General features: G+C 39.8%; 1 protein-coding gene and 1 pseudogene across 3 annotated transcripts; both read left to right on the top strand.

Annotated features, from left to right (window-relative positions):
* Nucleotides 1-26,469: 26,469 nt before the first annotated feature.
* On the top strand, nt 26,470-45,572 carry Ccdc198 (coiled-coil domain containing 198). 3 transcript variants are annotated; one of them, XM_048362058.1, is made up of 7 exons: nt 26,470-26,917; nt 28,765-28,847; nt 34,928-35,014; nt 36,400-36,498; nt 38,095-38,245; nt 40,016-40,047; nt 40,103-40,469. In XM_048362058.1, exons 1-7 carry the CDS (start codon nt 26,695-26,697, stop codon nt 40,133-40,135), a joined length of 708 nt encoding a protein of 235 aa, XP_048218015.1. In that variant the 5' UTR covers nt 26,470-26,694; the 3' UTR covers nt 40,136-40,469. The 3 variants fall into 3 exon arrangements, with proteins under 3 accessions (XP_048218015.1, XP_048218014.1, XP_048218016.1); XM_048362057.1 differs by lacking the exons at nt 40,016-40,047; nt 40,103-40,469 and adding exons at nt 42,236-42,556; nt 45,139-45,572 and having other exon boundaries at nt 26,474-26,917; XM_048362059.1 differs by lacking the exons at nt 40,016-40,047; nt 40,103-40,469 and adding exons at nt 42,236-42,556; nt 45,139-45,572 and having other exon boundaries at nt 26,851-26,917; nt 28,765-28,894.
* Nucleotides 42,518-44,216, top strand: LOC125363006 (annotated as a pseudogene).
* Nucleotides 45,573-72,089: the final 26,517 nt, after the last annotated feature.

Raw genomic sequence — 72,089 nt, 5'->3', positions numbered from 1 at the left:
AGTGTCACTGTGGCTCAAGTGGCAGAGTACTAGCCTTGAGCAAAAAGAAGCCAGGGACAGTGCTCAGGCCCTTAGTCAAAGGCCCAGGACTGGCAAAAAAATAAAATAAAATAAAATAAAAAAGAATCTGCAGTACAAGATGAAAGACATTTTCTGCAGTGTATGCAGGAAATAATATTGCTCACTTGAGCCTCACATTTGCTTTTATCATTTACTTTAGGATAATAAATAAAGTGATTCACAGGAGGGAGTGGGTAAACAACTTCATTTACTTGGGGTTTTTCAAGGATACCAAATGGAGTTTGCTGAGGGGATGAGCCTTCAGAGAGACAGGATAATCCCACAGAATCCTAGGAAATAATGGAGCTAATGCCAAGAACAGAAAATACACTCTTCCATGTGCTCTCTGACAGTTCCACACTCTGTTGGAATAAGTGCTGCCAGAGGAGCCCGGAGACTCAGGATCTTAAGTGTTTCAACATTCAGAGTATCACAGTCCTCATTTATGAATTCTACCACTGGTTATTTTTTTAAGATGAAAATATATAATAAATGGGACCGACATTGTATGGTTTTTGTTGCTGTTGTTGTTTGCTTTCCTTATGAAACAGGATGGGGTTTAGTGGAGAGTTGAGAGCTGTAAGCAGCACATACATCAAGCCTGAACCCCTTGTTTAACAGAATCTAGGCTCCCCATCAAATGTCTAAACTGGGTAAGACTTCAATTCATGGCTCCTACGTTTTAATTTAATGTTTTTTTTTCCCAACAAAATAGGATGCACTCTACCTTTCCAAGAAAAGATTCTCATCATATTAGAATTACAAACCAATTCCCAGGTAAAATACTAGCCCTAGAATACTAGTAACCCTACAAATACTAGAAATGGTTGGCAAACATTTAGTATAGTGATCACAGGCTTTCCTATCAAAATATCTAACTCTAAGTTCTGTTCTGAGTCCTCCATCTTTATGGCCTCTTTGAATTTATTTCTTATCTGGAAAGTTCCTCTCATGCTAATTTCTGAAAGTTATGAATTGTAACTACTGCTGAGATCCTAATAGAAGCTACTCATAGAAAAATAGTATGTACTTATTACTCTGCACTGATTCCTTAAACTCCCATGAGACTTTTTAAGTTGACATTGGACTTGAGATTTGCCTCCACTGTGAAAAATCAGACTAGAGACCATTAGCATAGACCTAGTCTATGCTATGTAGACTACAATAGCAAGTTCTGTGACTATGCTGGGAGAGGAGAGAAGTTGGTAAGGCACAAGTCAGCTCCACACCTCATGCAACCCCCTACTGTTGTGCTCATCGGTCAGGGTTAGTCCCAAACCACCTTGAGTGATGTAAGTTGGGGGGCGGGGCGGGGGGGGGGGTAGAAAAGATCCAAGTTTGTTCCAAATTGCATGATGCAGCTTTCAAGGTTTAGGCCACATGAGACCTCTGGCTCTTGTGAAAACACACAATCCACCAGTCACAAGCCCTAAAAACATTTGGAGCTCAAGCTCCAAAACATTTCCGAATGCGGATATACTTTAAATGTGAGTGGCATTGCTCTTTCTCCAGCTCCTAGAAAATGTCAGTTTCTCTAGACAAAAAGAAACTGTTTGATCTGTCCTTTGACAATTACCCTTTATTTTCAAAACAAACTGGATATCAAAATCACATTGGTGGTAGAGAATAAGTCCTGCTAAATTTCTCCAAGAGAAAATATGTAAAGTCTATTTGTAAACCATCATCCCACTTTGACCTCAGTCTGTTTGCTACAGTTATTCTTATTTCTATTTCCCAACGACACACTTTTTTATGCCCCAGTGAGCAGCTGACACTCTGTGTGTGTGTGTGTGTGTGTGTGTGTGTGTGTGTGTGTGTGTTTGCGTGCGCGCGTGCTGGTCCTGGGGCTTGAAGTCAGGGCCTAAGTACTTTCCCTGAGCTTTTTTGCTTAAGGCTAGTGCTCTACCACTTGGGCCACAGTTTCCAGATTTTTGGTAAGTAATTGGAGATTGGAGTCTTGCAATCTTTTCTTCTAGGGCTGTCTTTGCATTACAATGTCAGAGCTCAGCCTCCTAAGCAGCTAGATCTAAGATTACAGGCGTGAGCTACCTGTGCCTTACCAAGTGAGGTATTATTTGTTTCACTTCGCTCACTCTGCTCAAGAAGCACCCCATAAGAAAAATGTACATTTACAAATCAGGATCAGAAGCAATGACTGTAGTGTCAACACTGTGGCATATATGGTGGCAGAAGAATTAGATGTCTCAGGAATAGATGAAGCTGAGAATGTAATTGGAGAGTAGGTCACAGCCCAGAGCCAGAGGGACATCTCAGACAGGCACTGACACTACTGTAGAGTGGGGACATTCAAGTTGTAGGATAAAGCTGTTGAAAGAACAAAAATAAAAGATTTGATAGGAATATAGGGTTATGCAGATGCCCTATTACAGATGAATGGATCAAAAAATGTGGTACCTGTACACAATGGAATTCTACACAGTGTTTAGAAATTATAAAATAATGGCATTCACAGGGGAATGGACATATCTTGAAAAATAATGTTGAGCGAGACACGCCTAGAGCACAGAGAACAAAGGCGCATGGTCTCCCTGATATGTGGATATTAGGGGGGAAAATAAAAAGCAGAGAACATGTATGTAAAATAACAAATATCTTTTCAAGTGTTATTTCTACATGTTTTGGTCAGTGACTTTACATCATGTCTCTAAAACCAAACAATTACTAAATAAACATAAAAATGTCTAGGACAGTCCTAGCAGAGGATCACAATAGTTCAACAGCTGTATACATATGATCATATAAGATGAGGCTAAGCAAAATGAACTCCAAGATATGGAAACAAGAGGATTTTATTGTTGTCATTATGTTTAATGTACTATGTGAATTTCCTATGGCTTATCTACTGTTGTTACTGTATATGATTTTGGTACACTAGGTATTGAATATATGTTTATCTGAATTAGAGAAGGGAATGGGAACATCAGAATGGTGAGACAAAGAATAAAGAACGAACCAATACAATAGCAATACTCATAAGACAATATGTTGGAAAGGAATTGTACAACTAGCAGGATGGGAGGGAGGGAAGGTGAGCGAAAAATGGTGGAGTGACATGTATGACAAGAAATGTACTCACTACCTTATTATGTAAATGTAACCCCCTATACATCACCTTGACAATAAATTTAAATTTAAAAAAAGAAATATAGGGTTATGTTAGGAGTGATAAAGATCAGGCATGTCAGACAAGGTTGGGCAACAAAGTGGGAGGCTAACAAAGTCAGAGACAAAAACAGCTAAGTTGGGGTTTGGGGTTCCGAAACATTATTCCCACTTCTAACAGCTCCTTCCCTTCATCTTCTAATCTCAGTAGTTTAAGGCTATAGTCTACAAGCTCAGATGACAGATAGGTAGATAGATAGATGATAGACAATAGACAGATGATTGATAGACAGATAATATAGATAGATGATAGATTGTGTGTGTGTGTGTGTGTGTGTGTGTGTGTGTGTGTGTGTGTGTGTTTGCACATGCTGGGCCTAGGGCTTGAACTCAGGGCCAGTGTGCTGTCCTTGAGCTCTTTTTGCTCAAGGCTAGCACTCTACTACTTGACACACAGCTCCACTTCCAGCTTTCTGGTGACTAATTGGAGGTAAGAATCTCATGGATTTTCCTGCTCAGGCTGGCTCCAAACTGTGATCCTCAGATCTCAGTCTCCTAAGTAGCTAGGAATACAAGTATGAGCTACCAGTGCCAGGCCCTGGCATATATTTTCACCTATTTTGTTCAAAGAACATATTCTCACTCCTTAGCCAGTAGAAACCAAACAAATATATGTTGAATAATAAACAAATTCAATAATGTAACAGGTTGGAAGGGAAAAGGAAGACAATGTCTTTTAATTTAGGGAGTCTTTAACTTTGCTGTAGAAACAAACTGAATGGCAACAATATAATTTCCTCTAGTGGCTGAATTTTGAATGCAAGAGTTTTTAGATGGTATTATAACCTGCTGTGAAAACTAGATGGGCATGTCTTAGTTTCAGTTTTCTGAAACCAAGCTCAGGCTTGAGTACCTTTAAAACAAAATTATATAATAGCCTGCTCCTGAGTAGTTGAAGGTTGAGTTTGTTAATCCTGCCTATTTCTCCATCTTTCTCTAACTCACAAAAATCCCATTGCTTCAAAAAGTCTCACCAATGCCATAAAACTGGAAAATTAAAAACATGCAGATTAGTTCAAGTAATTTACCCTAACTACATAAATTGTATTCCAATGAAGTGGGCCTTCTGAAAGGCAGAAATATTACCAAATTTGTTATTAGTTTGGTGTTAATCAAGAAAAATCTCTAATGACTTGCCTAAGCAAGTACTTCAGATGTCTAAAACAAAATCTTACGGTATAGTACGGAATATTACCAAATGTTTCATAAATCTCTATTGTTTATAATTAAAAGAAGTATTTTATAACACATTATATCCACTTGTTTTCTCTCTGTTAATTTTAACACCAAAAACTGTTCTACTTTTTAGATAACATAATAGAATGATTGCAGTGTCCCTCACCTTCTATAGTTTCAGAAATAATTTACTAATCTGAAAAGTTTGATTGTCACTGGCTGAGTAGACAGGAAATCTGTCTACATTGTATGTGGCGGACTGCTTTACACTAACTTAGTTTAGGAATTACAAATTGGTTTTGGTTTGGAGTTAGACAAAAGAAGACTATGCAGCCCAGAGAACAGAAATAAAATGGCAGTCACCACTCAGTCATTACATTCAGAAAGGTATTTTTTGTCATTAGATGTTTTCACAAAGGCTCTCAGTGGTCTCCATGTCCACCTCTTCCTCTCACTCTCAGCTGATGAGAGCCATCACAGACAATGCAGCACCAAGTGTTCAATTAGGGCAGCAAAGGCTGCTTGACAGAGGCCGCCTCTCCATTCCACAAACTTCCTGTTTGCAACCATACTTTGGCAGCTGGAGGTGTGTAGATTGTCAACTTGCCTGGTTGGAGATCCTTCTCTATTCCTCTCACTCCTTCCAGAACTTCACTTCTCAGTTTCACCCACATAATCATGAAAAGGCCTCATTCCTATAACAGATCCTTTCCTGTCATCCTCAAGGGAATCTGTTCTTGTCTAAACCTGGATAGAGAACAGTATTGGTAATACAAGTAGTCTCAGGACATAAGAATTATGAGGATGGGAATATGAATTTTTTATGGCCTAGTTATATTTAAATATATTAATATGATCATGTTTCTACTAGTAAAACACATACAAATGATCCACAGCATATAATGACAAAACAATTACCTGCAATTACTATCTCTAGCTACCTGGAGTCAAGTCTCTAAAGACAATAAGGCTTTGTGTGTCCACATCGTCACAGGCCACATACTGGCAGAAACACTATTCCTCCACCAAAAGCCACATTTCCTTTTGATGGACCTGTCCTGTAGCTATAAATAGTTGGTTCTAGAAATGGTACTATTCCTTTGAGGCTTTAGGTCTAGAGTTAGTGATGATTTTCTGCTGCTAAGATCAAGTGTCTGACCCTGCCTGCAACTGCATAGATTATTTTCATCAAATTATCTTCAGCCACATCTTTTGAATATGAGTATTATTCTCCCAACTTCTCAACAAATGATTGTGCAAGAAAGTTGAGATCTGAATCTCATTCCAATTGCCTTATTTAATTTTCTTCTTGGGTCTCATAATTGTTAAATTGATTGCTCTGCTCTCTCAAAGCACATAGTTATATTATCTGAGAATAATTCATTTTGATGAATAAAAGAAACATTTAAAAATAGCAGAATAGTTAAGCAAAGATCTTCCAGAATATAATAAAATAATCACTTAAACTTCAAATAATACTTGTCATTTACATTTTTAAAGTGGCGCTTTTCAAAAAATACTCTTAAGAAACTAGAAAGACAAGCCTCAGAATGGGAGAAACCATTTGCAAAGTACCATGTGATAAAATACTTTTATTCAGAATACATAAGAAATACAACTGAAGAATAAAGAGGACCAAAAACAATTTTAATGTGCAAAAATTTCAAATGTGCTCATTTGAAATGGGCAATGATTTGAATAGATACTTCACCAAAGAGAATAGATGGATATCAAATAGACAAATGAAAATTAAACTTGCTATGCAATACCAGTACATATTTGTTAGAATGACTAAAATTTAAATGGCTGAAAAATACCAAATGTTGGTATATAAAGGATATAAAACAACTAGAACTCTCATATACTATTGGTGGGAATGCAAAATGATACCGCTTTGATAAAACTAATTGGCAAAAAGGTGCTGGTGACTCACACCTGCAATCCTAGCTACTCAGGAGTCTGAATGCTGGCAGGTGAAGGTGCAAGGCCAGCCTGGGCAGAAAAGTTTGCTAGATAACATCTCAAAAAAGAGGGACAAGGCAACAAACAGTACAAGAAATGTATCCAATGCCCAACGTATGATACTGTAACCTCTCTGTACGTCAGTTTGATAATAAAAATTTGAGAAAGAAAAAAAAAGAGCGAGAGAGAGAGAGAGAGAGAGAGAGAGAGAGAGAGAGAGAGAGAGAGAGAGAGAGAGAGAAAGAGAAAACCTAGCCAGAAGCAAGACCAGAGGAGTGGTCCAAGGGGCACAGCAAGAGCCAAGAAAACTCAAGGGCCTAATTCAACTTAAAAGAAAAATAGACAACTTCTTAAAAAGTTAAGTAGCTGTGTATCAGTGGCTCATGCCTGTAATCTTAGCTACTCAGGAGTCTGAGATCTGAGGATCATAGTTCAAAGCCAACCCAGGCAGGAAATTTCATGAGACTCCTACCTTTAATTACTCACCAGAAAACTGGAAATGACACTATGTCTCGTATTGGTAGAGCACTAGCCTTGAGCGAAAAAGCTCAGGGACAGTGCCCAGGCCCTGAACTCAAGCCCCACGATTGACCAAAAAAGGAAAAAAAGTTAAATAATACTCTCAAAATATGACTTGAGCAATTCTGCTTCTAGACATTTACACAAATGAAAGGAAATCTGTATCTACATAAAGACTTGAACTCAACTTATCATAGGAGCTCTAGTAGTAATTGCCAATAATTGGAAACAACCCATAAACAGGTAAATGGAAAAGCAATATTTGGTTTATTCATATAATGGAATATGAATCCCAAAATAAATAAAGACACATATACATGCAACACCATAAATGAATCTCAAATTATACTAAGCTATAGAAGACAGACCTGAAAGAGAATAGGTAATATGACTCCATTTATGTAAAACTCTAGAAAGAACAAACATCATCCAGGGGTGATGTGAGGCCTGGAGTATATGATATGAGGGAGAAGATGTGGATGAAGAAGAAAGAGACTTGGGGGGGGGTAGAAATATTTTGTACATTAACGTGAGTAGTAGTTACATAATCATAGAGCTTTGCCTAAACCTATTGAAATGTACAACTACAATTTGTGTATTTTTTGTTTTTAGCTATACCTCAGCAACAAACAAATTGATCAGCAAATTGCTTTATTGCCAGTATGCTCAGACACAAATCATTTGCAGATTGCAATCACAATTGCTCAACAGCAGCCTCTGAAATGCGATTATAGCTAGCAAACGTGTGCCCAGATGCTGCAACATCAGCCTTATTGCAGAGATCATAAGTATTTCACCTCGTTTGGAGGATGTAATATATTCTCTGGCCTTACAAAGGCCACAATCACTTCGATAAAATACTGCATTCTACAGATAAAGCACTGGAGACAGACCTATTATCTTACTGTCTCCTACAACTGAGCATCAGTAATTTTTCTCCTGTTATCAGACAAAATACAAAACCATGAAGAAGCTATCCAGGATAATGATGAAAAATAGAAAAGTGGTTAGTTAGCATGAAGACAAGTAATTTCCGATGGACTATGCTCAAATTCCAGTTAAAACAGATATAGTTAAGGCTGTAACCTACTGGACTAACACATGTAATACAAATCATAGCAGCTGGGTACAGGTGGCTCACACCTGTAATCCTAACTAATCAGGAGGTGGAGATCAGAGGGTCATGGTTTGAAGTCAGCCCTATCAGGAAAAGTCTGTCATACTCTTCTCTCCAATTAATCACAGAAAAAGCCAGAAGTGGAGCTCTGGCTCAAGTCTTGAGCACATAAGCTCAGAGACAGCACCCAGGACCAGAGTTCATATCCCAGGACTGGCCAAAAAAAAGTCATATTAGTTCTCAAGATAAACCAGTTGCAGGAATCCCTTACTTTCTCATTACTAGACTTAGCATACAAGCATCACCCTGAGCCAACAATTCATCTTTAACTAACAGGCTTTATTTTTGAGTTATTGTCATTTTCTTCCCCACAGTGAGGATGTGATGAAGCAAGTATCCGCTAACTAGACCATAAAGTCTGCCACAAGCCCATGAATCAGACACATAAACATCCTGAACAACATTATCTAGAAGTTTTTTAATTTACATAGTTATGTGGCCTACAGCCAAGGAGATGCTGGTGGTAACTTGGAGTTGTGTGAAGGAGGGTGGCATTTAAGAGAAAAGGGTTGGCAGAGAGGCAGGAAAAAAAGTGTGACATAGCACTACTTCCCTGAATCCAAACAATTGGAAATTCAAACAGCAGAACTCTTGGCTAGATAATTCAGACATAGCTGGCACTCATACTAAAAAAGGCAAGGGCAGTTCTAGACTGTACAGTAGTATCTGAACCAAAGGAAAGCTCAAAATTGATATAATTTATGATACCAATTAAGTGCATTTATGATAATTCTTGGAAAAACTGGTGCTTCAGGATGATAACTCTTGAGAGAATCAGTTTACAAATCTAGCTGGTTATACACAGGGAATAGACTTTTAGCCTAATGTCTAGACACTGTTTCATGTGCAGTATGTACTTTCAATAAATGTTAGTTGAAATAAAATGAAAATATATATGATAGTTCAATTTTCACAAAAAAGAGTCCTATATATGTGTTCATACACTCATATAAACTTGAAAAAAATGACAAGATGGGCACTAAACTGCATAGAGTCTCACAATCTTGAGGCAATGGAAAGGATCTGACTGTCTTTTATACAGAACACGGTGTTACGTTCATGGGCACCAGCCTCAGACAAGATTCAAATACCAACTGGGGCTCCTCTCAGATGTGTCATTAGACAAGTTGCTTTATCTCTTTGTCCCTCATTTTCTTCTCAGTGCTTACCTCAGGACGAATGTGAAGATAATCTATGCACTACACTTAAGGGTGATTAAAACCTTGATTAAAAACTTGATTTATGTGGGTTGTTGGTTTGTGGAGGTTTTTTTCTGCTTGATTCATTACAGTGATCAAGTACACTTTTGAAATAAATGAAAGGAAAATACATTGTGGCAAAAAAAAAAACTTTCAGAGGAGCTATGTTATATGAAAGAGAAGGAAGAAGTGAAGAAAGGAAGGGTAAGAGGAGAAAATAACTGTCAATTTCATCATGAAAAATTTTCTCCTCAGGCCTTCTGATCTGCTCCCGTATGTTGTTCCATGCATAACATACATGTCATAACTTGGATCTGCCTTTCATCTTCATTTTGCAAATTCCTTTTGCCTATCTCTTGATTGAATCATCTTTCCTGGGTTCTAATTTTTCACCTTTCTTTGTTTACCATTCTAGTAAGCCATGTCTACCATCATGGTTTTGAAGGAAGTACATACATGTGAGGGTTGGAGTTCTGCCTCAAGAGGTAACATTATTGCCTAGCAAGCTCAAGGACTAGGGGTTCAAAAATCAATACAAATATAAATACGTTAGGTTAAAAAGTTCTGAGCTATCTCACACCTGAAAAGTTCTTTCCTATATCCTTACACTGAATCATGCTACTTTTATTGGATATAAAATTCAAAAAGCAAATAACATATCTTCAGAATTCTAAAGACATTGCTGGACACCAGTGGCTCACACCTGTAATCCTAGCCACTTAGGAGGCTGAGATCTGAGGACTGTGGTTCAAAGCCAGCCCTGGCAGAAAAATCCATGAGACTTTAATCTCCAACAAAAATTACTCAGAAAAAACCAGAAGTGGTGCTGTGGCTAAAGTGGTAGAGTGCTAACCTTGAGCAGAAGAAGCTCAGGGACCGTGGCCAGGCCCTAAGTCCAAGCACCAAGACCAGCAAAAAAAAAAAAAAAAAAAAAAAAAAAAGACAGAAAGAAAAGACATTGCTCTGTTTTTTGTTTTTTGGGTTTTTTTTTTTTCCTGTTTTTTGGTTGGTGTTTTTGTTTTGTTTTGTTTTGGTTTTTTTTTTTTTTTTTTTTTTTTTTTTTTGCCAGTCCTGGGGCTTGGACTCAGGGCCTGAGCACTGTTCCTGGCTTCTTTTGCTCAAGGCTAGCACTCTACCACTTGAGCCACAGCGCCACTTATGGTTTTTTCTTTCTTTCTTTTTTTTTTTTTACAAATTCATAAATCAGTTTATGAGTACAATGCCTCTCGGTTAATGCCACTGCTTCCTTTGTTCTTCATTTCCTCCTCCCGTCCCTACCCTCAAGTTACATAGTTCAGCTCTATATAATGTACATTGAATATAATGACTACATTTGCTCACCCTCCATTCATGTGCCCTTCCTTTTGCTCATACTCAAAACTTGCAAGGTTCTAAAAATTACTTTTAGGAACCACAAAAGTATAACAAATTATGAAAGACCATTCCTAAAGTCAGAATTTGTAAGGGTAGACATTAAGAAGTAAGATTTAAGGCATTTAAGAAAAATCTGAAGTACAGAGAAAAGTGACAAAGTAAAAATAAAATGAGAGTGACCTCAACTGACAGTAGCAGATTATGGTTTGTGGGTTTTTTTTAATTATGATTTTAGTAGTTCCTTTCCCCTTTCTCACAGCAACACTCTGGCTGAAGGCTTTTTCTATATATGAGGTGCTGGGGAATTGAACCCAGGGCTTCATGCAAATGAGGCAAGCACTCTACCACTAGGTCATATTCCCAGCCTCTGTTGTTTTTTTTTTTTTTTTAATTTCATTTTATTGTCAAGGTGATGTACAGAAGGTCTTTTTTCTCCCACAGAGAGGTATTTTTCTCTGACTTTCCTCCTCCAACACATCCCCCCCCCCCCAGCCCCTGCAAAGTTTTACAGTCAATTTCCAACATATTGTCTTGTGAGTATTGAGTACCGGTGTTGCATTGCTTAGCCCTTTGTCCTTTGTCTCACCATTCTGATGACCTCCTTCCCTTCCCTAATTCAGATAAATGTATATACAATACCCAGGGTACCAAAATCAAATACATTGACAGCAGGGGATAAACTACAGAAAAGACAAACAAAATTAAAAAATAATTTCACATAGTACTTTTAAAATAATGTTTTCAACTTCTGACTGTTCTATGACTCTTACCATTTTCATGATATTTTAGGTGTCCTTTTTTCTGAAAGAATGTGGATTATTGTCTGACTTCCATGTGTTCTGAGGGTGCACAATAACTGGACTTGATCCTTTAATTCATGTGGCCCTCCTGAACATTTCCAGTCTGGTAACCAGTGTCCTTCAGTCATGGGAAATTTTCACAGATTATTTCCTCTGGTTTTGCCACTCTACTCCTCCACTCTCCCTTTCCTGGGATTTGCTTGCTTTCCATCTTATTTGTTCCTTTATTTTTCTTCAGAATTTAATTTTTTTTTCTATTGAGCTTTTAAATTTTCCTTATATGATATCTATAATTTTAAGAGCTCATTTTGGTTGTTCTGTAAATCTTTAGTTTGTTTTTGCCTTATTTCTTTCTTTTTCGTAGGCTTTTTTCTCATAGAATCACAGAAGAATCATCTAGAATAGTAAATAGAAAGGTAGGAGTTTTAGCTTATATTCCTTCTTCCTATATGAGTATTTTTTTTGTAATTTCTTTGTTATTGAATAGGTGATTAACAGAAGGGTTACAGTTACATAAGTCAGATAAAGAGAACATTTCTTTTTTGGACAATGTCACTCCTTCACTTGCTCTCTCCCAGTTTTCCTCTCCCATCCTTACCCACAAGTTGTATAGTTAATTTCAACACAGTGTCTAGTGAGGACCACTGTTGCATTTGCTCACTGTTTTGTTTTAGTTTCTTTCTGTTGTTGTTGTTGTTTTGGTGCCAGTCCTGGGGCTTGAACTCTGCCTGAGCACTGTCCTTGAGCTGCTTTGTTCAAGGCTAGCACTCAGACACTTGATCCATAGCTCCCCTCCTGACTTTTCAGTGGTAATTAGAGGTAAGAGTCTCATGAACTTTCCTGCCCAGGCTGGTTTCAAACTGTGGTCCTCTAAATTCAGCCTCCTGAGTAGCTAGGATTACAGGTTAAGAGCCACTGGCATCTGGCAGTTTCTGTTATATTAGGGTTTTCCTCAATGGTCTAGGTAATCTGTTTTGTTTTTTTGTTGTTTTATTTTTTTGTCTGTTCATAAGGAGAGGGAGGAGGAAAAACAGGAGAAGGAAGAGGAAGATGAGGCAGAGGAAGAAGGAAGGGGAGAAGGAGGGAGAGAGGGAAGGAAGGAAGGAAGTTAGGAAGGAGTTAGAAGAAGTAAACAATGATTTCCCCTACAGATTTAAGAGAGAATGTGGCCCTGATGACATCTTGATTTCAGATGTTCAGTCTCTAAAACTGGAAGATTTTTTTTTTTAAGTAGGATGAGGCTGGGATTGGAGGTGTGGCCAGTGAGCCTAGCCAATGAACCAAAGCATCAGGTACTGTGTTTGAGTCCCAGTCTTGGACCTTACCAAAGAAAAAACAAAAACAAAAAAACAGAAAGGGATTAAAAAGATGTAGGATGGCACTTGCTGAATCTGATTGTTGTCACAAGGGAGCCTCTGGTGTCTGGGTCTTTTCTCCAAGAGTCCCCCAGCCAAGAATCCTTTCTTTCCTGCTTCAGAGAAGCTTAAGCTGTAAGGCTGCCAAAGAAGAGTCTCAGCATTCTAATATAGACCACGAACTGATAGCTCATACTTGGTAGTAACGACCTATAATAGTTACTGATATTCTCAGACCAGAAACACACTGTACCAGAGAAAATAAATATCTAACTTTTTATGGAATTGAGAGGATTAGGAAAGGACAATGAGGTTCTAACTGACTCAAAAACACTTTAAAATTCATTTTAGCTCTTCCTTTACTCTCATCTCTTATTTATACTTTAGTTCCTCCAATTTCTGGGCCATTAAGTTGTTCAGAGATGTAAAAACTGTGCTGTTCCTAGGATCTTTGTATTCCTGGCTCATGATGTGACTCTTTCAAGCCTGTTAAATCAATTACTACTCATCCATCTCTTTTCCAACTTGCAGCTTTCTCCCTTTTTCATTCTAGCACAAGTGTTTGCCCTTAAAAGCATATCTTCACTCACATCTTATTGAGTTTTAGAAAAAAAAGACAGATGTACACCTGCACTTATCTTTTCAACCAGAAGTTACCTGCAATGTTATTTTTTTTCTTTTTTTTTCTTATTTATTGTCAAAGTGATGTACAGAGAGGTTACAGGTTCATACGTTAGGCCTTGAGTACATTTCTTGTACTGTTTGTTATTTTTAAAGGAGAAAAAATCAACAGGAATCAGTGAAGGATTGTACATAAGAGGTAAAGAAAGAAATAGATGTCATTCCAAGATTCCTATCTGGGTGACTACGACAATATGGTGTCGTTTACAGAGATAAGGAAAACTGGAAAGGGAACAGATGGGGTAGGTTGGTAGCAGATGGTTCTGTTGGGTTTAGACATATTGAAAATGAAGTGATAGGAAACATCCAACCAGAAATGCTGTGGAGACAAGTAGAAATGCACTACTGGAACACAGAAGGGTGAAGGCCGGATATGTTGACTTGGAAAAACAAAAACAGTACTTGAGTCTATTAATCTAAGTTAGAATTGTAAATAATGAAGGTGAGAGCATTTAGAATATCAGGGCAAACCCAGTCTTGAAGGATATCAAGAATAGAAGTGAGAAAAGAAAGAAAACACATTTTTCATAAAGGGTGGGGGAGTGATTTGGATCAAAATACAAAATAATTAATATTATGTAACTGTGAAAACATGAATGGTGTGTGAGTTTGGGAAGCCCATGGGCAGACAGGAAGTGGGTGAATCCAAGAAGAACTTCAAGATAGGGCACAAAATCTAAAGATGGTTATTTTGCAGTTTTAATCTCAAAGTAGAACTGTGGGGTATGGACTCTAATAAGATCTCTGTCAACAGAACACTGGAATACAGATAAAGGACAACTGTGGATCAAAATCTCACAATAAAGGGTCAGGGCAGGGGCCAAGAGCTGGTGAGTGTGTTTGGGTAAGTGTTCAGGAGGAGAAGAATTGAACTGTAATGGGTCACAACTCCAGCAGGTAACTATTAAGTGTTTCAGAGGCATAGTTACAAACATAAGAAATCCAGACACCTGGGATTATCATTGCAAAAAAATGAGTCAGGGAAGTCAAGCAAGAGCTCAAATAAGTTACCACCATCACAGGTGGCACTCCAACAAAATTAGATTATGGTAAATTGTACAATGAAGTAGGATCTCCTAATAGCTTCCCTCTAGGCTAGGAAAATGCCTGAATGCTAGATTTGAGCTAGTCCAAGCTAAGAGGTGATAGATAAGGATAACTCATGTATTAAAATTCAGTATCTCATGAAAAAAAGACAAACCAATGCAACAGCAATACTTACAAAACTATATGGTGTAAACCAACTAACTGTACAACTCATGTGGCGGGGGGAGAGGGAAATCGGGGGGTAGAGGAAATAGGAGGGAGGAAGTAACAAGTTGGATAAGAAAGGTACTTACATATGAAACTGTAACCCCTCTGTACTTCACTTTGACTATCTAAAAAAAAAATTCAATATTGTGTAACCAAGAAAGTTCCTCATGGTTTTTACCCTAGCAAAAATATCCACCCTTGTGCCCAAGAAGTGAATGCAAGAGTATTCACTGTGGTGGTGTTTGCAATCAACAAATTATACAACCTTTATGTCCATCCAGAGGGGAATGATTAAGTATGTGTATGGGTCTGAAGTAATATACAGCCACCATAAGGCAGTTTGCAATGACCTGCTATGGAAGATATCCCATAATAATGTTGAATGGATGTGCACAGTGGCACAATATTATAAACTGCATTGTAGGGGACAGCTGGCTGCTAGCCAGTAGTCCCACCTCCTTCCAGGTTCTACCGGAAGAGAATGCAAACCAGCCCCGCCTTCGCCTCGGCCACATGTAATATCATAATGGCACCAGGCCGAGCCCAAGGAGGCGGTGCTGTGGGCTGTGGTCTCCACCTCTGCAGGAAGTTCCGTGACATCACCGTGATGGATATGCTCATTAGCCTATCATTAGCACCTGGTCAGTCCCTCCCCTTCGCTTGTCATTACTGCTATAAGTCTGTTAGCCCCTCCCTTGAATAAACAGAACGCTCCTTGAAGCTTCTCCGAGGTGTCCATGCTAACCTGGCCTCCTAGGCGAGTATAGGGAGTGGGGAGGGCATTCTCGCAACCACACGCTGACCGAGGCTGCCCATGGCCCTCGCTCCTGCAGTACTTCCTACTGGCCAGAGGATATGCGTTGAGAGCGAAAGGGGACCACATGGAGGGGGCAAATAGGCCCAGGATCTCTACACGGAAGGAGGTATAGATTTAGCCCAGCACTGCATGTAACTGTTCATGTGTTTGTTGGGGAAAAGAGCAACAGGGAGAAAAATCTTCCAAAGATAGAAGGGTTCTGAGGAGGGTACATCATTATGGATCATTACTTTCAGACATTTCATATTCTATAAAGCCAGGAGGAAGAAAAGGCAAGTGCATTTGAAAAGAAAAAGGAAAAATCCTCACCGGCCTTCAGGAGAGCACTTCCAGCTGGACACTGAAGATGAGAAAAGCACCGCACAAGGGAAATAATGGAAGATGAGTGGCTGTGCTCTCTACCCCTTATAATGCCCTTTAAGGAGTGCAGAGGAAAACCAAAGCTAGCACCGACAGAAAGGTACAATGAGGAAAGACACTAAGACACTAGACGAAGGGAGATCCAAGTCGATTTGGAATTGAAGATATTTTGGAGGAGGTAGGAATGCAAGGTTTGTGGAAGATTATGGATAGATAACCTCAGAACCTACCCTGTGCCCTATTAACTGTTGAGGAAATGAAGTCCAAGAAACAGCCATAGGTGAAATCATGCTTTTAAGTCTACACTGTATATCAGGATTGAAAGCATCTTAGCAACTGCTTCAAATTAGTACTTCCTCATCCTTGAATTAGGAATAAAAAGTTGCTTGCTCCAGAGCTATGAGGCTTTGTTTCTTTATTCTGACCATTATTAATGAATTTATAAGCATCATCCATGCAGTCACTCCTTATGTAACAACTCACTCAATCCTCATAACTCACAATAGATAAATCTGTTATCACTCCTTTTTGCATTCCAGAACACAGACATAGCCACACAGCTAAACAGTGATAGGACCAGAATTCAGGGCAGACATCTGTCTCCATAGCAAGTCCAACCACTCTACCATTTGAGTCATACCTCCAACCCTTTTTTACTTTATTACGTTTCAAATAGGGTTTTGCATTTATGCCCAGGTTGACTGGGACTGGCATTCTCCTATTTATGTTTCCCATATAGCTAACAGGGCAGGCATTTACCATAATGATCAGATTTTGTATTAGTTGAAATGGGGCTGGTCAATTTTTGTCTAGGTTGGCCTAGAACCACAACCCTCCTGATCTCAGCTTTTCAAGGCTAGGATTATGGGCATAAACCACTGTACCTCATGGAATTCAAGCTACTGTACTTCTCTAGAGCATGATACAGTGCTTTGCATGCAACAAGAAATGGAGAAAATACTACATATTACTACGAGAGAAAGCTAGCAGTCAAGTGCAGGGTTCCCAGTGCCCAGGTTCACTCTGTGACGCTATGCTTTCTTGATCACTTTATTCAGAAAATCCCTAGAGAAGAAAGAAAAATGGCAAAAGAACTAGCCACTGGTTCACAGAGTAAATCAGGGCTAAAATGACTCAGAAGACAACTTGACAAGAATAGAGATAGATTTCATTACCCAAAGGTCAAATCTCATCCCCAAACATGTTCAAAGCTCTTTTGTTCTGGTAGAACTGGGCTAAATCAAGTATCACCTGGCATGAGGAGATCATGAGTCTAGTTTGGTAGTCTTTCCAGTTATATGCACATGTTCTGTTTAGTTTCACCACTGCATTGCTATCGATTCACTCTTGTGTGATGATCGCACACTGTGGATGTTCAAAAACATGACATAAAGCTCCAAACCCTGCTGACTTCACGTTGGTTTGTCCAGCTGGCTCAGTAACAGCTAAAAATCACTTCTTGGCTGTGAAATGTACTAGCATACCCTCATCTTCTATGTGAGGAGGTCTCCATGGTGCCAAGATGACTATCCTCCTCAGCAGACTCGGCGGAAGGACCAGAGTTGGAAGAGAAGGACTGAGCCTCCAGCAGTCAGAAGCACAGAGCAACCATGGGAAAGAAGCTCTCTTCCAGTTTCTGGGACTGGGCATGTCACATCTTCATGGTATATTTTTGCAGCATGTATTTTGGCTTCTAAAAAGCAACTTCTGCTTTCAAGGATATTTTTTTCAAAGAGAAGGAGTCATAAGGTTTTACTGGAGACTTTACAATGTGACAATTACAGATCAACAGCTGCAAGATAAGAAATGGCCACTACTTTTCATTTGTGCATGTATCAAAACTCATTAAGAGCTTAATGGGAATTCAAGGGTTTTTTCCCCCTCTCTATGTCATTCTAAAGATTTAGCACTAATTAAAAACCCAGAGTTCGTTCCCTAGAGCCTGAGGCAGCAAAAAGAGGAAGTAAGATATCTACTCTTCCCATTAATGCTTACAGGGGCCATTATACATCCATTTCTGGATTGGGTGTATGGAGAGAAGGGGAAAAATGGCATAAAGGTGAGAGAGCATATAACTCTTCCCTTTCAGGAATTCATTTATGACATGCAAAAGACACAGGTAGACTGTGTTTCTAAACCAGAGTATCTGAATTCAAATCCTAGGGGAGACATGCTGTACCTCTTTGGGCAGCTGACTTAATCTCTCAGCTATCATTTTCATATTGTTAAAATGAGGTCAATGATAGGATGACCCTCACATTGCTGTAGGAATTAAACAAAAGTATGTGTTATCATTTGGATCCTAATTGACCCCCAAAGGCCACTAGCCAACAGGGCTCTTGGAAGGTGGTAGAAATTTTAGAACCTACTATCTTGGAAGTTAGGTCATCGGGATATGACTTTGAAGGGGATATTGGGATCTCTCTCTTTCCCTCTCCCCTCTCTCTCCTTCCATTCCTCTTTCCTAGCCACCCATAAGATAGAAATTTTTCTCTGCCATCTGCCATGCACTCCCACCCATGATGTTCTTTCTGCTTTACTATATATCTCAGAACAACAGAACTAATCAAATGGACTTAGAACTGTGAAGCTGCTGCAGCTATTCAGCCCTGGGCTGCCCCTGTGCAGTTCTAGAACCCAGGATGCACCTGGTTGTTAGAGAGCAGGATTCCAGGCCAAAGGTGATGGGGAAAGGGATGTTATGAGGCTGCCGGGTGCTTTGGGAATCTATCTGAGGATTCAACAAGGTCTGGTAACATTATAGGCCCATTGAGCATAACTAGAAGTAGAAGCAGGCAGTTTGCTTATTCAGGACCTGTGGTGGTTGGCTTGAGTGGTAGAGGGGCCCAGCTTTACCTGGAATGAATCTGGTAAGTTAATTCTGTTGCAGAATTCTGGAAAGTACAGTGGAAGGCTACCTCAGTGGGACCGCACTAGATGGGTGAGGGTAGTCAAGTATCTTCACCTTAGCCCCTGTCAGTCATTGGTGGAGAATTTCTGAGGAGTATTATTTCCCTAGCACTTCTAGACAGCCACATCCAGGATGTGGATATAGTCAGAGGAGGCTCTAGGAAGTAGAGAATGCACTGTAACAGACACATACCAGTCCTGCAGCTGCCCTGAAAGGGAAAGACCCAGGAAACTCCACAGGGCCCCAGTAGCAAATGCTAAACATAATTATACATATTCCCTACTGAGACAGGACCAGCTGTTGCCTGGCTGGAGAAAAAACATGCAGAATTCTGCAACAGTACCAACTTCTCTTCCCAGGTTAGCACACTGATAATAACCCCTTCTTTGACTTTTTTCCTTTCCTCTGAGTCTCCCCACTCTGACTTGTTGCTTGTTTTCTAGAATGACCTCCCAAATAAATCACTGGCACTTGAAGCCTTAACTGAGGAAAGCCGAGGTAAGACACTAGATACATGAGTGTGTCGTGCTCTAAGGGGAGTGGGAAAAGCTGTTGAAGCACTCACTGACAGGCAGCTTACTGTGTTATTCAGGAGATCCACATTGTCTCACCCCTTGCCTTCTCACAGTTCATGGTAGAGTCAGAGTGGTCATGTCTCATTCACTAGAGAGTCCTTGTGTAGTACAATGAGATGCTTCTGGCCTCTCCTCCACCTCAGCCTTCTTACCTCAGTTCCCACCAGGAATGCACACTAGGAAGCTGGAGGTATCCCAGAGACTTTGGGTTACTCACAATTACCTTGGCCACAAACTATTGAATAGACATTAACCACTCTTGGGGCTAGGAATGTGGGTTAGTGGTAGAGTACTTGCCTAGCATGCATGAAGCCCTGGGTTCCATTCCTCAGTACCACATAAGCGGAAAAAGTTGAACATGGTGCTGTTGCTCAAGTGGAAGAGTGCTAGCTTTGAGCAAAAGCAGCTCAGGGACAGTTCCCAGGCCCTGAGTTCAAGCCCCAGGACTGGGAAGGAAACAAAAGAAATTAAGTACTCTTTTCTAATCAGAGATTCCTGAAATCCAAGCATCAAGACAAGGGTCTGATGGTGCTGTGTGAGTCTGGTGTGAGGGTTTGTCCTCCACAGGATAACCAAGAAAGCCCCAGAAAGGACCATGGAAAACTCTACTTCTCTGATGCACAGAATCCTAAGCTGTCAGCCTTGTTCATGAACAGCCCAGCCTGTGACCAGCCTGAGGTGAGCCAGAACAAGGCACATGGACAGGCATCTGGACAAAGCATTGGAAAGGCTTTGTGCATGGCACTTGACAGTACTTCAAAATGTTTAAAGATACAAGTTGATGGTAAGATAGACAATCCTAGACAGACACTGGTGGTCCCTGTTACTCAGAAGGCTGAGATCTAAGGATTGTGGTTTGTAACTAGCCCATGCAGAAAAGCCAGTGTGACTCTTATTTCAGCAAAAAACTAGAAGTGGAGTTATGGCTCAGATGGTAAAGGACCAACCTTGAGAGGAAAAACCAAAAACAAGTGAGAGCCCTGAGTTAAAGATAGACAATCCTTGGGGGAGGAAAACCCACAGAAGAGCCTGAGAAGCCCTGACACTTCCGTGGGACATTTTCTTCCCTTCTAGTCAGAAGCATCATATGGAATAAACAGACTGAGCCTATTATTCCTTTTTCTCTTTTTTAGAGTTCTACAGTTAGTTACTACTAGATCTGTGTCTTTCCCAGCTTGGAACTTGGTACAAGAAAGCAAACTTCTGATCAGAAATCTTTTTACCTCTGTGTTTTCTGTATGGCAATCATGTAGATTCACTTTGTTTCTACACACAAACTGAATAAAAAATGTACAAGTTGTCCTCCAGAACCTGGAAAGAGATCACAGAGTTAGGATTTGATGTCATAATGGGCAGACACATAATTTTTGCACCAAGCAAAGTAGTAGGCAGGATCAGAGTGGCCACCTAACTGTGTTGGCTGAAGCTCACCCTCGGGTAATAGAAAGGCAGACCCTTCTCCTTTGCACTGGCACATGACCTGAGCCAGGTCCTTTTAAGACCCCTGGAAAAGAATCCACTGCCACATCAAACTGAGGCAGTGATGGTGGTACTTGGTATTGTTTGGCATTACATTTGATGAGAAATAAAAAGGAATAAAGAAGTAAAAGGAAGCCGGGAGCTAGTGGCTCATGCATGTAATCCTAGCTACTCAGGAGGCTGAATTCAGAGGACCACAGTTGAAACCAGCCTGGGCAGGAAAGTCTGTGAGACTCCAATAACCTACTCAGAAAAGTCCAGAAATAGTACTGTGGCTCAAGAGGTAGAGTGCTAGCCTTGAGCCAAAGAAGCTCAGAGACAGTGCCTAGGCCCTGAGTTCATATCCCAGGACTGGCACAAAAAAGTGAAAGAAAGAGGAATCTTTGGGACTGGTCTCTTATTTAATATATGCTTCATTTCCTATCAATTTTATTTTTTTCACCAAAGTAGAGATTTTTCCCATAACAGGGGAACTACCTAACTTGGGCTGACTGTAATGCAAATGTTTTTCAAAGCCCACAGCTAACAGTTGGGATTTCTGAAGCCCAGGCACTAGTGCTGGCTAGGCTGACATTTAGTTCAAGGACAACAACTGAAGCTTCACCCTTGGCCATTTCAGCTCACCTGAATTTTTGGATATCTGAATCACCACACTGCTCCATACCCTATCCGATGCTGCCTCAGAAACTGGAACATCTCTAATTTGTGGGTGCAAATGATTTGCTTTTTAGCTTGCATCAGTCAGAGCAAGGTTATTTTTGTTTGTTTTGCTTTAGGAGAAAAATATACATCATTTACTTTAGGTATATATCCCAAGTGACTATTTAGATCAAACAAAGGTCATGGACTATGGCTAAAATACAGTATGTGTCTATGTGTGTACGTGCATGTTTCTGTGTATCTGTATGTCTATCTGTGTCCATTAGAGAGAGAAAAATGATTTTAGCAGACATGACTTAAAAAGTATTGGCATAACTAAAGATTGATATGCCCAATGAAAGACAAAATATACGATTTTTTTTCATGTAAGTAAATGGCTTAGCAATGCATTTTTATGAAAGTTATCTACTGGCTATTTTCAGAGTACCACAGACAGGTGACAAGCTGATTCCTTCAATGGTACACTGGCAGACTGCATTTAGAGGGTAAAGATACAAATTTCACTCAGCTGCATTCATTTAACCGTTTATTATGAAAATTTTCAGAACGCTTTTTTTTCTACGTGTTTTACTTGGGCGCCTCCAAGCCAACTAGGTCTGGTTGCATTGTTACCTTCATACCCCATTTAGAAGAAAATATAAAGCAAAATAATTACTAAGAGAAAAAATAAAGGATGGGGTCAGACACTGACTCTGCTTAGTTGGCAATCACATAACTCATATGGTTGAAAAGCCGCCAGTGATTGTTTATCCATTACAGATCAATATCAGACAGGGCAGTAACTTTATTAGAACATGATTTAGGAATCCTATAAACATTTGGGATTTAAACCCGCTGACTGAATACAAAATAATTAAGTTATATGTAAAATTAAATACAACCCCAAGGAATATTTATGTACACATTGTTTTAAATTCTAAGGCCCTTCCAAGCAAACTATATGCCACCAATGAATGAAAAGTAATCTAACCAATCTGGATCTGCATAGCCATCATGCATCATCATGCATGTCCATCATGCAGTCCTAAAGAATTTTACCTGAGCAGTTGTCATCTGCTGACTACAATTCATCTCCATACCAGGCACTCCATCCTCAGATCCAACTGTACAAACAAACAAACAAAAAATATATGTCTCAACTTGTACAGATTTGGTTTTTTAACATCATGATTCCCTAAACAGTGTAACTACTCTTCACATATACATGGCATTAGACATTATAAGTAATTTAGAGATGATTTCAAGGATATGGAAAGATGAGTATAAATTATATGCAAATGAAGACCACACTAAAGCCACCAGCACAACTGTGTTCATCACAACACAATTTGTCATTGTTAAAATATGGAACCAACCCAGATGCCCCTTAGTAGATGAGTGGATCAAGAAAATGTGGTCCATATACACAATGGAATTCTATGCCTCTATCAGAAGGAATGAGACTACCCCTTCATAAGGAAGTGGAAGGACCTGGAAAAAATCATACTAAGTGAAGTGAGCCAGACCTAAAGAAACATGAACTCTATGGTTTCCCTTATAGGGAATGATTAGTACATCTCCAGGATAGTCATAGCAGAAGGTCACAATAGCTCAATAGCTATACCCCTATGAACATATAAGATAATGCTAAGCGAAATGAACTCCAAGTTATAGAAATAAGTGGTATATCATTGTTATGGTTATTTTCAACATGCCATGTGAAACCGTACCTTTTTTTTTTCCTCATATTCCTTCCTGTGGTTTTACCCCTGCTATTACTGTAATTGATCTTAGTACCCTAGATACTGTATATACATATATTGGAACTAGGGAAGGGAAGGGAATACCAAAATCAAGAGACAAAGGATAAAAAGACAAACTATCGCAATAGTGATACTTACAAAACCAATTGTAACCAGTTGTACAAACCAACTGTACAACTCATGGGAGGGGAGGGAAGTGGGGAAGGGGAAGATGGGGGAAAACGAGGGAGAAGGTAACAAGTTGGATAATAAATGTACTTTCCTTACATATGAATGGACGCCATTGATTAGCTGATTCATTTTTCAAAAAGTGTTATTATTAATCTCATTTTGCTGGTCAGGTAGTTGAATAACCTGTGGCAATCACAAGGTTGGAATTGGCTAGTAATCAAAAAAGAAACAAGCAGGGTCTAATGTCTCATGCTTGTAATCCTTGCTATTTGGGAAGTTGAGATCTGATGACTATTAAGCCAACTCAGGCATGAAAGTCTATGAGGCTCCAATAAACCACCAAAAAGCCAGAAGTGGAGGTATGGCTGAAGTAGTAGAGGTCTAGCCTTGAACAAAAAAGCTCAGAGACAGTGCCCAGAATCTGAGTTCAAGCCCTAGGACCAGCACAAGAGCAAAGAAGCATAGTGTTATATGGGAACTCATTAGTAAGATACAGAGAAGCCATATCTTGAAAGGTCAAATTGGGAGTCTTTATTAGAAAGCTGGCCACTACAGGTAGACTCCTGTCCCAAAGACCTGAAGCCCAGAAAGTCACTTGCATGGAAACATTTCAAGACAAAAACCATACATTTGAGGTGAGGACCCAGGCCCAACATAAGCAAACCATATAATACAATAGAATACTCAGGGGTAAGCAAAACAAACCATCTAGGAGAATAATCAGGTGCAAGCATTCTCTAAAGCAAAACTTTCTTGGAGCTAAATAGCATGATACATCTTCATTTTGAAGAATGGCCTATCTCATCTCTGGGCTATTCAGAACTAGATGAAAAGCCCCCAGCACCCAGCAAGGTGCCAGGATGGTGGTAAGGATGTTACTTAGACCCATTATCCTGAGAGAGAGAGAGAGAGAGAGAGAAACACTGAAATGTGTTTTCATTTCTTTTCATCATTTCCTCAACAAGCTAACCAGTGTCCTCAAATGAAGGTTCATATTCTCCACGGAGATCATCTATCAAAATTAAATAATAATAAGGCATAAATGAGAGACAATGTTTTATCTTCTCTATGGAGATACAGTGAAAACACATATAATCTGTGGTCACAAACGATTAGAAATTGAAAGCAAATTCTAAATATAAATAATAATGAAGAGACCAACTCTTGCTGGTACTATCTTACCCACATAGTGGATAGAGAATTAGATTTAACAGGGACATCATGTCTTCATGGTGGAAGAAGGGGAGGTCCCATCTCCCAGGTGATCGGTATGCCTGAATTCCTAGAGGGAGGAGGAGGAACTGGACGATAGGCAACTGGGCCTGTCAGTTCTTGTCCGGGTCTGGCTATACCTAAGTGACAGGCCCCTCCTCCTGCCCTGGGGCTGCTTGGCTGCTATCCCCTCCTACCCCCTTCCGGGTTCTACCGGAAGAGATGCCAAACCAGCCCCGCCTCTCATCTATGAGCACATGTGCTACCATGGCTCCGGCTGAGCCAGGAGGCCGAGCCAAGAGGCTGGGCCTCTGCGGGAAGTTCCGTGACATCACCGTGATGGATAGTTCATTAGCCAATCATTAATACTGAGTTAGTCCCTCCTCTTCCTGCCGCCATTACTGTTATATAAACCCCTCCCTTGAATAAAACCCTTTGGAAGCCGGTAGACCATCGGAAGGCTCCCCCGAAATCTCCGTGTCCAGTGTCTGCTCTTAAACATAAGGGGGGCTGGGGACATGGGGGGTTTCGGCAGCCCTATCCCAGCTCAGCTTAGCCCGACTGGGACACGCTCTGCCCTCCCGCCAGCGGGAGTAGCGCGCAGAGCTGAGTGTCCCCCACAATTTAGGCTCGGCGTCTCCCCAGGGGAGACGTGGAAATTTAGCCCGACAAGTCCTATGCTTTGAACTCTAGAGACACTCAAGTTTCCTGTGACCCTGCCCCCTGACCTGACCCTATTTAGGCCCAGACCAGCTTTGGCGTGCTTCCTGCATCCTATCCTATTTCCTGGCTCTCCTCCCAATTGACATGGTATTCCACTTCAGCTCTCCATTGGAGTTGATCTGGTTTGTTGGTATTGTTTTTCAGCTCTATCTTTCATCTCCTGCTTTCATGGCTCAGTTTCCTGACAGTTTTAAGTGTATTTGTGGGGCTTCAGGTCTTTGCAACAAGAGTCTGCCTGTGGCCACTGCCCTTCTAATACTCATAACTCAACCACTCAAAATGTGGTTTCTCTATTTTCTTGCTGTACAACAATAAAACAAAATTCAGTTATAACCCCACCATTCAAAAATCACTTCTCATCATTTTAGCATATTTCCTCTTTTTATAACATTTAAAAAACATAGTAAACAGAAAATTTTTGATACAAGTTAATTCCCTCCTTGCCAGGGGAAAAAAAATAACAGTTTGTCTTGTATTTTTGTCCTCCCTTCAGGTACTCTTCACTTCCAAAGTCATTGACAGAAAAGTCATTGACAGGGTTGGGGATATGGCCTAGTGGCAACAGCGCTTGCCTCGTATACACGAAGCCCTGGGTTCGATTCCCCAGCACCACATATACAGAAAATGGCCAGAAGTGGCACTGTGACTCAAGTGGCAGAGTTCTTGCCTTGAGCGGGAAGAAGCCAGGGACAGTGCTCAGGCCCTGAGTCCAAGGCCCAGGACTGGCAAAAAAAAGAAAAAGAAAAGAAAGAAAGAAAAGAAAAGTCATTGACAAAGTCATTGACAGAAAAAACTCAAATGGATTTGTAGCCACTCTACTGTTTCCTGTCCAAATTGAAAGATATGTTCTCTGTTCTCTGAAAGGAAAGATTAACAAGGGCCACTGTAATTGTCATGCATTTTCAAAGATGGTTTAACTCTTCTCAGTTATTGCCTGCAATGAAAGGGTCAAGTTTAAGACTTGTCTCAATCTGTTTTCTACATCTCTGTTAATTAGTTCCTGGTGTTAGGTATTTGTTTAATGATCAGTAGCACTGAGTTTTTCAGAAACTAACATAACCAAGTCAATGTTTAACTGCATTCTTTGTGTCTGAAAGAGCCAAGTAGGAGTTGGAAGGAAATCTCCATAGAAACTAGCCTCCCAGGAAGTAGCCAGAAGGGTTACTGTGTTGGTGGCACAGAGCTGGAAACATGTCAGGAAAGAAATGACTGCTTTGCAAAACTGGGGTACGTTTCTGGAAATATCTTAATTTAAAAAGCTACATTGAGGTCTTCAAACCACCATCATGATTTCTCCATGAGAAATGGGCCTGAACCACTCCAAGGCTCACCCTCGGGTGATCAAAGTCGCCCCTTTGCAAAACAAAGAAGCAGAGATTCCCTCAGCTGGCCCTTTGCACTTGTTATCAAGTCAGAAGTTGGAAGAAAAGAGTTCTTATTCGTTTGAAAAACTGCAGGATGGGAGTAAAGCTTTGGAAGGGCAGCTACCACCTCTGCGAGAATCCTGGTACGGAGGACATTCTGCAGGTAAACATAAAATTCAGCATGAGATTGTGTGTCTAGTCTCAAGGAAGCTGTTACTAGATATATGTGACTGTCAGTGATCTCACATAGTCCAGATGATCAAAAATGAAGTCTGGATGATTAATCTGGGAATTGAATGGTTGCCAAATTAAAGACTTTGGGTATGTAAGAATGATCATGTAAACTGTGTACAAACTCTATCATATACAAAGGGATTTTTCACCATTCCAAATGAGAAGGAAAGTTCATCATATTTCAGCTTAGCTTCTAGTGCTTTCTGTGCCTGCTCTTGTTAGGCCATTGACATCATATGGGTAGGGATATGATAAATGATAGCAATCATGTTTCAGTAGACTCTAAATTTGTCATTATCTCCAGTATAGTTTGATGCATCAGGCTTTGTGGTTTTCAAAGTAGCCCTTTAGCCAGGCACCAGTAGCTCACGCCTATGATCCTAGCTATTCTGGAGGCTGAGAGCTGAGGATAGCAGTTTGAAGCCAGCCCAGGCAGTAAAGTCTGTGAGACTCTTATCTCCAATAATTTTTTAAGCTAGAAGTAGAGTTATGGCATACATAGTAGAGTGCTAGCCTTGAGCAAAAGAAGCTCAGGGACAGCACTTAGGCACTGAGTTCAAACCTCAGTATCCACATAAACAAAGTAGCACTTTAGGAATGGGAATTTTGAAACCACTCCAGACAGAATCCATTTATTTTGTAGGACAGTGGATGAGTCACCTTTCGCTGGTTAGCAACAGAACTAAGAGAAACATTGTTCATTATGATTGGGAGCTTGGAGACTAGAAACTATTCTGGGATATTTTGTAAGACATATAACATATTTTTGTGGGGCTCAAAATGATGTTTAGGCAGACATTCTCAATTGGTTAGAAAAGTACATCCCATATGCCATATAATTCACATATGTATATCATTTGTCTTCTCTTCATATTCTGGATCAATAACATAAATATGTCCTCCTCCTGAATGACTTGGTGAGGGTACCTGTATGTTCTTGTTATAAATAGCAAAGCCTGCTCAGAATTCTTTCATGGCTACTTTCCACACAACTGACACCATTGACTAGTTTTCACTTACACAGACTTTTAAAATAATACTCTTTCAACTTCTTCAGGATATAAGTGAGAATTTTTCTTAGTTTCATTGACAGATTCCCTTTTTTATCCAACTCCCAATCCCAATCTACTTCTAGCTTTTTTTTGTAATTTATTGGAGATAAGAGTCTCACAGCCTTTAATGACTGGGCTGGCTTCAAATTGCTATCCTCAGCTCTCAGCCTCCAGAGTAGCTAGGATTACAGGTATGAGCCACTGGTGCCTGGCTAAAGGGCTACTTTGAAAACCACAAAGCTTGATTCACTAAACTATACTGGAGATAATGACAAATTTAGAGTCTACTGAAACATGATTGCTATCATTTATCACATCAGTATCCATATGATGTCAATGATCTAACAAAAGCAGGCATAAGCACAGAAAGCACTAGAAGCTAAGCTGAAATATGATGAATTTCCTTCTCATTTGGAATGATGAAAAATCCCTTTGTATCTTTTGGTAAATGAATGGTAAAAATATTATTTTCCTTTAAATATCAAGCTGGGAGGTGAATGAGGAAGCAAAATTTTAGAATAATATTTTATCATTTGCATTCATATAGGGGCCCTGCTTTATATGGTTTATCTCCACATATGATATATGGGTCAGATATTTGTGACTAAAAGATGAAAAACTGTGTTGACAAATTCTAATGACTAATGACCAGTTGAATTTGCTAATCTAATGGTAAGCTGTTTTTTTAATGGCTTATTCTTGTTTCTTCCCCTAATCCTTCAAGTATCCACAGACATGTATTTTGACATCCCATTGGAACAGAGAGAAACAAGTATTATTAAAAGGCATCCACCCCGAAGGCTTCAAGTAAGATGAATTTAAACGGCTTCATAAGGAATTTCTTGGATTTAATGGTAACTATTGACTAAGCTGTTAATGAAAATGCTTTCAGAAAATGTTGCCAATTGCAGAGACTACTTAGGATTTGCTTCAGAAATTATTTCACTTTTTAAGGCAACGAAAAGCAGTGAGTATGGTAGCAAAGACAAAGGCATGGATGCTTAAAGTACCTGAATCTAGCACTGATTAGTTGGGGGTTATGGGAAAATCACATGTGATAAGTAACAGCTACTTACATTACTATATATCACCTACTACAAGTCAACTATTACACTAAGAAACTTGATCTGTGTTATTAATTTCATCACTTAACCCCCTATGAGAAAGTCTCATCTGTGTTTTATAGATGTAGTAAAGGGGGTTATTTGTCCAAAGATACAAAGGCTAAATAGCTGCCAGGTCTTCAAAATCTTCACTTTTGGCATCAGTATATGTGATCTCTAATACCTCTTTCAATCCCTAAATTTTTATCATCCTAGATGTCAACTGGTTCTTTAAATTAGGGATATTGGATTCTAAGACAATAAAGCTATAGCTTTTAATGCATTCACCTTAACAAAAGTTTAATGGATTTCCTTTAGAGAGCTATGAATTCTAAGAAATCTCACCCAAGAAAGGAAAGGAATCAGAGTAGGTCTTTGAAAATGTGCATCAGTTAACAGGAGGGTTTGGGGCTCTCTTGTGAGCAAGATCTTTCACTGACATTTGAGAAAGGGAACTACAGCCCAAACCCACCTGCTTATAAATCACCAGATGCCTGGACCAAACCCAGGAGCTCATTTGTTGAGGATTAGTTCTGTTTCAGTTGGTTTTATTTACTTATCTACTCCAGAAGCTCAAAATTATTATTTGAAGTGATTATATTCCTTGGCTCCAAGAACAAAACAGTTCCTTTTCCCAAAAATTAGAAGCCTTGAAGTACATTGCTTAGTTTAAGAAAAATATAGTATATCTGTAATAAATTAATATCTTTAAAGTTATGAACCAAAAAAATGAGTATATCTCTGAATAAACTGAACAACTCTAAAGTTTGTTTTATTCTTAAACCAAATACTTTTTCTTCAAAGGAATATATATATATGTATATGTATGTATGTTATTATATATGTTATTATATATGTATATATACATAATCATTGTGAAACTGCTCAGTTGATTGACTCAAGGATTGACTTAGACAGAAGAAGGTACTATAAACAGTATAATATGCTATAGTTTACAAAGTACTTTCAGGATCTATCAACCCTTAATAAGCTGTAGTTGGATTTGTTTGCTATTGTGTTTTTATTTGTTTTTATTGGTCATGGGGCTTGAACTCAGGGTCTGGGTGCTATCCCTGAGCTTTTTCACTCAAGGCTAATGCTCTACCACTTTGAGCCACAGTGCTACTTAAATTTTTCAAGTAGTTAATTGGACTTTTCAGCTTGGCTGGCTTTGAACCTCAATCTTCAGATCTCAGCTTCCCGAGTAGTTAGGATTACAAGCATGAGCCACCAGTGCCCGGCTTGTGGTTGGGTTTTGATTTTCCTAGTAATCTTTCCAGATCTAACACTTTACCTCTACACTAACAACCTTAAAAATAAAAATCAAGGGGCTGAGGATATGGCCTAGTGGCAAGAGTGCTTGCATCGTATACACGAAGCCCTGGGTTCAATTCCCCAGCACCACATATATAGAAAATGGCCAGAAATGGCACTGTGGCTCAAGTGGCAGAGTGCTAGCCTTGAGCAAAAAGAAGCCAGAGACGGTGCTCAGGCCCTGAGTCCAAGGCCCAGGACTGGCTAAATAAATAAATAAATAAAATCAAGAAATACTACTTTAGTGCAAAGACTATGTCTTACTACATCGTATATCTTCAGCCACTAGCAATACACACAGCACAAAAGTTTGTGAGTGAATGAATGAGACCCAACTCCCAGCTACTGCTACCTGCAATATCACTGTATTAGAAGTCCAACTGACGAGCCAATGCAACCAATGTCTCTAACTATTAGCACAGAAGAATATCTTATTGAACACAAGAGCAGAGAATCATCTAAACTTAGGGAAGAATTATGCCTTAAAATGTGAAATGCTGACTGTAAGTTCTCCTCCACACATTTGCTTTAACCTCCCTAAAGATCAGCTTTCTGTGTTCCTCAAATCTATTTGATGAAATATGACTTACATCTTAGGTTTCAGTCAAATGGACAGATTGTCCTGACCTTCCAGGCTCTGATTCCAAATTCCTGGGAGTAAAGATCTTATTGGTTCAGCTTTGCTTGTGATTTCGGCTCTGGTCCAATGAGCTCTGAGCTGAAGACGTGTTCACACAGTAGAACTGTGGGCGTAGGAGTCACCCTGTAGATTCTGGAGTCAGCTCTGAGAGAAAAGGGAAATCACTAGGAACTTGGCAGACACTACCAAAGATATCAGCTATAATTATCTTCACAAATGAGGCTCAGCACATTTTCCACCACAAATGGGTTTTTGAGAGAATAATAAATGCTAGGTTCCCATGACATGTTAATTAATAGCCTGATCTCTTCCAAAGAAAATTCTAAAAGTATTTTTAATTATTAAACCAAACTTAATTGTATCCTAAATAATTTGAGTTGCACATTTGGCACTCTCTACTTCCTGAACAGCTATTCCTCAAGTATATAAAGGTCATGAACTAAGGTTCTTCATCTTGGAGCTGAGAGTATCTGAATGTCTTTTCCAGAGAGCTGTGAATTCAGTGGTTCCCCTATGTAGAAGAGTTGACCAGCAAAGCCCCTGATCACCTCATCTAATATCTCTGATCCAGCCTAACTTGGGCTGCCCCCCCAACTCTCTTCTTACTTCTCACCCTTAGATTGATCTGCCTGGATAATTCCCTTATCTCCAAAATTTGTTCAGATTTTACTATGCCTATTAAGCCTATCCTAACCAATTTATTAACAATTACATCCCTCATCCCTGCCCTTCTGATTCCCTTACCTTTCACTATCTTGTTTTTACCTCTGTATACCATTTTCCATCTAACATATCAAATGCTTTAGTTATACCCAGTGTGTTCACTGCTTATTTCCCTCACTACTTCCCTACCTTCAATGCTAGAACATAATCTTCACAGAGGCAGGGATTTTTTTTCTGTCTTTATTAACATATCAAAGGGGCCAGAACCAAGCCGGACACATACTAAAAGATCAATAGGTTTGTGTTGATTACTGAATGAATGAGAAGAGAGAAAAAGTATTAGGAATCTGCTGTGAGAGATGTTGTTTTCAGTATTAGACAACATGGAGTCTACTGAACCATGAATATAGTCCATTTACTCTTTTTTTCTTTTTCATCTTTCAATGATATTCTAGAATGTCCCAGCCCCAGCAGGGAAGTCTATAAGATGCTTATCTCCAATTAACCATCAAAAAGATGGAAGTAGAGCTGTGGCTCAAGTGGTAGAGCACCAGCCTTGAGCACAAAAGCTCAGGGACAACACCCAGGCCCTGAAAAAAAAAATAGGTAAATTGGATTTTCTAATAATTTGTGTATCTATTTTAATAAGTGAACTATATCTATAATATTCTTAGTTTATAGTTTATTTCTACATGGCCATTGAATTAGTCTGTGAAATGGGTTGATTACTTCTACCTCTTTTCTATAAAACATTTGTTCTAACACGTGTTATCTGTTCCTCTTAAGTTTGGTAATATATCTTTAAAACCTTTTTTTCCACTTAGCCTTTTAAGGAAAGTCAGAAATTTTCTTGCTAACTTAATCTCGTTCTTAGAATTTATTTGCACAACTTATTCTTTTTGCTAATCTGTGTTTCTAGGAAATTGTCCATTTTACCTAAATGTTGGATTTATTGTTTTACAGTCTCATCTTTTTCATATTCAACTCATATCTTAATTTCAGGCTGACAGACTGGCTCTGATTTTCCTTTTGTGGAGCATTTTAGATCCCCTTTAAACAATAGAAATAACTCATAGCCAGCAGGAGCCCTAAATGCCTTATGGAACACACACACACTTGCATTTCCATTCAGTTTCTCAGCCTAAGGAAATGTTCTTAAGTCTTGATGCTAGCCAAAGTTTACATTTTTCTTGGAGTTACTCAGGCCCACCTTCCAGTTCTTACCAGTGAATAGAAGCAAAAACATTCAGGTTAGTGTTTATCACTGAGCTCTATGGTCTCATTTTGACTTCCCAATCTCCTAGCAGACTTACCAACTGATTATGCTATTTATTTGTTCAAGAAGCCAAATAATTCAGAAATTGAGGGAGGAGTATCATTCCATCAATTCTCTAGTACTTCCTTCCATCACATTCTTTGTGAAGATGAATTGAGGCATGTCACTTTCTGGGCAGAGGAAAGGACTGTGTATGTGAGCCCCAAATCCGGAGGCAATGTCACCTGCCTGGTTTATTTAGATGAGGTCAATTTCCCTAACAAGTATTTTTTGGTAATTTTCAGAACAAGTGCAATTTATATGTCAGTTGCTGCCATCTAGCGGCTTTTGTGGAAGAAGAATGTGATTTTTTTTTAAGTTTTTTTCAAGTGCAGGCAAGCAAGTAATTGCCTAGAGAGCAGTTTTGAAGATATCTATCATTTAACCCTTATCTGAAATGTAAATTTAAATTGAAAGACTGAGACTAGATGACAAGGGTTGAGAGTACTCATCTCTTCTTATCAAAGCAATATCCTAGCTGTAAGAAGTTATAAACAGATGATTTTAAGTAACTAAATATCTGCCTTCTTCAAGCTCAATTTTTCAATTATTCTCTATAAACTAATCTTCTGTGGCCTACTAATGTATTGATGTATTTGATTTATTCACTAGAAGGATGATTCCCCTTAGAGATCTCTCCTCTAAGCTGCATGCCTGTGTATCTAACTAGCTATTCAACATCTATACTGTCTCAAAGGTCTCTCCACTTCATCTTGCTCCAAACCAGATTTGAATTTTTTTTCTAAATTCTACCCATCCCACATCTTCAAGAATTCTCCACCTCAACAATTAACACCATCCATCCTCTGTGTTAGGGTACCCAAATAAGGTCATATACGGAGGTACTAGTGGGTTGGTTGGCCTTCAACTTTAGAATGGATAATAGGGCATAACTCGATATATGACATCTTGCATTCATTTTCAAGTTTGTATCCTCAGGTTATTTGTTGTCCTAATCATGCTCTAGCAAGTTGTTCTTCCAAGTACTGAGCGCTCTTCACAATAATCAGCCAAATAACCACACACGTCTATGTTGCATAGTTATAAGCTCCGCAAAGAATCAGGTCAATTTTTGTTGATTACCATTGCATCTCCACACCTGGCAAACATTACAAGGTGAGCAAATAAATTCTCCGGGTCCCTCCTAGTACATCATTGTAAGAAAACCAGCCTTATCTCCTATGCCTTCTCAGTTCTCCATTACTCCCTACCTTCCATCCCTCAGTGATCAGTCTGAGGAGCATAAGGTGATCCATAGTAAGAAAGGCAGAGCCACAGACATGAATTGCTGTTCATTACAAGTGATGCTTTGAAGCTCCAGTATGATGTTTCCCATAAATCCACACTCTGTTAGAGAAGACATCTCTAAGATCTGTTAGAGATGGATTTTCCCTTCAATGAGTCTCAGAGTCACCAGTGATTATTATCACTGGGGCATCTGAGGAAGCATTTCTCAGATCACTTTCCTGAGGACTGGACAAGTATAACAAAGTCAAACCCTGATGCCTCTTTCATCTCTAATATCCTAAGACCTTGGCTAAATGATAACTTTGAACATAGCCCCTCAGTTCAGAGAGAAAAGGATTGTTAGTCTCTTTACTTGTTGACCAAGGTTTCAATTAACAGGCTGCTGATAACAGCCAACAGAACAATGACAAAAAAGAACCAGTTAGGTTGAAGAGCCTTTTGCACAGACACAACTATTATTACACTGTTAGAATTGTCTTTTCAAGATGCTCCTGGGTATAAATGCTGCTTTTGGAATGTGCTAAAGCAGTTTAACGTCTGGCTGTTGTATTTCATCATCTCATGGTATGCGAAATGCTGAATACTCTAAATGTTAAACTTCTAGAAGCTTGAGGCCATTGACCTGCCACAAGTAATTACCTCTGAAAGGCTCCTGAGCCAGCAAGAAGCCAGGACAAGGCACAGTACAAAGGTGAGCTGTGGCAGTCGCCAGATGTGGCTAACCATGGGGCTGTGTGGGGCTGTGGGGAGTGAGTGGTCCTTTTCACGATTTCCCTGCACAGAAAACTCAAAGCCAAATCAAATAGTTAAGTCCTTCACAGTTACAACATTGCGAAGCTGCCTGTCTGTTCTCTCTAACTGTACACTGCTTTTTTCTCTTGGGTGAACTCTGGGCCCCTTCTGCTTTTTCGTGGAAATGGCCATGTAGGTGAGAGAGAGGAATTTTACATGGAAATTGATGGTCCTAGAAACTTTGGAATCTGAAAAAAAAATCACAACTCTCCTCTTGCATTCTTCTCTTTGTTTAATGCTTTCTCTTCATTCTCAGTTTTTGCAAGAGAAATCTATCTGTAGTTTGTTCTATGGCCTCTCTCTGTCATAGCCAAAATCTAATCCTGGGAAAGATCTTCTGTGGATCTTTATACTGTTACACTTTTGTAAAGTTTTGCTGAGAATGCCCCCTGTGTCTCCATGTTACACACACACACACACACACGATTCATCTTGGGGCTGGCTAGATGACTGATTTAGTAAGTGATCCAGGTACTGTCAGGTCCTCAAGGTCAAATTTGAGCTGACAGTGGAGGTGGGACCCTCTCTGAGTTGTTTTTTTTTTTTTTTTTTGGCTGACAAGGTCACTGTCCAAAGGGCAGCACAAAAGCTATCACTCAATTCAGCCCTTCCTTCTCTGGCAATAGCAGGTGACAAATGGAGATTTGGTCACATTTGCTTGCTTGCCCTCAATAACAGTGTACACTGTCCCAACTAAAGTTCATGACATACCTAGAGGAGACCACCAGAGTCACAAATAATCAAGTTCACATCCTTCCTTAGTTGCAAGGCTCCCCATGGCTTACATGAGAATACACCATGGAGAAATCTATTCCATTTAACCACTCAGTGGCTCTCCTCTCATTTCATCAGCCAATGGTAAAGAGAGAAAGGAAGGTCTCATCAAACCAGAATACATTTCTGGAGATATAGTAATAAATATCTCCTGGCAAAGGAAATGATATTTTAATGACCTTGTCAAAACCCTTGGATTTGAGGTCTGCAAAACTCTGTAAGGACCTTTACAACCACGTGACATATATAGCAGAATATAAATATATGTATATATACATATACACACATATACACACACATATATAGATACATATATATTCATTCACTAATAATGGTACAAAGAACTTGCCAAGGCCACACAATACTTTACCTTTATTCCCACAAAAGAGCTATATGGATTATGATAGATTACGGTCTTACTCTGTTCCAAAAACATATTTAATGATATGGACTACAAAGTGTCAGTAACAAATTACCCCATACTAATAAGTATGTCATCTTTCATGGCAGGAACTAGAAAAGAAAATGCCAACTTCCATGTATACTTCTGGTAAGAGACAATATTTGCATAAGATGAAGATGCTGGAAATGAACCGTAAAAGACAAGAGGTAAGGGCTGAAAATATGGCCTAGTGGCAAGAGTGCTTGCCTTATATACATGATGCCCTGGGTTCAATTCCCCAGCACCACATATATAGAAAATGGCCAGAAGTGGCACTGTGGCTCAAGTGGCAGAGTGCTAGCCTTGAGCAAAAAGAAGCCAAGGACAGTGCTCAGGCCCTGAGTCCAAGCCCAGGACTGGGGAAAAAAAAACCAAAAAGACAAGAGGTAAATAAGTGTCATATTGACCGAATTTGTACCACATAATCGCAACTTCTGACACATGACTGTTGCCTCTAAGAGTACACAATTTCATAGTCAGTACTTAACATTTTGGAATTAGTCATGGGAGCTAAAGATTCAGCAACTGAAGTTAATAGCCCAGTTAAGTCTTTTTTCAGTCCTCTCGTCTCTTTTTAAAGACAGGTTGCTCCTCTGATGTTCTGGCTCCAGCGGGAAAATGTGGTTATCTTTCTTAGTTTAGTAAAGGGGGAAGGGTCTTTATTCTGATACCTAAGCCTCTCTCTATAATTCATGCTGCATAATTATCTAATAAGAAAGACCTTGTATTAGTCTATTTTCTGCTGGTATACAGAATACCAGAAACTGGGTAATTATAAAGACTTGTTTTTTCATAATTCTGGAGGTTGGAAAATCTAAGATGAGTCTAAGTCATTTGATTTGGGAATTCATACTATTTCATAACATAGCAAAGGGTATCTCATGGAGAGTGTGTACAAGAGAGTGAGAGAATAGGAATGAGAGGAAGCCACAGCAGTGGAACTTGCTTTCACAATAACCTACTCTGAATAATCCACTCCTGTGATGGAGGCCTTAATCTGCCAGGATTGTAGAGCCCTCATGACCTAAATATCTCTTAAAGAACTCTTCCTCCATATATCATCAACATATGAATTTGAGGATTCACTTTACATTATATACAGACTCTGATGGCTCATGCTTATAGTCTTAGCTACTCAGGAGGCTGAGCTCTAAGGATCATGGCTCAAAGCCAGACTGGACAGGAAAGTCTCTGATATTCTTATTTTCCATTAACAACCAAAAAGCCAGAAGTGGAGAAGTAGCTTAAGTGGTAGAGTGCTAGCCATGAGTGAAAAAACCAAGAGCCAACCTAGCCCTGAGTTCAAGCCCCAGTATGGGAGCACACACACACACACACACACACACACACACACACACACACACACACACACTTTTCAACATATGAATTTGAAGGGACACATTCCAACCATCACAGACCTCCAGTAACAAGTTCTTTTACCAACAATGTCCTGTAGCTGTCATATTCTGTAATTTCCTCTGTAAATGAATAAGCCCAAACTTACTGTCATCTGCCATTCAATCCTCATCGTAATTAAACTATATTTTTTGAGCATGTGGGCACCTATCCCTCTACAAGCCAGAGATAGAGGAAATTTTCATACCTTCTAATAGGAGAAAGAAAATCATATTGTGGTCAGGGACTGTAGATGCCTATGGACAGGCTGCAAGTGGTGAATGGGTTGCCAAGTGGTGAATGGGTTGATGTGTTCTGGCAGAAGTAGTTAGGGATACCATTAACTACTTATGGCTGGTCATTTTTAGGCCCAATTGGAACTGAAGAAAAATCTTCCTAGGGAAGCAAGGAACAATCAGCAAAAACTGAGAAATCATAAAACCAAGAAAACACTTCAAAGCATCCCAAAGAACAGTGTTCTAACCATATTGCCTGATGAAACCATGAGCAGAGGTTCAGGTAAATCATATTTTTTTAGAAAATAATATTTCAGATGTTTTCCAAACTTTAAGTGAACTCCTGGGCTGTGCCTCTAGGGAAGAAAGTGAGAAGACAGAGAACAACCTTGTTGTTTTGCTGGCACTTTACATCTCAGAATATAGTAAGAATGTTGTCACATAATTTTGGATAGCTGGGAGGATAAGACAAAAGCTCTGTAATAAGTTAGTTTCTCTTTTATTATGACTTCAACATGCCTTATATGCATTGTTGGAATCCTTGCCTCATTTCCAGGAGGAGAGAAAGCAAAATAGCCTCATTTTTATAGAGAATGAAGCTCATGTAGACACATTAAATTGCCGTGGCATGTGATGGAATCACATGAGCTGGTTTGGAGTCCTATGTGCACATGCCTGCTCACACAGCCCCCCAGTCAGCACTCTTGGACACAGTTAGAACATGTAAAATGAAGCCAGCACCACTGCCCTCCCTGTGTTGGCTCCTCTTGCCATACCATTGTGGCAAGTGGGTAGGGGCCCCTTGTGCCATGTTACTCAAGCCAGAGCCATCTTCATCCCTCTCTCTCTCCTTGCCAGCTAAATGTTAAGACCATTAATATCACTATCACTACAGAAGAGTAATACCACACAGTACTATTAATGTTCTCTAGTGATGAAATATGCCATCTCCTTCCTTCCCAAAGGTTTTGCCACAGATCTAGTCCTAGGCCTCTCACTCCAGTGCCACTGTTAGAGCCACCTGACCAGATTCTCCACTTCAGGTCTTTTTTGCCTCCCCTCAGCCATTCACTCAGTGGTTCACAATGTGGTCTCAGGCCAGAAGCATCACCTGGGATATGGTCAGCTCCAGTCAGGGTGACTGAAATGGAAACTTCTGGATGAGAACCAGCAGCCTGAATTTAATCAGCCTTTTCTAGGTGGGTCCTAGTAGCCCCAAAACTTAAGAAACAGGAGCTGGGAATGTGGCTTAGTGGTAGAGTGCTTGCCCAGAATGTACAAAGGCCTAGGTTTGATTCCTCAGCACCACATAAATAGAAAAAGCCAGAAGTGGCACTGTGGTTCAAGTGGTAGAGAGCTAGCCTTGAACAAAAGAAGCTCAGGGCCAGTGCCCAGGCCCTGAGGTCAAACCACAGGCATGGCAAAAAAAAATTAAGAAACAATGAACCAGTAGTGTTTCCTTATTCTTCTTGCTGACAATATTCCAGTATTGCCAATGCCCAGCAGTATTGGTTTCACCTAGGAGTACAATGCAAAAACAAAAACAAAAACAAAAAATTCAAGTTCCACCCAGACCTTCTGAATCGGGATCATTTATCAAGATCTCCAAGTGATTCTCACACAAATGGACACCACACCAATGGTAAAATGCAACATGATCCTACAAATGCAACTCTGACCATGTTGCTCTCCTTCCTAAACACACAGCTGGGCACTAGTGGCTCACATCTGTAATTCTAGCTACTTAGGAGGCTGAAATCTGAGTATCAAAGTTCAAAGCCAGCCTGGGCAGGAAAGTTCATGAAACTCATCTCCAATAAACTAATAAAGAAAAGCCAGAATTGGCACTGTGGTAGAGCACTAGCCTTGAACACAAAGAGGCTCAGGGACAGTCCCCAGGCCCTGAACTCAAGCCCAAGATGTAGCGGGGGGGGGGGGGGTGGGTTCTCATTCAGTGAGTCCCCACTGATCTAAAAACAAAAGCTAAACTCCTTAATATGGACCTTGGCTTTTTAGGATCTAACTGCTGCCTATCTTCCGATCTCTATCTCAGGCCTCCAGCCTCTCACATACCCAATGGCATACTCAGCCTTGGATTGCTCTGTGCTTTCCAATGGCTGTCTGTATTCATACCTCTCTATTACACTACCTCACCAATGAGAAAGCCCTTTAAGTTCTTCCTGTCCATATTTCCCCAAGGTTGCAAATGATCCATACTGTTTGCACTCACATGATTGCTGTGCTGTGGACCAAATCTTCACATCAGCAGTACTGACCACTTGGAGTGCTGCAGAAATGCTGGCTGTGTCTCTAGAGGTCTTAAGTTCTAAGTGAAAAATCACCTGCTAAAATAGACTTTGTCTCTCCTCAGGGGACAATATGTTTAATCAATAAGTTAATTAACGTCTGAGTAATTGAAAATCTACTCAGGGCAACCATTTCACTTAATGCTTCCAAGTCTTAGAATTCAATGTATTTTGTAGTCGTACATACAAACAACTTTCACAATTGAAAAAAAAAATACTGTAAAAACCACCAAGAAAAGAGTCTCCACCAAAGTTAGACCCTGTCATCACTTGAGAGTATGCCTAGAAAACCAATATTGGCAAAGGATTTGGCAGATGCCTAGGCTTGGAATGGTCCAGGAGAGACTATGGCTGATGGACAAAGGGGGTTTTCTTTTGCTCTCTTGAGCCTTCCTAACATTCCAGCTATGGTTTGTTGAGTGCTCATTAGAAGCCAGTATTGTGGTCCACTCAATTCCCATACAACCTGGAAGGTAGGAGTTACCATTACCTCTGTGATTGAGGCAGGCTAAACCAGAATTTTTTCACCTACTGCCTTACAGCTTTATCAGGATGCAGATGACTCGAGGCTTTAGGACCAAGCTAGGAAAACCTACAGATCTAAAAAAGCAGTGACTCATCTTTAAGTGAATCTTGATCCTTTAGGAAAAAGCTATGCTCTGGAAGTTGTGAATGGAAGTTGAAACAGGTTTCAGACATTGGCCTCTATAATCCCTTGCCTCAAGGGAGCAGAAAGAGTCGCTCATTTAGGAGCCAAGTCATGCTCTAGACAGGGCAGTATAGCTATGTCAAGAGATGCAACCAGGTTACAAACAGCAACTTGTTGGGGAACGAGTCCCAACTTCATCTTCCTGAATCAAAATCTCTGCAGATTGGTGGGAGGAGGTGTTATCTTTCATTTGAAAAGTTTCCTGAGTGATTTTTAAGATTAATCCAACTTAGATGAACTTCAATAACCTTTGAGAGTTCTCAACACCCAAATATTATGAGAATCCTTTTCTCTTTAATAACTCTGTGTGAATACACATGACAAAAAGAGCCTAGAAAGGGTAGATTTTTGCTAGCAGGAGAAAGAAATTTTAATTCTTCTCACTAAAATGAGATTGCAATTAATTAAGACCTAATGGTGGGAAAGGTCTACACTTATTGTTCTGTATACTCTAAAAAGGTGGTTGGCACTTCTTAAATAAAAGCTAAAGTAAATACATGTGTATACCTAAATCAAATCCCATAGCAAAAAAAAAAGAAGTATCCTCTAATAAAAAACATAAAGCTGAGCACAGGGCTCACATCTGTAATCCTATCTACTCAGAGGCTGAGACCTGGAAGCTCAAGGTTTGAAGCCAGCCTGTGCAGAACAATTAACCAGCACATTAAACATATACTTGAATGCTTACATACATGCATGTATATGCATACATAGTTTTGAAGAAAGACCCCCCCCCAAAAAAAAGACACAATATGTGATTCTAGATTGGATCCTGGATCTAAAAAATAAAACATAAGCAAACAAAAAGCAGTCATAAAAAGTATTGCTGGAATAACCATAGATATTTGAATATGGATCCTATATGAGAATATATTATACCACGTGTTGAATTTTCTAAATGTAATGACTTTATTGTAATTATGTAGGAGAAAAAATCCTCATCCTTAAGAGATTATGGTAATATGTTTAGGAGTACCTACAACCAATTTTTAAATGGTTCAGCTGAAAGCAATATTGTAGCAAAACATTGTGGATGGGTTGAGGTTATAGATGTATACTATACTAGTCTTGTGACATTCAAAGCATTTCACTTTTGTAAAAATAACAACTGCAAAATGTTTAGTGATTACAATGATACCAGCTGGAATATATAAAAAAAATCAAGCATATTCTTCTGTGTTCATAAAAATCTAGGCATTTAATAAAAACAATCATTATTAGGGAAAATTAAATTAAAAGAACTTCTCATCTTTCATAGGAAATTCTCATGATGCAGAATTTTTGGCCTATGGAGCAAGGAATGCCTATTGTCATCAAAAAATTGGCAAAATGGAAACATGGCTCCATGAACCAGAGGCTGGGGGACAGCTCCCCTGGGACAGTTCTGGCTCTGACTCAGATGAGCTGGAGAAAGATGGGAAAGAACCACACCCTCTTGTGAGAACTAGGACAGAGAAAACCTTACTTTTTGATGAGTTTTTTGATGGAGAATAAGAATGCTACTCACTCTGTGACCCCCTCCCTGTCCCTCTGGCAAATAATGATGGTATTGAAAGCTTGGTTTTTTGGTTTAAAAAAAATCTTTCCGAATAAAGCTCGATTGGATTCGAAGAAGAGCTGTTCTTCCGGGAAAATGGCGACTCCCACCAGGGCCCTGGCGTCGCCTCCAGCTGCGGATCCGGCACCTGACGTGGGGCCTGCGGAGGAAGCCGACTGCCCAGCGCCGCCTCGCCAGCCTCAGGTCCAGCAGGTCCTCGCTGCCCCGCGGCTTCGATCCCCCAGCTTCCGAGGACTTGGGGCCGCGGAGTTTGACAGAGCTGCGGGAGATGTTGAGGCGCCAGGAGAGGCTTTTACGCAATGAAAAATTCATTTGCAGATTGCCCGACAAAGGTAAAAAGGTCCTTGGCACTGTTGCCAAACTGAAAGCTGCCATTACAGAATGAGAAGAGGTTAGAGGACAAAGTGAACTGTTTCATCCTATTCGTTTAGACTATAGGGCAAAAAGCGATTGCAGGAGTTGATGTGGACATAGATAAGCCCTAGAATTCTGACCAAATACTTGATACTTCATCACCAGTTCCTGGCTGTTCCCCCGTGGATAGCATCAAGTCATTTGAAACCAGCTCAGAAAAGCAGGGACTTGTGCATCCTGCTCACAAAGGCAGTGAAGACACTCCAGAGGCTGAGCACACAGTGAGCAAGGGCCCGGTTTCCAGCAGCAGAGCCAAGGGTCTATGGAGCATCTCCCCCAGCACTCTGCTGAAGAAGACATTTCCTTCAGCCTCAACAACCTGCTTATTGACAGTTTACAAAGAATTACACTTACAGAGCAAGGTGAACTCCGTTCCGAAGAAAACCTGAGTGCTGAGAACTCAACAGACCTTTGCAGTGGGACTCCTAAGAAGCCTCATTACATGAAAGTGCTAGAAATACGAGCCCAAAACCCAGTGCCCCTGCCACATAAATTTAACACCAACATGTTGACATCACAGAAGAATGACCCAATTGGTCATTGTCAGAGGGGAAAACCTCCCATTTCCTCAAAGGAGTAGCTGCGCAGGGATAAGCAGCATCTTGATGGCATCACTGCAGAGACTCCTACCACTTCACCATTTGCCTAAACAGCTGCCCTCTATAGAGGAGTCTTTGGCTCTTCAGAAACAGCAGAAACAGTTATGAGGAGATGCGGGCGAAGCTCGCAGCACAAAAATTAGCTGAAAGACTGAATATTAAAATGCAGAACTATAATCGAGAAGGAGAGTCTTTGGGGAAATACCGAGAAGTAAAGGATGAAGATGCCGAGCAGTTCTCTGATGATGGATTCTGAAGATGGGCACTGGAATAATCTAAGCCTCCAACTGTCGAGATGCTATTATCTTACATCAAACTTCCTAACAAGTATCAAGATCAGTGTCAGACATTGAGGGGAAAATCTCATAAAGTTACACAAAGGTAGCTACAATAGAAATCCCATTGATCTTTCAGAAGATGATTTTATGTGTTTGAAAAGTTTAATATCTGAGTATTGTGTTTAACCACATTGTATTAAAATTTTGCAGTATGTTGTGCACTTGTCTGATACTTTAGTATGTAGTAAAGCACATTGGTGGTTTTATTTCCTTTAAGTCAAATGAAAGCAGATCATTTTGCTTTTTCCTTATTCTTACCTCTATTAAATGGCATTATTACATGTCTTTCCATGTAATAGTTGGTTGTTCCAGGCACTGAAAATGAGTTAGGAAGAACAGCCAGGAACTGGTGATGAAGTATCAAGTATTTGGTTAGAATTCTGGGGCTTATCTACATCCACATCAACTCCTGCAATCGCTTCCTTTTTTGTAATGAAAGGAGCAGTGGAGGGAATTTTAGGCATGTTTTCTTGGAATTAGTGAGATGTGGGTGTGAAATGCCCCAGAAAGTATTCATAGAAAATACTCCACAAATGTTTGTCTTCTCCTGTCATCATAGGAAGACTGTTCTTTCTCTTGCTTATGAATAAGAAGTGACTTGAGGTGATTCTGGAGGGCGGAGAGTCTTTCTAGAGTACTAGATTTGCCTGCAGTAACTGAAGGGGCTGCATTGGAAGTGTCTAGGGTTCACTGGACCCAAGTTCTTTGCCTACACAGATGATAGTTCCATGTATAGAGCTTTGTGTTTGGTAAAGAAACATTTATTTTAAAGTTAGTTGTCAAAAAATAAAAATAAAATTAGTTGTCAGCACATCGCTTGTATTCCCTCAAAGAGGCTTTTATAGGCTGCAGAAACTTCTATCTCATATATATACATGTCATTTTATTTTTTTTTTATTTATTTTATTTATTTTTTTTTTTTGGCCAGTCCTGGGCCTTGGACTCAGGGCCTGAGAACTGTCCCTGGCTTCTTCCCACTCAAGGCTAGCACTCTGCCACTTGAGCCACAGCGCCGCTTCTGGCCGTTTTCTGTATATGTGGTGCTGGGGAATCGAACCTAGGGCCTCGTGTATATGAGGCAGGCACTCTTGCCACTAGGCTATATCCCCAACCCCTATACATGTCATTTTAAATGATAATATATGGTTGTCTCCAGAGAAATTAACACGTTATCAGAAAATTCTTTGTCTATTATGTGGAATCTTTAAAAGTATTGAAAAGGAAAATAAAATAGTAATTAGAGCAAAAAAAATCGTTCAAGTTAGCATATGAATCACAGAGCAATTCACTTCAGTCAACAGATCACAGGTTTGTCACATCCGCTGTTCCCCCCTGTCTGTTGAACCGCCTCAACACTGAAACAACCGCCATTTTATTCCTCACCCTTCTGTGTATGGTTGGGCCAACAAAGTGGTTCTTCTGCTAGTCTCTGTACACCTCTCATGTAATTGAAATCAAATTGCAACTAGACCTGGAGTCCTTTGAAGGCTCGGTCGGGATATAGTGCCAGCTGCACCCTGCCAACTCTCTATGCCTCTTCACAAGATCTCCACAACAGGGTAGTGAAATTTCCTGCATACCTGCCCAAGCCTCTAACAAACAAACATCTCAAGAAGAGAAAACAGGGGCTGGGAATGTGGCCTAGTGGTAGAGTGCTTGCCTAGCATGCATGAAGCCCTGGGTTTGATTCCTTAGCACCACATATACAGAAAATGTGAGAGGTGGTGCTGTGGCTCAAGTAGTAGAGCGCTAGCCTTGAGCAAAAAGAAGCCAGGGACAGTGCTCAGGCCCCAAGTTCAAGCCCCAGGACTGGCAAAAAGAAAAAAAGGAAGATAAAACAGAGCTACCACTCTCTATTCATAGAACCAATTCTACACCACTTCTGTCACATCCTATTGGTGGAAGCAAGTTGTGTGCTGGATGCTAGCCAATGAAAAGGGTCTATACAAGGGCATATTGGCATCCATTTGAACTCTCCACTCCACCATGCTACCTATACCTGTACATTATACCTATACCTATAAAACAGAGATGAGAGAGTAAATTTGATAAAAATAATAATAATAATAAAGTGTGCTTTTAGAGGAAACCAGTTGTGCTATGCTAAGCACTCAGCTTACTTAGTCTTTGTTTTCATGAGTTTTACAATGAAGAAGCTTCAAAAAAGAGGTGGAATAATGGCCCACTCATCAGGCCACTGTGAATTAAAGCTCAAAATATGAATACCTCTCAGATTACAGAGTAGATTTCATAGAGTTTTTTTAAAACTAAATAGAGCTGAGCTCTAGTGGCTCATGCCTGTAATCCTAGCTACTCAGGTGGTTGAGATCTGAGGATCATGGTTCAAAGTCAGCCAGGGGAATAAAAGTTTGTGAGACTCTTATCTCCAATTAACCACCAGAAAACTGGAAGAGGTGCTGTGGGTCAACATGGTAGAGTGCTATCCTTGAGCAAAAAAAAACAACCCTAAGGGTCAGTGCCCAGGCCCCAAGTTCAAGCCCCATGACTAAAACAAACAAAAAACCTAAATGGAACCAACACTAGTTGCTCATACCTGTAATCCTAGCTACTCAGGAGGCTAAGATCTGAGGAGTGAGATTCAAAGCCAGCCCTGACAGCAAAGTTTGTGAGACTCTTATCTCCAATTAGCTACCAAAAAAGCAGAAATGGAGCTGTGGCTCAAGTGGTAGAGTGATAGCCTTGAACAAAAAAAGCTAAAGGACAGTGCCCAGGCCCTGAGTTCAGGCTCTAGGACTAGAAAAACAAAACAAAAAGCAAAATGGAATCTTTGAAATGTTTGTTGTAAATATTATTCCATTTACAAAAATGATTTTAGGTAATTTTAAAGACTTTCTTTTTTTATAAATTTCACCTTATATGGTTATTATAATCTAGAAATAATTTTAAGTTTAAGGAATCCAGAAGTTTTCAAGGTTTAGTAAAACTTTTTTTTATATTATTGAGCTTTATGTACAAAATCATTTGATTTCAAATAAACATTTAATGTAAAAACAAATGTTCTTTTAAACTGAATTTCTTTTACATCTACTGTACCATTCAAATGCTTTATCATCTTACATGATTTCTTCAAAATCTGTTATCAAGGGTACATATAGAAAAGCATTTTTTATTATAAATAGAAACAAAGGGTTTTTTTCAGTTTTTATTATATGATGACATAAAAAGTTTACTCAACAGACGTAATTTTATTACTGTTTGGGGGAGGGAATCACCAACTTTTTGTGCAAACAATGCTAGCCTTCTTTTAAGCATTAAGAGCATTAACTGCTTAAGAAATGACATAAGCAATAATTCTACACCTACATCTCCCCTAAAATAATCTATTTTTTTCTTTTTTTTTTTTACATATGTGCACAGCTTTAGCAAATTAAAGCCTGAGAGAAATGCTGGAAACCCACTACCCAGAAGCAAAATGGGAGTTTATGGTAACTCCACAGGGAGCCAAGGAGTCTGTAATGAAAGCTGCAGTTTCCCTCTTTCCTATTATTTTTTAGCACAAAAATCAATGACTAAGAACTTAATACTAGATGACAAATCACATCCACGTTATTAAATAGCCTCACAGTTAAACACATCTTACAGAACTTTAAAGCAAAGCAAAGAAAAAAACACCCTTTTAAGTCTTCAATAAGAAACTTCCAAAAGAAAAAAAAAAAAAAAAACTATGTGAATTTGACATTTAGTCAGTTCAGACAAGTCTTTAAGGAGATGAAGAGCCTGAAATGTCAGGGAATAAAAAGGAAGATTTCTTTTGAATACGGTAGGCAATTAGGCCATCCGTGGCTTAGGCAGGTATCAAGGAAGTTTTACTACCTAATGGTACTAAAATGGCCTAATTAATTTCGATTTCACTTTAATTTTTTTTAATTTTCTATTTCGTGTGTGTGTGTGTCTGTCTGTCTGTCTGTCTATCTGTCTGTCTGTGTGTGTGTGCTAGGCAAGAAGCATATTTGCACTGAGGGAATAAATAAATTTCTTGACCAGTTAGCCTTCTCCAGTCAGGTCCTTGAGAGGAAAAATGAATCCAAACCACCCCTAGTGTCCTTGTATATTATGGTGGATCTAGAAGCCTCTAGAGTTCAATGGGAAACTCCCAATGCCGTAGTTAAGAGGACCAAACCAGCCTTCTTAGCTCTGCTTTGTCATTTAAAATTAGATAAAGCCCTCATTTCCAAACCCAGTGGACTGTGAGCTCCATGAGGACATGCACAGTGCCTTCTCCCTATGCTATCTCTATTTCCTAGCCCAACATCTGGCACCGAGTTTATTATTAAATATTTGCTGCATTAATTACTTAATGTGTTGGATTAACTAGTCAATTTGTGAAGCATTTGTTTCTTCCCAGCTCTGTAGTGGCTCCCATGCATTTCCATTATTTCTCAAGAGTCTTATATATACAAGGATGGTTGTATAGTTAGTACACAAAGGGCCATTTTTAAAAGCTCTTGGAATTTGTATCTCTTAAGCAGATGGCTTAAATTAAACATCACCATAGGGCACAGAAGCTAAGCACAGACACCAGTGAAGATGTCATAGCTCAGAATATTTCTCAAAACTAATTGCAAAAACAACAAATCAGAATTCTGCTGTTATTTGCTTGCTTTGTATGAAACGCTTCCACACCCATTAATAAATTCAAGAACTTGAAAGGGATAAATAATGATCATAATAATTGCCTTTTGTACAAGAACCACCTATGTGTGCCAGCTACTCTTCAAATGTTCTACATATTTAATCCTCACATCAGCTTTTGTGGGTCAATATTAATACTGTTAACATTTTACAGATGAGGAAATCAAGGCACAGAGAGATTTTGTAACTTTCCACATTCACCCAGCAAAACTTCCTTTCAGGGTAGACAATTGTTCAGCAAAAATGGTTTTCAGGGAGCCAGGGACTTCTCCTGCCACTACCCCATTTTATTTCCAACATGCCAGCTTCATTATTCCAAATTAAGTGATAGTTAAACTGCTAGGCACAGAAAAAGGCTAAAGGCCCCCTGAAAGCTGGAGATCAGAAAGTACATGCAAACTTAACATCTTCACTGTTCATGCTAGGAGTAGCAGGGCAAGTATTCCCCAGCCAACCCCCACAGCTCTACTCGACTAAATATAGTTGCACACTGCATCCAGGTCTGAGAATAGCAGTGTTCACTGTTGGTGACAGGTAGAACCCCCTGTTAAATGATCAAAAACTAGTAACAATCAGGATTTCTGGGCCCTCCTCTTGCCAGTAGGGGAGGGATGTTGACTCGGGACTAATAGGTTGCTTTTGTTTAGTTACTTGGGGATTTTAGCTTCCGGGTAAATCTAAACCACTCTAAGACTGACAATCACAGTATTAGCAGTATAAATATTCTACGTTACCAGAAACTACCACTTTCTATCTAAAAGCAACAACTTCTGAGGTTTGGTTTTTGTGCTAGTCCTGGGACTTGAACTCAGGGCCTGGGTGCAATCCCTGAGTTTTAGTTCTCAAGGCTAGTACTCCACCACTTGAGCCACAGCTCTACTTCTGGCTTCTTTTGGTGTTAAATTGGAGAGAAAAGGTCTTATGAGCCCAGCACGGGTGCCTCACACCTGTAATCCTAGCTATCTGAGGATCACCATTCAAAGCTAGCCTGGGCAAGAAAATCTGTGAGAGTTTTATCTCCACTTAACTACCAGAAAACTGAAAGTGGTGTTGGGGTTCAGGGACAGTGCCCAAGCCCTGAATTCAGGCCCCAGAGCTGACAAGGGGGGAAAAAAGAGTCTCACAGACTTTCCTGTCCAGGCTGGTCTTGAATCCTCAGATCTCAGCCTCCTGAGTGGCTAGGATTATAGGCATGAGACACCAGCACCTGGTTCTTTTTTTTTTTTTTTATTCTGATGATAACTCTGAACTACTGTGTTAAGACTTAACTAAAGTTGACTTTTACAAGAGTTGGTAGACTTATAAACAAATGGGTAGTTTTTGTTACTTAAACAGCTTTTCAGAGTAGAACACAGAACATCAACTCTTTGTACAGCCACCTTTCTTACCATGGGAGTATTTTAGTCATCAAATTCTAATTAATATCAATGATTTCTTGCCTTGAATGAAGAACAAATGTCTATTTCCACATAGTACTATAAAACCTCAATAAGTTACTGTAATGTCAGTGGGTTGGGGAGAAGTATACTAAAGAATAGGTTAGGGAAGGTTAGACTATCAAAAATCTGAATTAAATTTTCTTTTGAAAGAAATAATATCTTATTCAAGTAATAAACAATATAGAGAATATAAATATTAACATATAAGTTACAAGGTTAGGAGACACAGTAGGGGATATCTAAATCGTCTTTCTTAGAACTAGTGACAATCTGGACATCTTCATGAATGAGTAGAAAGGCAGAATTAGTAGCTAGAAAGGCATAATCTGGCAAAAGGAAGTCTCAAAGGTGTCCTGTATTTTGAGGGTGGAGGGATCTCCTTCATTTTACTCATTGAGAAGCATTGTCTAAGGATTAAGAGCTGCTAGATGAACTGACGATGGGTATTTGCCCACCTCACAACATATAAAAACTGAAGGTAAAAACTACCTGTGAAGCCGGGTGCCAGTGGCTCACACCTGTAATCCTAGCTAGACTCAAAGCCGGTCCTGACAGGAAAGTCTGAGAGATTCTAGCTCCAATTAACCAACAGAGAACTGGAAGTGGGGCTGTGGCTAAAAGTGGTAAATCGGTAGCCTTGATCTGAAGAGCTCAGGGAGAGTGCCTAGGCCCAGAGTTCAAGCCCCATGACTGATACAAAAAAGAAAAAAGCCTTCTTTGAGGGGAACAGGAAATGTTTCTCTCTCTTTTTCTCTTTCTCTCTACTTAAGCTCTGTTATACTAAAATAAAATTTTGCTACAACTTTAAAAAATAACTGAAACTGAAGTTAAGGCTCATTTTTAGGTATACATTTCATAGTACTTCTGCAATTCATTTAATTGTCCACTCAAAAAAACAGTTTGACTACCAATGCTAAAAATATAGCCATAAACAGGATAAAATCTTTATACCTATGGATTACATTCCAGTAGAGATCATGAGCAGAAAGCCAAATATATGAATGTAATTCCAAGTGATTTTAACCATCAAGAAGAAAAATAAAGGCATAAATGAAGAGGATGACTGTAGAGGATACTCAGAAAGAAACTCTCTGTAGAAAAATATAGAATGAAGGGAGGGAGTGAACAATAAAGAAACAGATGAAATCAGCATTCAGACATTAAAGGAGATGTGCAAGAGCCCTGAGGTAAGGATGAGATTATAATTTTCAAAGGCCAACAAGAAGGCTAGAATGACAGAGTGAACAAATGGAACTCTATTGATTAGTTTTCTATTGCTATAACAAACCAGCTGAGGCTGGATGCTTTATTTTAAAGAGAATTATTCAGGTCACATTTTTGTAGACTGCAAGTCCTAGATTTGACAGCACCACACATTGGGCTTCTAGTGAGGACCCCCCCCCCTTGGCTTCATCACAACATGGTAACGTGGTGGTAGGCACAGGAGCAAAAGAGATCACATGCTGAGACACAAACCCAGAGAGATTCAGAAGGCAGGCTCACTGAACTGAATAGTTTTAATTATGCTATTGTTTATTCTATACTTGGATAAAAAGTATTTCCTCTAACATGAAATGTAAAGTCAGATCTTTAATAGCTTGACTATCCCTAACTTAGCCTTTAAATTTTTTTTTCGCAACTCATTTTTGTAAGAACTTGGGTCCCATAAAACTACATCGATTCCCTCCAGGGAATGTGTCCTCATGACCCAATCACTTTCCTAATAAACCTCACTACCAACACAATGGGGACCCAGCTTCCAGCACACACACACACACACACACACACACACACACACACACACACACACACACACCACTGGGGAGCAAAAAGCAGCAGGACGAAGAAAACACAAAGGTGGTTATGGCCAGATGAGAGGAGGCTTTGAGATATAACAGGAGGCAGAAGGGCTGGTACTTGGGCAAGTGATCTCAGTAATGATGCATGGAAGTGTCCTCCCATATGATCCAGAGAAGCACATGACCTGCCATAGACAGAGAGTCTAGGAGGGCCATTGAGGTCCCAGGGCAATATCAGCTCCTCATCCCAACCCTTCCCTGTGCCCTGCTGCCCTCCCTTTTTGAAATTGTGTCCATATAGCAAATGCTACTTTCTACTTGGGCCAGATCCAGTTGATTTCTCACCTTAAAAGTTGGTAACAACTAATGGCTATCTTAGGTGGTAATCATCCCCTTGCCTTTTGGTGCAACATTACAGGCTGTGGTGTTCTAGCATACACTTGAGTGGCCAGCCATAGATACAAAGCACAATTATGAAGTTCTCTGTCTCTGTCTTTCTCTCCATCTCTCTCTGTCTCTCTGTGTCTGTCTGGGAATGTAGCTTAGTGGTACAGTGCTTGCCTAGCATGCATGAAACCCTGGGTTGGATTCCTCAGGTCCCCATAAACAGAAAAAGCTGGAAGTAGTGCTGTGGCTCAAGAGGTAAAGTGCTAGCCTTGAGCAAAAAGAAGCTCGGGACAGTGTTCAGGCCCCAAATCCAAGCTCCAGGACTGGCAAAAAATAAAAAATAAAAATAAATCTATTAATGTGTAAGAACAACTGCTCAAGAATAAAACCTAGGTTTCTTAATCATGAGAGATATCTCAAGATACCCTGGGGTACAACATGCTTTCTCGGTAATTCTAGCTCTGAAGCTCCCATTTCCATTACTGGCAACCTTTTACCTGTTCAAGGTACTTCCGTCACTTCTGGATTCAAATGCACTCAGAATTTTCTCACCTTGTCTCTCTTCCATGGGTTCTCCACAGCTTGGATATATTCCCTTTACCCTTTCTCACACAAGCAAATATGCAGGTCTAGCTCTACTTGTGTTCTGAGAAGCTTCCTTTCCACTCCACCCCCCCCCCATTATTATTTGCAAAGCTCCTATTACCTCATTTATCATTGCTTTCCTGACATATTGTTTCACAGGTGATCCTAAATATAGACTATAAAAGAAATACCAAGTCTTTAAAGTAAGATCTAATGTTAAGTAGAGTAATTAGGAGCAGGTCCATAAAGCCATACCCAGCTACTCCATAGTAATGTTGCCCATGGCAGGCAGGCTGTGAAGGTGTCAGAAGATGCATTGCTCACTGAATTCTGAAAGCAGAATTTATCCCCCAAGCTTAGTATCCCTTCTTCAGCTGCATTTTTAATCTTTCACTATTCCTACTTCCTGTGCAGAATCTGTTGAGCTACTCTGAAACTGTGGGTGAGATCTTTTCCTGCAAACATTGGAATATAAAATATTTGCCTATATATCAAAGATGGCACAGTAGTTGAATGGCTAGGTGGGGAAAGGGTAAAACTAGAGGGCTTTAGAAATGCCTTGCAGGGCTGGGGATATGGCCTAGTGGCAAGAGTGCCTGCCTTGGATACCCGAGGCCCTAGGTTCGATTCCCCAGCACCACATATACAGAAAAACGGCCAGAAGCGGCGCTGTGGCTCAAGTGGCAGAGTGTGCTAGCCTTGAGCAAAAAGAAGCCAGGGACAGTGCTCAGGCCCTGAGTCCAAGGCCCAGGACTGGCCAAAAAAAAAAAAAGAAAAAAAAAAAAAAAGAAATGCCTTGCAATCATCTGATTTTAAGGTAACAAATCAATCTAGTATAAAATTGATTTAAATTAATATCACAGATGCAAATAAGCTGAAAGTGTTTTAATTTATAAAAAGTCAATAAAGATTGGCCAATATGAACCAGCACACACTAGAAGCTAGAATTAATTTATGAATATATAAATATATATTCAGGAGGGATGTATCCAAGTGTATACAAGTGTATTAACCTAAATATGGTAGATTCAGGGGAGAACTCAAATGATGCAATTCCTTAGAAAGAGTAACTCAGAGCCAATAAAATAAAAAACAGGGATGGGGTACTTCAAAGGGAGGAAAGTGTCAAGGGATGGGGGCAGATGAATGAAGAGAGGAAGGGGAAATGCAATTATGAAACTCAATGCAGATTCTACAAAATTAAGAAAATTGAGTGGAGGAGTAGTTTGGAGGGATGGGAGAGAATGAAGAAAGGGATGACATTGATTAAGACAAATTGTATTTATATACTGCATTGTGGAATGACAGCTCCCTTGTACAACCACTTAAAGATAAAAACAACATTTTTAAAAATAATAAAAATATAAATTTCACCATAACAAAAGAACCATGATATTGAGGCAAGTGATTAGACAGACCATTACCAAAAATGACATGGAGATTCAAGGGCTCAGGATTAGGGATAGTGCAAGAGGTATTGATTTTTTTTTTAAATTACCAAATCCAAAAACCTTTAAACTATCCATCTCTGTCACAATTTCTTAGTCTAACTGGTAAAACCCACAGAAATACATGATATGATATGACTATATAAAACCCCAAGTTGAATGCCTCAGAGGCACTCAGCTGTGGGGACAACCCAGTGTGATGGCAGAGGATGTGATGTCTTCTTCCCCCTTTCCTAAGGTAGACTTTCTGACTCCTGGCCTTCAGAACAGAGGCCAGGGCACAGGAGCCAATACGGAGGTCTTCTGACCATCCTGGTCCCAGGTAAATGGGAATGGAGATAGGCAAAAAAGCTTGTCTTCATCCTTGCTTTCCCCTTGCTAGCCCCAGGATGAATGAGGTTGGCAGCGAAGAACAACGTCTCTCCACCTCACGTTAACGGTGGAGAGTAGCCAGAGGAGGATTGAGTAGGAGAGTGTAAGTGTGAGGTAAGACACATTTGCAGTTTAGCTGTGTGTTTCAAGAAATAAACAACCAAGGGTAACCTGGTGCTGGTGGCTCATGCCTGTAATCCTAACTACTCTGGAAGCTGAGATCTGATTGCGGTTCAGAGTCAGCCAGTCCAGGCAGAAAAGTCAGTGAGACTTCCATCTCCAATTAACTACTAAAAAGCCAAAAATGGAGCTGTGGTTCAAGTGGTAGAGTGCAGCATCTAGAACCTGAGCTCAAGCTCCTGGACCAGCATGCCCACGCAAGCATGTAAGCATGCGCACACACACGTGGAGAATAAACCTAAAAAGTAATTGCCATCATAATTTTTTTTTAAATTTTAATATTTGTCAGCAAAAAGAAATATGCAGGTGTGGTGGTTCAAGCTTGTAATCCTAGCTACTTGGGAGGCAGAGATCCAAAAATCGAGGTTTGAGGTCAGCCTAGGCCTAAAAGTTTGAGAGATTCCATCTCTACCAATAGCTGAGGGTGGTGGCAGACACTTGTTATCCCAGCTGTGAGAGGGAGGTGGAGAGCACAAAGGGTGGGAGCAGTGGCCATGTCTGTCATCCTCAGCAACATGAGGAAGTGCAAGTAGGAAGACTGCAGCACAGATTAGCATGGGAATAAATGAAATGCACTAGAGGCTTGGCTCAAATGGTAGAATGCCTCCCTAGCAAGTGAGCCATCAAGCACATTTTTTTTTTTTTTTGGCCAGTCCTGGGGCTTGGACTCAGGGCCTGAGCACTGTCCCTGGCTTCTTTTTGCTCAAGGCTAGCACTCTGCCACTTGAGCCACAGCGCCACTTCTGGCCATTTTCTGTATATGTGGTGCTGGGGAATCGAACCCAGGGCCTCATGTATATGAGGCAGGCACTCTTGCCACTAGGCCATATCCCCAGCCCCATCAAGCACATTTTAAAACATAAAAATAAATTGAAAAATAAAACCTGAACAGAAACTTACTGTAACTGGTCACAGATGTGAAATTGAAATATATTTGTCGTGTGTGTGTGTGTGTGTGTGTGTGTGTGTGTGTGTAATGTAACCCTCAAACTCTATGAAGTAGTCATTTGTCCCATTTTTTAAAAATTGCTTCTATTTTTCATATGTGAAAAGTTCAGCCTCAGAGATATTAAGCACCTTTTCCAAGATAATGGAAACACAGAAAAAATCAGAAAAAGGAATTGGAAGTAGTCATTCTTTTTTCCTTAGCTACGCAAAACCAATTTTACCTTCTACTTCACAGGGAGTCTCTGGGAAGAGAAGGGCCACAGAAGAGTCTGGGAGAGAAGTGAAGGAGAGCCTCAGAGAGAGTCAAGACACTCATGTGTCCCATGTCCCACTAAAATGCTCTGGCAGGTTTGTTCAGCACTGTAGATAAAGCCCAGTAAGGCTTATTACTCTGGTGGTACTCCCCTAGCATGTGTTGAATAAACAGGTGGTATCAACTTCTTCAAGTTTTTTTAGTTTATATTTTTCTTTAGTAGCACTGTGATTTGAACTCAGAGACTTACACTTGTTAGACAGGCATTCAACCACTTTAGCTACATTACAGCCCATTTGCACTTTAGTTATTTGTTAAAGTCTTGCGTTTTCTTCAGGCTGGCCTTGGACCTCAATGTTCCTACCTATTTCAAGCCATTGAAATAACTGGGAGGTAAGACACTACATTCAGCTTCATTGATTGGTGAAATTTTATATAGTAGGCAAAAGATCTGAACTCATACAAATGTTTTCCATAATTAAAAATAAGATTACATTTTGAAAAGCTAAAAGCAAGGATAGTAGCTCCAGTGTTCAATCTGACATGTAAGGAGCTTAGAATTTTTCATTCCATCCTAACAACAGGCCCAAAAATCTAAACAATGTGAAATATTAATAACTATCCTTATTTCTACCAAAGAAGTGAGCAATCTGTTGATAAAACATCACACAAGTAATTACAGTTCTTGGTATTTACTCAATTGAACTGAAAATTTATGTTCACATCAAAACTTTATACTGATGTTCATAGCAGATTTTGTTCATAATTGCCAATAGGTAGAAGCTGCCATGGTGTCTCACAGTAAGCAAATGGATAAACTGCACACCAGACAATGGAATATTAGTAAGCACTATAAAGAAGTGAGCTACTCAAGATAAACAGAAAGCCCACAGACTGGGAGAAGATCTTTACTGGCCATTCAACAGACAAAGGCCTCATATCTAAAATATATGCAGAACTAAAAATATTACCTTCTTCCAAAACAAAACCGCAAAGAACCAATAGCCCCCTCATCAAGTGGGCTAAAGACTTACAAAGAGACTTCTCTGATGAGGAAATGAGAATGGCCAAGAGACATATGAAAAAGTGCTCTACATCACTGGCCATAAAAGAAATGCAAATCAAAACAACATTGAGATTCCATCTCATCCCAGTAAGAATGTCATATATCAAGAAAACTAACAATAACAATTGTTGGAGGGGATGTGGCCAAAAGGGAACCCTACTTCATTGTTGGTGGGAATGTAAACTGGTTCAGCCACTCTGGCAAGCAGTATGGAGATTCCTCAGAAGGCTAAATATAGAACTCCCCTATGACCCAGCAACCCCACTTTTGGGTATCTATCCAAAAGACCACAAACAAAATCATAGTAATGCCACCAGCACAATAATGTTCATCGCAGCACAATTTGTCATAGCTAGAATCTGGAACCAACCCAGATGCCCCTCAGTAGGCGAATGGATCAGGAAAATGTGGTACATATACACAATGGAATTTTATGCCTCTATCAGAAAGAATGACATTGCCCCATTTGTAAGGAAATGGAAGGACTTGGAAAAAATTATACTAAGTGAAGTGAGCCAGACCCAAAGAAACATGGACTCTATGGTCTCCCTTATTGGGAATAATTAGTACAGGTTTAGGCAAGTCATAGCAGAGCATCACAAGATGATGCTAAGTGAAATGAACTCCATGTTATGGAAACGATTGTTATATCACAGTTGTAACTACTTTCAATGTCCCACGTGTATCTGTAGCTTCTATTATTGATGATGTTCTTGTATCACCTTCCTGTGGTTGTACCTACACTATCTCTGTAATCTTATCTGAGTATATTAGAAACCGTGTATACTGGTATTAGAACTAGGAAATTGAAAGGGAATACCAAAATTGAGAGACACAGGGTAAAAAAAGAGAAACAACTACAAAAGCAATACTTGCAAAACTGTTTGGTGTAAGTGAACTGAACACCTCATGGGGGGAAAGGGAAAGGGGGAGGAGAGAGGGAGGTATGAGGGACAAGGTAACAAACAGTACAAGAAATGTATCCAATGCCTAACGTATGAAACTGTAACCTCTCTGTACATCAGTTTGATAATAAAAATTTGAAAAAAAAATAAAAATAAAGAAGTAAGCTAGTAAGCCATGAAGAGATGTGGAAGAAACTTCAATGCATTTAATTAAGTGAATGAAGCCAATCTGAAGCAATACTGTATGTTGCGATTATACATTTGCAATTATACAAGTATAAAGACAATTTTTTTTTAATGAGTGGCTACCAGAGACTGTCATGGAGGAGAAATAAACAGACAGAGCACAAGAAATCTTGGTATGAGAGATGGAGGGAAATGGCAGAGGAACAGCAGATCCCTATCTAAGATCTCTCCAAGAACCCAGTTTTACTACTCCAGAGAAACATACACCTAGAAAGTCATCTCAAGTAAGTTATAATAGTATAGAGATTCTGGCCAGAAAGTGAAAAAATGAGGCAGCTGGCTTGAGAAAACAGATTTGAGCTCCAGGCGGCTTCCGGTTGCCACTCCAGTGGAGTGCTCTCCCCACTCACTTCCAGTGCACGAGGAGAGAAATCCTTTAGACAGGCAGCAGACAGACAAGGATCGCAGGCAGATCTCAGACAGTCTGAAAAGCCAGAGGAGGCATTAATACCCTATAAAAGACATTCTCACTTGTGCCCACAGAGCAGCATTTGGAAGGTAGCCCTTCCCCCCACCAGAGTGAAACGCCATCTTTGACTCTGGCATAGAACGGGCCACAGCTGACAGGAAATAAAGCAGGCCAGGGTAAAGAGAGGATGAAGGGGCCATTTTTGAAAAGGGCAAAGGTAACTGAGCAGTGAAAGCCAGCTCTACCCAGGGGAAGGTCTCTCCACCCAGGTGGGAGGAATTTTCCCCAGTGTGCACAGCTTTCAGCCTCAGATAAACACAGCCAGAGGTGCCCTGCCCCACTGCCAGGGCAGCCAGAGTTTCTAAAAATCAAAAGTGGAGACCAGGTCCTGGCAGGACCAAAAAGCTCATCAACAGATCGGGGAAAGCTATGGTTCCCGAGACTGAGCAACCTCGCCTAGTTACAGAGGCCACACAACTTCTACCTGCAAGCCATGCAAACCCACACAGAATTAGGTTTTAACTAGCTTGGGAGGAGGGTCACAGCAGACCCAACCCCTGCAAACTGAAAGTCACTCAAACCAGCCAAGCAACAGGAAAACAGACCATAGAACATCACAAGGACACCAGAGGCAGGAAAGTGGTCACAGGACAGACAGGAGACTTCAAACAAGGAAGACTTCTTTTCTCTTCATTTGTCTGTTTTTGTTGTCTTTTATTTTCTATTTTTTTCTTTAAGATTATCACCTTTGTTGTTCTTCTGTCGCTTATCATTTTAATGTGTTCTTTTACTTTGTCACTCATTTCCACTTTTCCATTTCATGGAAGTTAAAATCATCCTTCTCTATTCCTTATACTCCCTTCTCTTCACTACTCCTGACTTCCCCTCCTAAATTTACTTCTAGGACCTCCAGACTCCACTGATCCCTGGTTATTGGCAGGCTAGATAGAGGGCATCTTTGTTCAATCTGAATGAGTCAAAGGGGTTCACAGAACAATCCTATAAGCACAAAAAGAACTAAAAGTAAGAACAAAATCGTTCACAATTGTAACTGTATATAATCTAGCTACTGAAAACAGGGCTCAGGGTTGGTTTTTACTTTAAAATTGTATTCTGTGGGGACACAAAATATGCTTTTATATACAAAAAAGAGGGAATTTACCTGTCTATGGTTGTGAAGCTCTAAGATCTGTACAATAGGACTTCGTAAGGTTTGGTTGTGGTCTTAAACGGTGCTAAGGGGGGACTAGCAGACTGGCATTCCCAATCCACATGGGCAGAAGAAACACAAGAAATACGGCAAGTCAGGGAATCTCAGCTCCTACTCAAAATAATCAGGAAACACAGCATCCAATCAAAATCCCAGAGGAGGGTCCTCAAAATCCTCTACATACTAATGCTAAAAATGATAAATGAAAAGTTTGAGTCACTTCAGACAAGTAATCTAGAGTGTGAGGAGGTAAGCCAAAGATTAATACATGAACGCAATGAAGCCAACTGTAAATTAACAGAGGAATTTATGGCTTCCACAAACAAAAAGATAAACGAACTTCAACAGAATGAAAAAGAGTCCTATGAAAAGACAGCTACTCGGCTAAAAGAGTTGAGAGACATCACTCAGAACCGAATTAATGAAGTAAGGAAGTTCATACAGGATCTGAGAGAAAATTATAGCAGAGACATGGAAGCCATCAAGAAAGACCAATCAGAAGGAAAGGAGATAAGAAACAAAGTAGTAAGGATAGGGAGCAGACTGGAGGATGCAGAGGATTGAATCTCAGGAATTGAGGATAGCCTTGACATTATGGAGAAAACAAAAAATAATACAAAATCAATCTAAAAATCAAGATAGGTCACTTCAGGAGCTCCAAGATACAATCAGGAAGCTCGATTTAAAGCTAATAGTTTTTGAAGAAAACCTAGAGAAGGAAATTAATGAAATAGGCAATTTGTTTGACAGAATAGTAGCAGAGAACTCCACAAATATCCAGAAGGATAGGCTCATCCAGATACAAGAAGAATTTAGGACCCCAAACTGACCAGACCAGAAAAGGACATCTCATCCACACACTGTAATCTGAACAGGATCAATAGAGACCAAGGCAAGAATCCTTAAAGCTGCTAAGGAGAAGAGAACAATCACATATAAAGGAAAACCAATCATAATTACTGAGATTAGTCAGCAGAGACCATGAAAGCAAGGAGAGCCTACAATGAGGTATGCCACCCCCCTAAAGAAAAATAAATACCAACCAATAATACTGTACCCAGCTAAACTCTCATTCATTCATAGCCAAAGGTGAAATAAAAACCTTCCCCACCAAGGAAAAACTGAAACAATAAATCTCCACCAAACCAGCATTACAAAAAACCCTCAAAGATGTCCAACATATTGAAAATGAAAAAGATCACGATTCAGACAGAGAAATGAACTCTAAATAGAAAACCAGGTTATTAGAGCAAACATTGGAAAGACACAGCCCTTAAAAATACAGACATAATGGAAGGAACAAACAATCACCTCTCAATACTCTCAATATTAATGGACTTAACTCTCCAATTAAATGACACAGATTGACAAGTTGGATCAAAAAATGAGATCGATCTTTCCACTGCCTCCAAGAGACACATCTTTCCAGCAAAAGCAAACATATTCTAAAAGTGAAAGACTGAAATAAAATATATCAAGCAAACAGCCCCCATAAGCAGGCCAGAGTTGCAATCTTAGTATCACATAAAATTGACTTCAAATTAAAAGCAGTAAGAAGAGACAAAGAAGGTTACTACATACTAATAAAGGGATCTCTTCAGCAGGAGGATATAACCATCCTAAACAACTATACACCAAATATGGGAGCACCCAACTTCATCAAACAAACACAGTACTGACTCTAAAAAACATTGATAGGTCCAAACACATTGATTGTTGGAGACTAACACACCACTGTCTCCACTGGACAGATCAACATGCCAAAAACTGAGCAAAGAAACCTCAGAACTAAACAACTGCATAGAGTAACTAGACTTTACCCACGTCTACAGAATATTCCATCCAGAAACACCAGAATATACATTCTTGTTGGCAGCACATGGCACATTCTCCAAAATAGATCACATTTTAGGGCACAAAGAAAATCATTACAAATTCAGAAATATTGAAATCATTCCCTGCATTCTCTCAGACCACAATGGACAAAATTAGAACTTAACACATAAAACCACCACAGAAAATCCTACAACTCATGGAGACTGAACAATACATTGCTGAACCACCAAAGGGTCATTGAGGAAATCAGAACAGAAAGCCAAATGTTTATGGCATTAAACCAAGAAGAGAACACAAAATACCAGCTCCTATGTCAGCAAAGGCAGTATTCAGAGGAAAATTTATAGCTCCGAGTGTAGGGCCCTTTTACCCTCGCGCATCTCCCGCCCATCCCACGGGTGGAGGAGCTGGAGTACAGCCTACGTGAAAGCCTTGGATGTATGTAGTCGCGATGACGCCCACCCACCCTCTTATGCTTAAATGAGGACACAGGACACAGGTGATCTCAGGGAAAGCTTCTCGGATTTCTGACAATTTAATCAGGGAGGGGTTTATATGACAGAAATGGCGGCAGGAAGGGGAGGGATCTGGAGTGGCTAGCTAGACACTAGTGACAGGCTGATCTGAGCTGTCCATCCAAGGGTGGCATCATAGGACCTCCTCCACAGGCTAACGTCACATCCCACAGGACAGCCCCCTGGGTTCCACCCGGTGCCATTTTGGCATACACGTGCTCCGAGATGGGAGGTGGGGCTGGTTTGAGCTACCCTTTCCAGTTCCGGACCCGAGAGGGGGTTCGGAACAGCCACGCAGCCCCAGGGCGAAAGAAGAGGCGGCCTCTCAGGACTGCCTCTCAATGCCAAGCCGATGTCCAACATCCCAGTGCCTACATCAACAAATTGCAGAAATCTCAATTCAACAACTTACTGAAGCACCTTAAGCTCCTTGAAAGAGAGCAGAAAGCCAAACCCCAAGCCAACAGAGAGAAGCAAATAATTAAAATTAATCAAAATTAAATGCCTTAGAGTTACCCCCAAAAAAAACCCTAGGAAGAACCAACAAAACAAAGAGTTGGTTCTTTGAAAAAGTTAACAAAATTGACAGACCCCTGGAAAATATGAGCAAAAAACAAAGACAACACACCCAAATAAACAAAATCAGAGATGAAACTGGAAACACCACCACAGAAACAACCAAGATTCAGAATATAATAAGGGAATATATTGAAAACATACATGCTAACAAATTTGAGAATCTTGAAGAAATGGACAAGTTCCTAGTAAAAATTGATGTGCCCAAACTTAACCAAGAAGATTTAAACCTAGTAATCAGACCCATATCCAGCAATGACATAGAAACTGCAATAAAAGATCTCCCATCCAAGAAAGGCCCAGGTCCAGATGGATTCACAGTGGAATTCTATAAGGCCTTCAAAACAGAATTCACGGGAGGAGGGCATGAGGGACAAGGTAACAAACAGTACAAGAAATGTATCCAATGCCTAACGTATGAAACTGTAACCTCTCTGTACATCAGTTTGATAATAAAAATTTGAAAAAAAAAAAAAAAACAGAATTCACACCAATATTTCTCAAACTCTTCAATGAAATTGAAAGTGAAACTTTGCTACTAAACACATTCTATGATGCCAGTATAACCCTATCCCAAAACCAGACAGGGACTCATCAAGGAAAGAATACTTTAGGCCCATTTCCTTGATGAACATTGATGCAAAACTTCTCAACAAAATTCTGGCCAATCTACTTCAATAAGTAAGAAAAAAAAATCATACACTATGATCAAACTGGATTCATTCCAGGGATGCAAAGCTGGTTCAATATACACAAGTCAATCTATGTAATTCACCACATCAATAGGAGCAAGGTCAAGAATCACATGATGGGCTGGAGATATGGCCTAGTGGCAAGAGTGCTTGCCTCGTATACATGAGGCCCTGGATTCAATTCCCCAGCACCACATATACAGAAAATGGCCAGAAGTGGCACTGTGGCTCAAGTGTCAGAGTGCTAGCCTTGAGCAAAAAGAAGCCAGGGACAGTGCTCAGGCCCTGAGTCCAAGCCCCAGGACTGGCCAAAAAAAAAAGAATCACATGATTATTTCTTTAGATACAGAAACAGCATTTACCAGCATCCATTTATGATAAAAAAAAATTTGGAGAAAGTAGGATTCCAGGGAATATTCTTGAATATAACAAAGGCTATGGCAAACCCACACCCAGCATCATACTTAATGGCGAAAAGTTAAATCCATTTCCGTTAAAATCAGGAGCAAGAAAAGGATGTCTGCTCTCTCCACTCCTCTTCAACATACTACTAGAATTCCTAGACAGAGCAACAAGGCAAAAGGCAGACATAAAGGGGATCCAAATAGGAAAGGATGAACTTAAACTCTCTCTCTTTGCAGATGACATGATCCTGTACCTAAAGAACCCCATAGACTCTACTCCCAAATTACTTGAGCTGATCCAAAACTGTGGCAAAGTAGCAAGATATAAAATTAACCTTCAAAAAACAATGGCTTTTCTACATGCCAACAATGCAAAGAGCCAGGCTAAAATCAGGAAAACAACTCCTTCTGCATTAGCCTCAAAAGACACAAAATAGGGGCTGGGGATATAGCCTAGTGGCAAGAGTGCCTGCCTCGGATACACGAGGCCCTAGGTTCGATTCCCCAGCACCACATATACAGAAAACGGCCAGAAGCGGCGCTGTGGCTCAAGTGGCGGAGTGCTAGCCTTGAGCGGGAAGAAGCCAGGGACAGTGCTCAGGCCCTGAGTCCAAGGCCCAGGACTGGCCAAAAAAAAAAAAAAAAAAAAAAAGACACAAAATACTTGGGAATAATCCTAACCAAAGAAGTGAAAGACCTCTATGATGAGAACTTTAAAAACCTGAAAAAAGAAATTAAAGCAGAACTAAGGAAATAGAAAAACCTCCCATGCTCCTGAATTGGGAGGAATAGCATTGTGAAAATGGCATATTGCCGAAGGCTACCTACAAATTAAATGCAATACTCATCAATATCCCCAAACCATTCTTTAATGAAATAGAGGATGCAATCCAGAAATTCATATGGAACAATAAAAGACTCCAAACAGCAAAAGCAATCCTAAATAGAAAGAACAGTACTGGAAGGATTTCAATACCAAACTTCAAGCTGTATTACAAAGCTACAGTAATAAAAACAGCTTGGTTTTTGTACAAGAGCAGGCCTGAGGACCAATGAAATAAATCTGAAGACCCAGAAATGAACCCACAGACCTGTGGCTACTTAATCTTTGATAAAGGAGCTAAAAAAAAAAAATAGAATGAAAGAAAGACAGCCTCTTCAACAAATGGTGCTGGCAAAACTGGTTCAACACCTGTAACAAACTAAAACTAGATCCTTACGTATCACCCTGCACCAAAATCAATTCCAGGGGCTGGGGATATAGCCTAGTGGCAAGAGTGCCTGCCTCGGATACACGAGGCCCTAGGTTCGATTCCCCAGCACCACATATACAGAAAATGGCCAGAAGCGGCGCTGTGGCTCAAGTGGCAGAGTGCTAGCCTTGAGCGGGAAGAAGCCAGGGACAGTGCTCAGGCCCTGAGTCCAAGGCCCAGGACTGGCCAAAAAAAAAAAAAAAAAAAAAATCAATTCCAAATGGGTCAAAGACCTCGAAGTTAAATCAGACACCCTGAAAATACTACAAGAAGGAATAGGAGAAATGCTTTGGCTCCTTGGCACAGGACAAAACTTTCTTATTAAAGGCCCCAAAGCACAACAAATCAAAGGTTGGACAAATGGGATTGCATCAAAGTACAGAGCTTCTGCACAGAAAGGACATATCTTGCAAGATTAATAGAAAGCCCACAGATTGAGAAAAGTTCTTTACTGGCCACACAACAGACAAAGACCTCATATCTAAAATATATGTAGAACTCAACAAGTTAAATTCCTCCAAAACAAATCCTCAAAGAACCAACAGCCCCCTCAACAAATAGCCTAAAGACCTAAAAGACTTCTCTGAAGAGGAAATGAGAATGATGAAGAAGTGCTCTACATCACTGGACATAAAAGAAATGCAAATCAAAACTACACTGAGATTCCACCTCACCCTAGGAAGAATGTCTATTATCAGGAAAACAAATAATAAATTCTGTAGGGGATATGGCTGAAAGGGAACCCTACTACATAGTTCGTGGGAGTGTGAACCTGTTCAACCACTCTGGAAAGCAGTATGAAGGTTCCTCAGAAGGCTAAATATAGAGCTCCCCTCAGACCCAGCTGCCCCACTTTTGGGCATCTACCCCAAAGACTACAAGCAAGACCATACTAAAGCTACCAGCACAACTATGTTCATCGCAGCACCATTTGTAATTGCTAAAATATGGAACCAACCCAGATGCTCCTCAGTAGATCAGGAAAATGTGGTACATATACACAATGGAATTCTATGCCTCTATCAGAAAGAATGACATATCCCATTCATAAGGAAATGGAAGGACTTGGAAAAAAATCATACTAAGCAAAGTGAACCAGACCCAAAGAAACCTGGACTCTATGGGTCCCCTCATAGGCACTAATTAGTACACATCTAGGACAGTCCTAGCAGAAGATCACAATAGCTCAAGACCTATGCCTGTATGAACACATAAGATGATTCTAAGAGAAATGAACTTCAAGTTATGGAAACAAGTGGTATATCACTATGGTAGTTATTTTCAACATGTGATGTGAAACCATGCCTTTTCTTTTCTTTTCTTTTTTCCATATTCCCTTCCCATGGTTTTACCCCTGATATCACTGTAACTGATTTTAGTACCCTGGATATTGTGTATACATTGGAACTACAAAATGAATACCAAAATTGGGAGACAAAGGATAAAAAGACAAACCAATGCAACAGCAGTACTTACAAACCTATATGGTGTAAACACTGTACAATTCATGGGGGGAGAGGGAAATAGGGAGGGGGAAAATGAGGGAGGAGGTAACAAGTTGGATAAGAAATGTTCTCACTGCCTTACGTATGAAACTGTAACCCCTCTGTACATCACTTTGACAATTAAAAAAATGAGCTATGAAAACTATTCTGCATGACACTACAATAGTGCATGTTATTATATATTTGTCAAGCCCATAACATTTACACTACCAAAAGTAAACCTAATGTAAACTACAGACTGAGTGATAATGGCATATGAACATGGGCCACCAATTACAACAAATATACCACTGTGATACTGACATTAACAGTATCGTGTGTGTGTGTGTGTGTGTGTTTGTGTGTGTGTGCAGAAAGGTATGTGTATTTTCTTTCTAAATTTAATTTTGTTTTGTTGTAAATGTGATATACAGAGCAATTACAGTTACATACATAAGGTAATGAGCATTTCTTGTTGAACATTGTTAACCCCTAGTTTTTCTCCCATTATCCTTCTCCCTTCCCAACTGCCCCTCCCCCGTCCCAGCCAAGTTGTAAAGTTCATTTCCAACCTAGTGTCTTGTGACTATTGCTGTTGCATTGGTCCACCCTTGGTCCTTGTTTCACAAATTTGTTATTCCCCTTTTCTTCCCCAAATCAGATAAATGTATATAAGGGTGTTTTCATTTGTGGGTACAATACATCATAAATAAAGTTGTTCCCTTTCTCCTTTTTCCCTCCTCCCTCAAATTTCCTAGCCTCATTGAGTTTCTGTGTTTCATTTTCACATGTATACATAGATTATTCACCCTCCTCTCCCCTCTCTGTTTATCTACCCCTATCCTACTATCACATGCTAGTCCAGACATGTTTCAACTTCATAACTCTTGTTTTTGTTACACCGCATATTAATTGCTCAAAGGGGTTCCACAATAGGATCTCATATCGGCAAATACTATGTTTTACTCAGGGATACATAGATAGATAGATAGATAGATAGATAGATAGATAGATAGACAGATAGATAGATAGATAGACAGATACAGACAGATAAGCAGGCAAATAGACATGATATATTACACTATATGTGGGTATACATATATATACTAATGCAGAAACTGAAGATAGTTTATTACTCACATCAATAATAGTTGGTTAAGAGTTTCAGCACTTTTTCCTCTGGGTCCAGGAGCCTCAATTCTAACAGAGCAACACAAAGATGCTCAAATGACCCTGTATACATAGTGGATTACATGAGGAAAGGAACTCTGAGCTTAGAGAATTCTAATATTTTGTGTGGTAAGTAAGCTGGTTGGCCCTTTGCCCTAAAGGAAGACACTATTTTTCTCCCAAAACTGTTCACTACACAAACACCATGAAAAAATAAGACATATAAAGTGGACTTAGAGTACTTTTCTGGAAAGATAGAGATAAATGCAAAAACCCCATGGAGAACTGTCTCCCATAATTTTAGCCAATCTTAAAATCATTAAAAATGGAATACTAGACATCCTACATTGCCTGATAAGAGGAATCATGAGTCCACAGAATCACCTAGAAGGTATCCTTGCCAAAGAGAGCAAATATAAATCTAGTCAGGTCTAGAAATCTAGCTACTAATTTTCAGGAAATTTGGGGGATAAAAAAAACCAAGTTGAATTAATTGCATATTTCAAAATAGCTAGGAGGCTAGACGCTGGTGGCTCATGCCTATAATCCTAGCTACTCAGGAGGCTGAGCTCTGAGGATTGCAGTTTGAAGCCAGCCTGAGCAGGAGATTCTTATCTCCAACTGACCACTAGAAAATGGGAAGTGGGACTGTGATTCAAAGTGATAAAGCACTAGCCTTGAGTGAAAGAGCTCAGGAATAGGGGCCAAGCCCTGAGTTCAAGCATCATGACTGACACCCCGCCCCATCCCCACACAAAAAACAGGTAGTAGAGATGAATAGTCCCAATAGAAAGAGGAGAAATGTTTAAGGTAATGGATATAATTATCCTGAACCCATCACATCACATTGTTTAATTGCATTGAAATGTCACACAGTTCAGACCTTAAAGGTCTAATAGAGAACTATTATATGGTCAATTTAAATTTTCCTAAGGAAGTGTTGGGCAAGGAGGCAATCAGCCAAATCTGGAAGGAAGAATATTGTATGAGAAAAGTGATCCTGTTTCTCTAACAAATAAACACTATTTTGAAAGTTACTTATTAAAGAGCCTTGGAAACAAGCCATGTATATGGGCCAACTCAAACATTTTATGATGATTTTTAACAATGGGAAAAATTGAGCATGGTAAGAAATTATGTAATATTAAAACTATATGAGTGAATTATCCTTGAGTCATAATGGCACTGGTGTTTTAAAAGCCTTGTGTGTTAGAGATACTGAACTATTTATAAGTAAAATGATATGATGTTGGTATGTACTTTAAATAACTTCAGTATCACCGCCAACACAAGTGGAAGGCAATGAGATGAAACATGTTTTGTAACATGCATTAATTATTAAAATTGGGGATAATACATAAATCTTATAATACTGGGTTTTTTTGGTATGGCTTTAATGTTCCTATTAAAATTTCACAAATAAAACTGAAAGGATCAGAGAAAAGTGAAAATAAGTACAAATGAAAGTTCTCAGAGGCTTTAGGAGAGCTGCTTTATTTCAAACTTTTAGAGAAGCACTTCTGACGGTCTCAAGTTCAACCTTGAAAAGAATGACTTCCAAGGTAGGCACTGGTGTTTACATCTGCAATCCTCACCACTTAGGAGACTGATATCTGAGGATCACAGTTCAAAACCAGCCTGAGCAGGAAAGTTTGTGAGAGTATCAAAAAGCTGGAAATGGAGCTGTGGCTCAAGTGGTAGAGCTAGCACTAACCTTGACCACAAAAGGTCAAGGACAGATAGATAGACCTGAGTTCAAGCCCCAGGAGCACCACACACACACATTACAAAAAAGGGCTTTCCATTTTTTTTCTCCCCAATGTGGAATAGTTTATTGAGATAAAAGAGTTTTATGGTTTAAAAAAATGGGGGAAAGAGGGTCAGGAAAGTAGGGGAAAATAGAGGAGAGAAGGGAATATGGAAAGAGGATAAGTTTTACAGAAAGAAAAGGTTAAGGTTTTGTATTTGCCTTGGATTTTTCCCCAAGGTCTCATTCTATTTGAGACAAATTTGGCCACAGTTTTCCTCCTGTGTCCTTTTAAATTCCTCTTGTCATTATCCTTTCAACAATTTCTTACATATCACTGTGCAAAGTGCAGAAACAAATGAGCACAACTAAATACATTCTTTTCTCTCATGTGTTTTTATGTTTAATGAAAGAGACATTCATTAACCCAGTAACCACATAGGTGTTTAGCTATTAATAAGACCAAATTCTGTGAATAAGAAATTTCTATGCAAGTGAATAACATAACTTGGAGAAGCAAAGATAGTGCCCTTATGAAAGTGGCCTGCTGTCATTAGATATAAAGTCACAAGGTCTGCGGGCTTTACACTTTCTGACATGATAGTGTGTTTTCCAGAATACCATCTTCGTGGGAGGGCAAACAAAGAAAAGACACTGTCTAATGTAAGGTTCATGGCACAAATACTGAGTTTAAAGCCAAAAACTGCCAGTTTTCATGGTCACTTAGTAGCTTTGTCATTGCCATCATTGCCTGCAAACTTCACACCTTCAACTCTCTTTCCTTTTCATGGAATGTGATAAGGTCCCCCTACCAGGTGATTTATGACTGAATGCAATAATCTCTGTGGAAGCACTCCAGGTAGCTGATTAAGTAAATGCTGACTTCAGAGTTGCTTTCTTTCTGCTGAAGAATATAATTGATTCAGTCATCTGTCCTTATTCCATCAATTAACCAACCAAGCCCAAATCTTGCCCACCCATCTGCAGGCTAGGCTGTCAGTGGCACTTGGCAGGTGGGATGGGGGTGGGGGGAGCAGGGCATGGTGGGGAAGCTTGCTGTAGCTCTGCCTGGTTTTGCAGAAATCTGGCTTTGCTACCACCACTTCCAAACACACTCAGTCTTAACACATGAGTGTTGAACACACTGACATATTTGTCCCCTAATTTCAAGAAGCAACCAGGTATCAACACACTGATTTGCTTGTTTGTGAAAGCCTATATGGGTTATTAATAGCCACTTCAATGTCACCTGTCACCAGGAATGAGTGATCACGGCTTCAGGACTCTTATGGACTCAAGTAAAAACATGCTAATCTGGTGCCTTTCACAGAAATCCCCAGGACACTCTCTGGAACCTCCTAGACATGTCATTAAAATGTAGGCATTTCCCAGAGCTACTGAACCAGAATCGCTAGGGGAAGAGATCATCTCTGGTAGCAAGCAACTTCTGATGATCATAAAAATATAGACTGGTGAAGCAAATGCAAAGTTATTCACATGGATAAGGCTTCAAGGACTCTATGCAGTAGACAATACTTCCAGACAGGACATTAAAGTACATGGAAACGTTTGATTCCAAAAACTGTACATGATAAAAAAATGAGTACATTTAAGAAATATAAATTGGGTGGTACTACAATACAGTATATGGATTTCACTAAGATGTGCAAGTCTGCACATTATGGAATGAAACAGTCAACTTTAATGGCTTCAATAAGGTATTTTATCAACCTCTAATTATAAGAACAAGCCCAAGACATAACCACTTGCCACATCAAACACCTGCTGTGACAACTGCTTGTAAACCTGTCACTGTTGGTTTTGTTTTTGTTTTTTATGTTTTAAACTTTGAAATGGAATTAAATTAAAAGAATTAGTTCATATAATCCTTAGCAGAATTTCTGTTTCAGGCTTAAAGGAAAAAATACACTCTGTCTTTATATCCATTCCCATTAGTCAAGGCCAAAATACTGGCTGGAAACTTGCATAGTCAGTGGGGCTGGCTGCAGAAATGGCATGGTTAAGACCACCTAACCCAATGCACTGAGGTCAATAGGAGTCAGAGTTTTTAAGGATTGGAGAAAGAATTTACAAAGAAAAAAGCAGCTAGAAAAGGTCAACACATGCAGCAGTGGACTGAACACTATGTTGAAAATGAACTATACAACTTGTGGGTGGGGATGGGAGGAAAAAACTGGGAGATAGTAAGAGAAAGGGTGATGTCACAAAAGAAATGTACTCATTACTTGACTTATGTAACTGTAACTCTTCAGCATATCACCTTTATAATAACAATAAGAAAACATTAAAAAAAAAAACCTTTAACATATTGAAAAAAAAGCAGCTAGAATAAACACTATGAAGTTGGATTTGAATTGAAAGTATCAGTGTGGATTTGTGGGAGGAGGCTTTATTTTTGGTACTAGGTTTGAATTCGGGGCCTCATGCTTGCTAGGTTACCACTCTATCAAAAAGCCACACCTCCAGGGCTGGGAATATGGCTTGACGGTAAAGTGCTTGCCTTGCTTGCATGAAGCCCTGGGTTCGATGCCACAGCAACACATAAACAGAAAAGGCTGAAAGTGGCACTGTGGCTCAAGTAAGCCAGGGACAGTGCTCATGCCCT

This window comes from Perognathus longimembris, chromosome 14 (genome assembly GCF_023159225.1).
Source record: "Perognathus longimembris pacificus isolate PPM17 chromosome 14, ASM2315922v1, whole genome shotgun sequence".
In the NCBI taxonomy this organism is placed as follows: domain Eukaryota; kingdom Metazoa; phylum Chordata; class Mammalia; order Rodentia; family Heteromyidae; genus Perognathus; species Perognathus longimembris.
The sequence above is the reverse complement of the archived record's forward strand: the minus strand, read 5'-3'. Positions and strand labels throughout refer to the sequence as shown.

Coding starts and splice junctions, on each gene's coding strand:
- Ccdc198 (XM_048362057.1), top strand. CDS start 26,695: ATGGGCCTGAACCACTCCAAGGCTCACCCTCGGGTGATCAAAGTCGCC. Junction 26,918..28,764: donor GTACGGAGGACATTCTGCAG/GTAAACATAAAA, acceptor TAATCCTTCAAG/TATCCACAGACATGTATTTT. Junction 35,015..36,399: donor GGACAAGGCACAGTACAAAG/GTGAGCTGTGGC, acceptor CTTTCATGGCAG/GAACTAGAAAAGAAAATGCC.